This window comes from Schistocerca gregaria, chromosome 4, assembly GCF_023897955.1.
Source record: "Schistocerca gregaria isolate iqSchGreg1 chromosome 4, iqSchGreg1.2, whole genome shotgun sequence".
In the NCBI taxonomy this organism is placed as follows: Eukaryota; Metazoa; Arthropoda; class Insecta; order Orthoptera; family Acrididae; genus Schistocerca; species Schistocerca gregaria.
Window position 1 is genome coordinate 584,091,653 of NC_064923.1, and position 72,089 is coordinate 584,163,741.

General features: G+C 43.2%; 15 non-coding genes across 15 annotated transcripts; 6 read left to right on the forward strand and 9 right to left on the reverse strand.

Moving 5' to 3' along the window:
* Nucleotides 1–40,541: 40,541 nt before the first annotated feature.
* Trnaa-cgc (transfer RNA alanine (anticodon CGC)) lies at nt 40,542–40,616 on the reverse strand. Its single transcript has one exon. It is a non-coding gene; the product is annotated as a tRNA-Ala (tRNA).
* A 225-nt stretch (nt 40,617–40,841) lies between these two features.
* Trnaa-cgc (transfer RNA alanine (anticodon CGC)) lies at nt 40,842–40,916 on the reverse strand. Its single transcript has one exon. It is a non-coding gene; the product is annotated as a tRNA-Ala (tRNA).
* A 225-nt stretch (nt 40,917–41,141) lies between these two features.
* On the reverse strand, nt 41,142–41,216 carry Trnaa-cgc (transfer RNA alanine (anticodon CGC)). Its single transcript has one exon. It is a non-coding gene; the product is annotated as a tRNA-Ala (tRNA).
* A 225-nt stretch (nt 41,217–41,441) lies between these two features.
* Nucleotides 41,442–41,516, reverse strand: Trnaa-cgc (transfer RNA alanine (anticodon CGC)). Its single transcript has one exon. It is a non-coding gene; the product is annotated as a tRNA-Ala (tRNA).
* A 225-nt stretch (nt 41,517–41,741) lies between these two features.
* Trnaa-cgc (transfer RNA alanine (anticodon CGC)) lies at nt 41,742–41,816 on the reverse strand. The gene has a single exon. It is a non-coding gene; the product is annotated as a tRNA-Ala (tRNA).
* A 225-nt stretch (nt 41,817–42,041) lies between these two features.
* Nucleotides 42,042–42,116, reverse strand: Trnaa-cgc (transfer RNA alanine (anticodon CGC)). The gene has a single exon. It is a non-coding gene; the product is annotated as a tRNA-Ala (tRNA).
* Nucleotides 42,117–42,341: 225 nt separating this feature from the next.
* Nucleotides 42,342–42,416, reverse strand: Trnaa-cgc (transfer RNA alanine (anticodon CGC)). The gene has a single exon. It is a non-coding gene; the product is annotated as a tRNA-Ala (tRNA).
* A 225-nt stretch (nt 42,417–42,641) lies between these two features.
* On the reverse strand, nt 42,642–42,716 carry Trnaa-cgc (transfer RNA alanine (anticodon CGC)). The gene has a single exon. It is a non-coding gene; the product is annotated as a tRNA-Ala (tRNA).
* Nucleotides 42,717–42,941: 225 nt separating this feature from the next.
* Nucleotides 42,942–43,016, reverse strand: Trnaa-cgc (transfer RNA alanine (anticodon CGC)). The gene has a single exon. It is a non-coding gene; the product is annotated as a tRNA-Ala (tRNA).
* Nucleotides 43,017–43,154: 138 nt separating this feature from the next.
* Nucleotides 43,155–43,229, forward strand: Trnaa-cgc (transfer RNA alanine (anticodon CGC)). The gene has a single exon. It is a non-coding gene; the product is annotated as a tRNA-Ala (tRNA).
* Nucleotides 43,230–43,454: 225 nt separating this feature from the next.
* Nucleotides 43,455–43,529, forward strand: Trnaa-cgc (transfer RNA alanine (anticodon CGC)). The gene has a single exon. It is a non-coding gene; the product is annotated as a tRNA-Ala (tRNA).
* A 225-nt stretch (nt 43,530–43,754) lies between these two features.
* Nucleotides 43,755–43,829, forward strand: Trnaa-cgc (transfer RNA alanine (anticodon CGC)). Its single transcript has one exon. It is a non-coding gene; the product is annotated as a tRNA-Ala (tRNA).
* Nucleotides 43,830–44,054: 225 nt separating this feature from the next.
* Nucleotides 44,055–44,129, forward strand: Trnaa-cgc (transfer RNA alanine (anticodon CGC)). The gene has a single exon. It is a non-coding gene; the product is annotated as a tRNA-Ala (tRNA).
* Nucleotides 44,130–44,354: 225 nt separating this feature from the next.
* Trnaa-cgc (transfer RNA alanine (anticodon CGC)) lies at nt 44,355–44,429 on the forward strand. The gene has a single exon. It is a non-coding gene; the product is annotated as a tRNA-Ala (tRNA).
* A 225-nt stretch (nt 44,430–44,654) lies between these two features.
* Trnaa-cgc (transfer RNA alanine (anticodon CGC)) lies at nt 44,655–44,729 on the forward strand. Its single transcript has one exon. It is a non-coding gene; the product is annotated as a tRNA-Ala (tRNA).
* Nucleotides 44,730–72,089: the final 27,360 nt, after the last annotated feature.

Genomic DNA, 72,089 nt, shown 5'->3' on the forward strand with positions numbered 1-72,089 from the left:
TTTATTTTGGTTTTTATTGTTGACTCATGTCATTTGACGAGAGCACTCTTGCTGAAATTTTAAAGTGGTTTTATGATTTAATGTAAGTACAGTTTCCTCACATATGTGTCTATTTTATGTATATTATCTATGCCATATATATTTTACTACTGAGGTGAAGATAGTGTTAGAACTGTCTAAACCTGGATAATGCGTTTTTTATTAAAAAAATTGGTGTAACCGGTTGGCTGACCATTACATTTTATGTGAGTACATACACGGTTGGTGAGCTCACAGCTACAAAATGTTTAAAATATCGACTGTATGTTAATGTATGTTCATTGAGATGTCTCCATGACTTGTTATTTAGGACTGCTGGTGGTTGTACTGTTGTCATTTGTTCTACATAGAATAATTAGACATAAGGGACAATCGGAACGTAAACTGTATGTTCTTCCAGAGACAGGATTTCACAGTTCACATTTTATTGATGGCTGGTAATAGATATCTTCTTATCTGACACAACTTCATTACTAAAAGATGATCTTTGCATAGTAACACATCTAGATTTCTTGTTAATGCGTAAGCTCTTTGATGTACTCATATCAACAGAGGTCAGTCCTTGTGTTATTGACTTACTGCTCGTACTCTTTAATAACTGTGAAGTGAGTTTTGTGTTGGTACCGAAACCATGGCCTGTTTATGCATAGTGCAGTAACCATTCTATGACTATGATGATTCTGAATTTACCATATCGACAGCAGAGAGCATATCCATTTAGTGTACAGATTTTATGTATTTGCTTCCACTTGTTTACCTTGATCAACTTGACAACTGTTTTACCTTGTATACACATTGTTTGTTTGGTTTTGTAGGATTCTTCCCTCCAAGACGATCGCTGCGACCGAATACATTAGAAAATAGAGTATAACTTGTTACAGCTAATGGCTAACATGAAGTTCTTCAGATGACCATCATTGATGCGCCCAATAAACTATCTTCATTGTCCCACACTAGCATAAACATTGCATTTTGGGTCACCAACTGCCCATACACACTATCTGCAATAATGTTTTAAGAAGCAGTGACTAACACTTCCTGACCCTTCCCAAGTAGCTGACGTGCCAAGTAGCTGACACCTCCAGGAGGTGACATCTCCTGTAGCTGGCAGCTTACACCGCCAGTAGCTGACACCACCAGTAGTTGATGCACACACCAACAGACACTATCCTCCCCTACACGTACACAATATTACCTAGTAGTGCTAGAAGACTATTTAAGGTTCAGTGCCTCACACACACTGCACGTACACAATGACAGCTCCTTGTATTGCATTACGTTTCTAAAATCCAGTAGCTGACTGTCATTGTCACTTATAAAAGCTATTTGCTTTTGTCATCTACCACTGCTTGGCCTGCTTAGTATATTATTTTGTTTCAGTTTTCCAACTGTAACTTGAGATGATAAAAAAAGATAAAAAGATTCTCAAGTATGAAGAACATCAGACGATCCGTGCTTTGGAAGCCATAAAAATGGGATGCCCATAGCAAGCGCTAGTACATTATACAAAATTCCCAAAACAAATTGTATAAAATTTCAGGAAAATATCCAATTCAAAGACAGATCGGCCGTTGCTGTACATTGTGAAAAAATGTAAGGCTTGGTTACTAAAGTGGATCTTCAAGAGTCAAAGAAATGGATTCCTATTAGTGGAAGTCATCTAACAGCTAATAGACTTTGTCCACTAGCTAATTGCAGAACTGAAGCTGAGTACTCCATTAAAAGATGGGATAACTAACAAGAAGTGGAATTAATTTTTTTCCGAAGGCTTTGAGACATGGCAAATGGAAATTCGGAGCCAATGACTCCATCAGGATTCAGTGCTACTGAAAAAACACGAAGTATGGAATATGGACCATTGTCTTGATACTGATGGCTTACAAACGGCATCGTGAAATTGATAATTTACTACTATTTCTACTACGACTACTACTACAAGTGGTGTATTGTGTAAAAATGGACACAACGTACAAGAAATATACGAAAGAAATAATGTTGTGCTTTTAGTTAAGTATAATTTTAAATCAAAAACTTGTCCAGGTAGCCGTGATTATTGAAGCACTTCCCCTGGGACCAGGAGACTGCTGGCCACGTGTTGAATTCACGAGGCAGATTAACGATGATTGCGGTATGGTGGGCAATCTGGATGTATTTTGGATGGTTCCCCACGTCCCACTAAGCGAATACAAGGCTGGTACCCAAGTCCCACATCAGTTACGCGATTCAAAAAGATTTACGAAACTCTTTCTCACGTTTGCATGGATAACACTACATGCAAACATTTGAGGTGCGCATATTCCGTCCCAGGTCGAGGGGCTGGTGACAGAAAGGACAGCTGTGAAATATATTAAATTTACCACGCCACATCAGTTTATAACAATGTTAACACTGTTCTAATGCAGGACAAATATGATGATGACAAGCATAAATCAATAATCCGTTTTTACAGCAAAACTTGTTTTTCTTTCCTTTATTTGAATTCGCTTCTTGCATTCCAATAGGAAAAAGAAAAAGCGAAGGTTACAAACAGCATTAAACACTGTATATGGGATACATATGCATTTTGTAAATTTATAAATGTATGGACTAAATTTTGTCAGTTTTGCTGTAATATATCGATACATGAGGCAATTTGTTGCAGTTTTCCTCTAACAAGTCAATGTACGGGATAACTTGCTATAATTTTGCTGTTACGTAGCGAGATTTTGGACATTTTATTACAACTTTCCTGTAACAAGAGGCATTTCGACACAATTTAGCTATAACATGTTCTTGTATAGTGCGAGTTGTCACTTGGTCTGCAGTGTGCAATAGTAGAAGATAGTAAACGTTTGTACTGTAAGATAAAGTTAATACTTCAGTGTGGGGTTGCTAAAATGATTGATTGACTTCGAGTGTGGGTGGCTGGAAGCATACCTAATTTCGTTACTTACCTGTAAGAATATTTATTACTACCGTTTACAATTCTTTTCCATTGAAGTGTCAGGTAGTCTCCACTGCGTCATAAGAGAAGATGATAAACATTTGTATTGTAATATAAAGTTGATACTCCAGCATGGTGTTGCTATAATGTTCGTCTGACTTTGATATCGATTTCATCCAAACTAACAGGAATTTATATCGAATTAAAATGTGAAAATACCATTGTTTACTTTGGTAGAAGTGTCAAACCATTCTCATTCGTAAGTGCACTTGAAGCTGTATGTCGGATCAGTTGTAGTGCCCATGTGTGGTTTGTGATATCCCAGAAGTAAGTTTTATATATTTTGATTTCTTAAATGTGTGTTACAAAAATCGAATGAAACCCACTGCCTGGTCCATAATTAATTTCAGTGACCATAGTAGGAGATCTATGTTTTTTTGATAAGCAATACAAAAAATTTAGATGTGGAAATAATTAATCTAAGGTTTCATTCTGCTTACAAAGATGATATAATAACTGGAATTTAATTACAAGGAGCGTATCGTAACTGGTAACTTTTATTAGTGGTGCCAGTATGATGCCGATGTGTATCGTTCTCAGTCTTTTAGAGGAATGAAGTGACGGTCATAGTGCCATGTGTGTTTTGCGCTCGAAATCTTACATATTTTGAGGAAATTTTTAAGCTGGTGCAAAGAGCGAATTTTTGCAAGTGATCAGAAATGTGTAATTATACTTGTGTATTATGATCCAACTTATGTTCTTGAACAGACACCTGCAGGGTAAAGAGATATCGAAGTCTCGTATCTTTGTGTGGAATATTGTTCCACCATTGTGTTTCGTCAAGTTTCTTTCACATTGAGAGCATTATGAAGTTATAAGAATGTATTATGAAAATACACAGTTTAAGTGTTACAACGCAATAAAAATACCATAAAATCCTTTCTTCCCCACTTAAAGTGGTGTTTGGTCATTTCATTTGTCTTTGGCTATGTTGTGTGTTTAATGTACGTCGGAGCACTGTGATTAGATTTTGATATTGTTTAGAAGCTAATCGTGAAAATACAGTCTGAAACATTTTAGAGGGCCTTGACACCACAGTTCTGCTCAATAAATGTTAGAGCCTTCCTCATAATATACGTTTTTGTACGGACCTTGCTGTTCCCTCATAATGAATGTAATAAAAAGCAATAACAGCTTATTTGACAGATATTTTATGTGGGAAACTGACTTTGTGATACCTGTTTAGAATATTAATCTACACATGTCTGATAACAGTTTACATATGGGAATACCATTTTGGCTTACACTTAACAGTATACGATCACGTTATAGACTTCAGTTTTGACAGACGTGTGTGTGTGAAAATGAAATTGCGGTACTTACCATAAACATTGCATTTCTGTGTTTCTGAAGTATTTTTGCAGACATTTTAGGTGAGCAATTAAATTCTGCACACAATCATTTGGGTTAGTCCAGGGCTCGATGAAGGGGCCTCGGATTTTCCTGAGCTCACAAAACGAGTGTATCCGTAGTTGGTTTACAGTTCTCTACCACGCAACGGCCTTCCAGTAGCTAGTATTGGAGGACTGCACCACTATTCACAGCCGAGAAATATGGACGATCCCATTGCCTTCATACTGTTAATCAGTGCATCAGTGAGGATGACGACGCTTACTAGCCACGTCTAAGGCTCCTAGTATCTTGCACAATTACACTTTGCTTCTGTTATTCCTTAATGCACTGTTCATCAATGACGCTGACTTACTTATTCCTCATCGACCTACGTATAAAAAGTAGTGCAGCTATATTATTTCTCGTACCTGTGAACACTACCGGCAGAAAATGCAGTGTTGTATCGTTTGTTGTCCCAAACCGTGTAGCCTCTGTCTCGTGATTCTTTGAGCTGTTGCCACTTTGTCTTGACGAGGGCTGAACATCGAATTGCAGACAACTAAAAAATACGTGGAACTGGCATTATTACATCACCAAAGTACAGACATTTTCTCCTGACTTTATTTGTAACTGTAACTCAAAGCGAAAAATGTGAAGTAAACCAATTTAACTAACAGTTTAATTGCTAGGGGGAGTGCTCAGTACTACAACGTTCCCTCATACGTCCGATACCTAAATCTAAAGTTGATATCGTTGTAACTCCGAAACGAATTTCGTACATATTAATAACATCTCCTTTCTGGCCGGTTTCACAATACGGTCACCGCATATAAATAGTATTAATTTAAGTTTCTGTTGTTACTGTGACCTTCCCTGAATTTGGGATTTTAAATTGTTAACTTTTTAGCTTTCTTCACGTAGTTAGCCATTCGGAGTATGAGGCTACTGCATACGTTGCTATCAGCGCTTGATTGCACAGTGAAGTTGTAGCAAAACTTTGGCTACTTGAGCCACAGTACATGGAGAACTATTTACCGTATGGGTACCGACGTTCATGGAAATGATGTTCAGACTGGGCGCTGCAGGATTTGCGTTGTCAGTGGTGTTTGTGTCACGACTTGCCGCTAGTCGTCGTTACTGGTCCATTTTTCTTTGAGACGCTCTAACCAAGAGGACCAAGAACATGCAGCGCGAACGGCACACGTTAGTACGTGTGTCTCGCCAACATATGATTCTTGCAACTTTTGTAACCTGGAACGTAAACGTGATACGCAATTAACAAATGTTGCCATCTTATGTGGAAATTAAAATGTGTTTCTTCCAACGGTTTATTCCTTATTTCTCTTCCATGTGTCCTTATACATGTTTCCATAAAGTTTCGTTGTGCTACGATCAGTCGTTTTTCGTGGGTGCCTTGAAGTAGTGAAAGTTAGTCACAACCACCCTATACCTTGGCCATCAGCTATCCAACCCGCATTTACGTACAGCTAAAGTGGCAGGGGTAGCTTGTCCTGTGTGTGATGGGTGACTTTCTGAAACGGCTTGCATGCGCTGAAGCTGACTTGACTCAGTGTAGTGACTTTTAACAAAATTGTTGTTCGTGACTGAATAATCCCTCCTTACGTTACGAAATAAATGCTAACTGAAACATATTGAGTAGACTGTATTCCACAGATGTCACATATTTTGTGGAAGTTATGTTAAAAAACGCACCATGAAATCTGATTCTGAAATTGTAACTTTGAAAGTCACGTATGTACGAAATTACAAAGCGAATCAATGTTCTTCGTGACCTTGTAGATGGAAATTGACAGTGAAATAGAGCTACTCACTTAGCAGCTGTCGGTATGGGTTGCAACATGACTTTCGTAAACTTAAACCATTCTCAATGAAAAGTGGATTATTCTATCCTTTATCTAGCAGTGCACGTCCCTGGTGCTGTTTACAGCTGTCACTCGCGTCTGAAGTCAGAACTTGTAACGGGCGCTACTGCGTTCGTGTTAGACCAGATATACGGTAGTACGTTCTAACACTGCTGATGGAAGAAAATTCAATTGCCATTATTTTGCAGAGAAGAATGTGAAACGGGGACCTGAAGTTAATAATAACCGTCCTGAGCGCCATAGCTTGGGGATAGATCCCACATCCCTAATGCCAGATGGACTGAGGGCGTGCGGCACCACGTATGACGCTCTACCCATTCGACACAGTGCAGCATATCGAGCAGGGTGCGAGGGGGTTGGAGATTTTATGTGATTGTTAAATAACATGTCTAAGACAAAACATGCGTTACTTATTTATTCACGAATTTATTATAACTTACAAGTTTAATTTCTCAGGCGTGTCCTACATATATACAAACATCGTTACAGATTGTACACTCCTGGAAATGGAAAAAAGAACACATTGACACTGGTGTGTCAGACACACCACACTTGCTCCGGACACTGCGAGAGGGCTGTACAAGCAATGATCACACGCACGGCACAGCGGACACACCAGGAACCGCGGTGTTGGCTGTCGAATGGCGCTAGCTGCGCAGCATTTGTGCACCGCCGCCGTCAGTGTCAGCCAGTTTGCCGTGGCATACGGAGCTCCATCGCAGTCTTTAACATGGTAGCATGCCGCGACAGCGTGGACGTGAACCGTATGTGCAGTTGACGGTCTTTTAGCGAGGGCGTATAGTGGGCATGCGGGAGGCCGGGTGGACGTACCGCCGAATTGCTCAACACGTTGGGCGTGAGGTCTCCACAGTACATCGATGTTGTCGCCAGTGGTCGGCGGAAGGTGCACGTGCCCGTCGACCTGGGACCGGACCGCAGCGACGCACAGATGCACGCCAAGACCGTAGGATCCTACGCAGTGCCGTAGGGGACCGCACCGCCACTTCCCAGCAAATTAGGGACACTGTTGCTCCTGGGGTATCGGCGAGGACCATTCGGAACCGTCTCCATGAAGCTGGGCTGCTGTCCCGCACACCGTTAGGCCGTCTTCCGCTCACGCCCCAACATCGTGCAGCCCGCCTCCAGTGGTGTCGCGACAGGCGTGAATGGAGGGACGAATGGAGACGTGTCGTCTTCAGCTTCTGCCTTGGTGCCAATGATGGTCGTATGCGTGTTTGGCGCCATGCAGGTGAGCGCCACAATCAGGGCTGCACACAACCGAGGCACACAGGGCCAACACCCGGCATCATGGTGTGTGGAGCGATCTCCTACACTGGCCGTACACCACTGGTGATCGTCGAGGGGACACTGAATAGTGCACGGTACATCCAAACCGTCATCGAACCCATCGTTCTACCATTCCTAGACCGGCAAGGGAACTTGCTGTTCCAACAGGAAAATGCACGTCCGCATGTATCCCGTGCCACCCAACGTGCTCTAGAAGGTGTAAGTCAACTACCCTGGCCAGCAAGATCTCCGGATCTGTCCCCCATTGAGCATGTTTGGGACTGGATGAAGCGTCGTCTCACGGGGTCTGCACGTCCAGCACGAACGCTGGTCCAACTGAGGCGCCAGGTGGAAATGACATGGTAAGCCGTTCCACAGGACTACATCCAGCATCTCTACGATCGTCTCCATTGGAGAATAGCAGCCTGCATTGCTGCGAAAGGTGGATATACAGTGTACTACTGCCGACATTGTGCATGCTCTTTTGCCTGTGTCCATGTGCCTGTGGTTCTGTCAGTGGGATCGTGTGATGTATCTGACCCCAGGAATGTGTCAATAAAGTTTCCCCTTCCTGGGACAATGAATTCACGGCGTTCTTATTTCAATTTCCAGGAGTGTATATTCCACACGTGACAATATCAATCAACGGTCAACAAATACGTACAAGCCACACACATTCATCTAATACGACCAACAAGCACATACCGAGAACGAAACCTTTTCTGACGGAACTGCTTCATTAAACATTCTCTGACTTCTTGCCGCTTTTATTCGTCATAAACCTCGAGCTTTCGACGATTACCTCCTTCGTCTTCGTCAGGAGCAACTGACTGTCAAAACGCATGCTGTAGTGGCCTTATATGGTCCAAAAACTGCTTCTGATTGATCAGTAAATATATATGCTGTCGCTGCACCGACCAATCAGAAGCCGTCTATGGACCATTTATGGCCACAACAGCATCAGGTTTTACAGTCAGTTCCTCCTGACGAAGACGATGGATTTAATCACCGAAAGTTGAGGTTTTACCACTAATTGATGCTGTCAAAAATCCGATAATATTTTATACAAACACATACTGAGCGAATGGTTTGCGGTTAACAAACTTCACACCGTGGAACGCGTAAGTTGTCACCACCCACACTTACGCCTGCCATACTGTTGTTTCAAACGTGTCAGTAAGAGTTGGAGTGTTTTTTTATACATTTTAGTTTTAATTCTCCCCATGAACCATGGACCTTGCCGTTGGTGGGGAGACTTGCGTGCCTCAACGATACAGATAGCCGTACCGTAGGTGAAACCACAACGGAGGAGTATCTGTGGTTCCTGAAGAGGGACAGCAGCCTTTTCAGTAGTTGCAGGGGCAACAGTCTGGATGATTCACTGATCTGGCCTTCTAACATTAACAAAAGTGGCTTTGCTGTTCTGGTACTGCGAACGGCTGAAAGCAAGGGGAAACTACAGCCGTAATTTTTCCCGAGGGCTTGCAGCTTTAAAATGGTTAAAATGGCTCTGAGCACTATGGGACTCAACTGCTGTGGTCATTAGTCCCCTAGAACTTAGAACTACTTAAACCTAACTAACCTAAGGACATCACACACATCCATGCCCGAGGCAGGATTCGAACCTGCGACCGTAGCAGTCGCACGGTTCCGGACTGCGGCCTAGAACCGCGAGACCACCGCGGCCGGCGTACTGCAAAGTCCAGGATTTAATTTCCTAGCCCTGTGCAAGTCACATGCAGTCCAGGCAACATTAAATGTCATGAAGCACATCCTGTACTATTATTTTTAAAGAAAAGTAACTCAAAACTATCGCCTTAGTACTTCAAAATTCCCTTTCTTTGGAAATCAACGGTACCACTTGGTGGTGAAATCTCGTGCGTAACGAGAAATCAGCTACATATATACACCACTAGCCGTTTCAACTGCCATATGAAAGTACTCCACGGATGTTCAGAATAATTCGAAGATCAGTGATAGGAACAGAACTTTAAATTCTGACATGAACACCGCACTATGAAAATCTACTCGTTACATACATTATTTTGAAAGAAGTCTAGTAAACAGCTGAATAGGTTGTAAATACAGTTCAAGAAATAATCAAATAGTAAAAAATAAACGCTTTCAGGAAATTATGGTTAGCATTTTAGTTAAAGAAAAAAAGAAACTATTTCATACTTCAGTTTAGAGCTCTTCCTTTGAAACTTCGACTTCGCTTATTTTTTCACATGAAAATCCTGGAAAGACCTTAATGATGACTGATCGCTCTGTTAATTATTAGATTAAAAGTGTTACCCATTTAAGACAAATTGAGAAAACTTCTCTTTACTTGTCATGTTTAAATGACACTACTGATTCCAATCATTATTATGATAAGAGTTGCATTTTACTGTCCAAATGACAAAAAAGTCTCAACTGTTCACAGTTGCTTGAGATGCTTCAAATCACTAATCACTGTGGCTATATTTATCCGAATAAAAAATATATGAATAAGGATCTTTGGAAGAGAAAGCAAATACTTCAAGACTGTGAGCTCATCTTCATATAGCCCTGGCGTTTAGCAATATACACGTACCTTTTAGAATCACTTACAAGACAACTAAAACCGACAGATAGATAAAAGTAAGCCTCTTCAAAACTACAGTTCTCAGCATTGTTACAGAGAATGGAGGTTGTCGCCTCTAATTGTAACCTGATATTTAATAATTATGACATTTATATTGAATTTTGTACTTAGATGGTGTGCTAGTATTTTCAGTGTCATAGGGTAGTATCGTTGCTGTGTAGCAGCTGCATATGGGTGTAAAATGAGTAAAAGTAATTCGACTGTTCTCTGACAGATGCGACTAAGGACAATACATCTCTCCATAAATGCAGTATTGCGAAAGAGAAGAAGAAAATGATTTTCATACCGAATCCTGAGCTCACATACGCTCTAAATTAATAGCAACACTATTAAATAAAGTTAAATAAACTTGCTGATGCAATATTCTCCAAATCTATTCGTCAGAATACGAGCAGGGCCGGTTGTAGAACATTTTTCCACTGAAGTAACATAACACTCGGCGCTTTTCCCCATATTTCCTCCCACCCACCAGCTCCATCGTATATTTTTACATTGTAATTGGAAACGAAAAAACAGATTTGTTTGCGATACGAAAGATATATATTCAATCAGTAAAGCTATATACTGTTCCTTTCGTTTATTAGTATGGCTGTTTTCAGCTTGGGTAAAAACGTCATTGTGAATTTCTTTAGCTTTTAACTCACAAAATTTTTCAAAATTGAATTTTAATGTATGACCTTGATAGCATCGCTTGCAATTGCCAAAGTGTACAGTCCGCACAAGGTATGCCTTTATCAACTTAAGTTTTGAATGACTCCTTTCACTACCAGAGGTATAGTGAGGAGCATTCGAAACTTACAAAAGTGTTGGGAACACTGAAAATAAAGTACAATGAAATTGCTTTTTCAAATATAAGCTTTGAGGAGAACTTCCAAAAGTAAGAACGCACGAATATCGGATAGGTAGCTGAAGCTCTTGGTATGAAGAGTACATGAGTTAAAATCTGTCTTTTACTGAACAGATAGATGTATCGACAATAATGTAGAAAATATGGGTCTTAAAAGAGCGTTGTTCTAAGCCTTTGTCAACAGGTTCATCGTTAGTCACCTTTAAATGGTTTTTTCACTCCAATGGGACGATTTTTTTTCCTTTTTTTTTTTTTAATCGAACTCAAAGTAAGTATCGAGTACGTAAAAACTTTTTGCTTTCGTGGCCACAGTATGAAGAAATAATCTGACCACATCTTTCTTGAAGAAACTGCCAACACTTTCAACTAGATCAGCAGCACTTTTTAGGTTTGCGGTATCTGTACTGAAAACTTTGCTCCTTGATCTTAAACATAACTTCATACTAAACTACCGTACAACAAAGAAATATGAATTCCTGTAGGGTCCTTGCCATACATTCTTAATTATCTATAAAAAAACTCGTTTGTGAAGCCATGTTAACTCTAAAGGCTTTTGATTTTGCTATGGCTTTTTAGTTATCGCTACTAAATATGATCCAGGCCATACATTGCACCTGAACACATCTACCACATCTCACAGTGAAGCATCCCAAGCGCCCGTTTGTGTAACTTTGGCTTTAAACCGGCCCTGCATAAGAGAGAAAAGGAAATGATAATAATGTAATGAACAAAAAAAATGGTTCAAATGGCTCTGAGCACTATGGGACTCAACTGCTGTGGTCATTAGTCCCCTAGAACTTAGAACTACTTAAACCTAACTAACCTAAGGACATCACACACATCCATGCCCGAGGCAGGATTCGAACCTGCGACCGTAGCAGTCGCACGGTTCTGGACTGCGCGCCTAGAACCGTGTAATGAACACCAACACGCTTTTCTGTAGTTAATTCACTAACTAACGTCTGAATGTACTATTTCTCTCCTGCAGATTAGTTCATCACAACATCAGTCAACTGCTAGTATATGTAGGGTCAAAATAGATTACAGCTGTGAATAATATATGTTATTATGGACAGATACCTGAGTTTCAGTTCCACACATAAATGTAAACAATCTCTCATACTTGGTCCTCAAATCTGGGAAATATCAATGGAAAAAAAGTAAATAAAAAGTTAGACAATGTTCGTGACTATTCGATCATCCTTTACAGCTCTCACTCAGTTCCCTGTGATGGGAAGATTGTTGACAATGCACATCAGGAGAAATTTAAATACAAATGGCTGAGCATTTAGGTTATTCGAATTTGCAAAGTTAAAACTCATGTAATCGCCGTGATCCTTGGTAGCTTGACATCAGAAAAAAAGAAGACATGAAGAGTGCTCCACCTAGAGCCTCAAGGTGCAGTACTACATTGAAATAGCAGACATTCTCCTGGAATAGCTCATAGCTTACCTAAACTATTGCAAAGTCCTTCTGAGTGTTGTAGCTCGTCATTACATGAAATACTGTCACAATCAACAGTAAAACCAAAGTTTCTACCGTGTTAGAAGGTACTTCCTTAGGGAAAGCTAGTTTTGGTGGAGGGAAGATGTCTCTATTTACTGCAAACGATCGGTGACAAAACGTAATATTTGTGGAGATCTAAGTAGACTACACATTTGTTATCTGGCCACTCGTGAAGATGGAGTTTGGAAGCTTCCATCAGCATTTAAACAGCCTGTATAAGATGATAAAGTTCACTCACGAAACTGACAGTAACGGTGTAGTACCATATTTGGACGTGTAAGGTATGTAGAACTGCGAATGATGCATTGAAAAGATCATAAATTTTACCGGAAGTCAACCCATACTGATCAATACCTGCACATGTAAGGTCAGCATCACCCGGATCAGAAGTATTCATCTCTTCTCGGGATGATTGCAAGTGCCTACAGGATAAGTGACTGTAAGAACGTTAAAGAAGAACTGAGAAAGCTACACCACACTTTTCCAGCGTATGATTGTGACAACAACACTATAAGAATTGGAACCAAGGCCAATCCAAATAAACAAGAGAAGGAGTGCAACCTTCCGCATGTGCACTTACTATATGTGAGGTGCCCCAGCGAATAACTAGGCAACGAGCTCCACCGACGAGGTTTTAAACTGCTTTTCTTCCGCAGCCACAGGATCCGGAGCAAGGTAGGTTTCACTAACGATGCGGTCAACAAATTAAATGCTACGGGAGTAAATGCACCACGTTGTGAGTGAGATGCTGCCTACATAAGGGACGCGGAGAGACCAGTTAGCGCACGAGTAGCAGACCATGAACGCTTTGTGCGATCAGCACAGCGTAATAAATCGGCGATGGCGGGAAAACACCGTGACTTCTCGCTGGAAAACCGTGCCCTGGGGAAAGTGTCGTGGACGCACGAACGTAAAATTGCAGAGGCGACTGAAATTATCTACAGAGGGGACGGCTACAAACTTATGCCATCCTGGCTGTCGGCTATCTCATTCCAAAGGCCTGCGAGGGGTACCGGGGCAGAAGCCTTACTGGGCACGGAGGCAACAGCCTAGACAAACAGCTATAGAGGAGCTATTAGTGTACAAGCCAGGAAGAAAATGTGCCCACGGAAACAAAACAGAGAAAAATGGTTCAAATGGCTCTGAGCACTATGGGACTCAACTGCTGTGGTCATCAGTCCCGTAGAACGTAGAACTACTTAAACCTAACGAACCTAAGGACATCACACACATCCATGCCCGAGGCAGGATTCGAACCTGCGACCGCAGCAGTCGCACGGTTCCGGACTGCGCGCCTAGAACCGCGAGACCACCGCGGCTGGCCCAAGCAGAGAGATCGAAACTGTCGCCAACCACTGACAAGCCAGCTAGCCCAGTAGTAACATCTATCCTACTCCCTCCTTTCAGTCGTGATTAGACTGTTACATTCGAGGATCAATAAAGTTTCTCAAATATGACGTATTGACACCGATCGTCTGCTATAGATGAACCTCTTTCTACCGAAACCAGTCTTGTCCTCAGCAAGGCCTCTGTACTAGGATCGAAACGTTGGTTTTACAGTTCGTAATTAAAGTGTTTTGTACAACGACGAGGTACAACAATCAGAAGAACTATATAATTATTGTAAACTTACTTGTGAGAAAATGGAAGAACTCGGAGTAAACTTAAAAAGTAGTTTCTGTGGTGAAAATTAAGGTAATAAAAGTAGTTACAGAAATAAGTATACGTATTACATTAATGTCCAACTTATTAACATTTTGTTAAGTAGTTTTCAAATATCATGAAATTCCTGTTGTATAGAAGTGCACTGGTATTGACGGAATTAGATGGTAGCAGTGTAAAGGAATCAAATCTGGCGAAAAAAAATGACTGCCTGGGGAAAAGCGAGAAATACTCGCACCAGGGAAGAGGTTATAAAACGAAAGGCAGAAATAGGAACGAAGAGATCGTCGACATGTTGATAATGCGACAAAATTACTGGTTCGCTGATAGCATGAGTGTTGCTGGGATGTCACGAGACGCAAGCAGTGCCAATCATAACACATATCGCTTTAGTTTCCTCTTGAGTGCACGGTGGTTGTGGTTCAATCGTAAGCTACAAACTAAGTTCTTCTAGTGTGACAGGGTTGATATGTGGAGGAAGCCACATAGGTACACACTAGCTGCTGGTCATATCGGTACTTTTACTGCAGTTGTGGAAAGAAGGTAGCAAGTAGATATTTGAGGAAAGCTATTCACGACACCGGTATCTAAAGAACAGATGAAGATTTTGGGGACACTAATTAATAAAGAAGCGATGAAAATAACAGTGTGTGGAAGTTACACCCCCCCCCCAGTGCCACACACTCAGAAAGATGATTAGGAGGACTGGTGTCATATTTTAGACACATATATTACGAAAACGTTCCTGTCTAGCTTGAGTCGTCTTTTGTTAGTTGCAATGTGTTAAAGTATTGCGATGAGAAACGCTGAATATAGAGCATTAGAGATAACGAATTTAAGCCACAGGCTTGCAGCTGAGTTTATAAAACTTTTGTGGCCAGTTGGTATAGAAATTTTTTAGGTCTGGTCGTTTCTGTGTGTAAATGGGTGTGAGATATTTTCAGTTCTGAAAGCTGCAAAGGACCGCTGTTTTACCGAACGTCATTTGCTATGCTGTATAGACTGGTCAAAGTACTCAGCGGCTCGAGCAGAAACATAAGCAGCCAAGCTGGGGCCGGCACAAGGGCTTAGCCAGCAGGCCCTGGTGTAGCGGTCGCGCGGTTCCAGCGCCTAGAACTGCTCGGCCACATCGGCCGGCACGGATGGATCTCTCACCACGAGCGACTAAGGTGGAAATTACACCAAATCTAGTCTTAAAAAAATTTAATATACCCACCATAACATGCAGAACTTGGTCATATTATTTCTAAACATCCACTTCCTTAATAAATATTTTAAAAAGTGCAGATTGTTTATGTCTTAGTTTAACAACAAAATATTCATCTTAATGTAATGTTTTATGACAGACTGTCCGTTTGAAACATAAAGTGGTTGACATAATTTTGATCTGCGTTTGAGCGCAGTTTATTATGAAGCTATTTTAATTAAAAAGTTGGCCAGTTGGGTAAAACATTGTATTACAGTGTAACGTAATGTCAGTAGGACGGAGTGTTATCGTGGACAAGAGACTATAGCAGCATCCGATAGGAAAAACAGTAAGAGAAGTAGTGGGGAACACTAATGGTAAACCGATTTTGGGTATCGAGGACCAGAGTAACGGATTTTAGAGTAAACCGAGTGCGGGGTTCCGGTTTCAGGAAACGAGTTTGTAATGTTTGTGTGATCCGATTTCTGGGCCCTAAGTGGCTGTTTAGTGCAACTGTTGGAGCTTCGTGTATTTCATGAGTCCATTTCAAACAGCGTCATACATATTTTCCGTGAGTGAGACCACAGAGGAACTTTAAAGCTTTTATAGAAAGCGTGTTGATATACGTTGTTGAATTAACAGTGTCGTCATTTATTTGCGAAATGTAAGGGACGCTGAGTCTGGTACTATGAGTTTGTCTGCCTTACAGACTTGATGAGACAACTTATGCCGCTACAATAGAGACTTATATTTTAGTGAAAGGACTTATGAAATCTGAAGCAACTCCCAGTGTAGCCTACCTCATTTGATTGAACTATTCGTTCACGTATATTGCAGTTAGAAAATTATCAAAAAACTTATAAATTTGTAATTTTAAAGAAAATAATAATTGTAGTGCAGCAACTACCGAGCGACCTCTACACTGCAGCTGATGGACCAAAATCAATTCGAAATTGCATTTATGGTCCTCTTCTAAGACACGCTTACCAAAACAGGACATTAGCATGCGACTTAGTATCTTGGACCGGCATTCCTTGAAATTTGGTAAGCAGAATCGTTGATAGCAGTTCGCAGCGCTAGGACGGCTTAAGAAAAAAACCAAGAGATGGTAGTCACCCGTTGGTGCTTTACACACCGCAGTGCTACCTACAACGTATCGGCTATCTCAAAATTTGCATTGCTGTAGTCATCATTTCGTCAGTAGGGGACAGCGCTTCGCCTCAGACAGCAATCTGAATTCCACCTCATTTCCAGTCTATAGCGTCGGCCGCAGACGTATAGTGGCATAGAAGCAGCAGGACGTAGCTGGGTACAGACACCACACCATGACCATATTAACGTGCGAGTTCGAAGATTTGTGACGGCACACGCTGCAAGTGACCTCGAGATCGTTTAGTGAAGTATAAATGCTACAGCAATTTCGTGTATTGTGAGTTATTGCGTCAGCCATGGCAGTCCAGATGAATAAATCACCGAGTGATTGTGATTTGGAACAAGGAGTTGGCGAGGCAATAAACCATTGGTTGGAAGTGAACATGCCAGTAAATCGAAACCAGTGATATATAATTTTGAGCAAAATAATGGACTTAAACTCTCGATTTGAAAGTAAATTTCGATATTTAAATTAAAATTGTAAAATCTTATTGGAAGAGCTGAATTCTTAGTTTGGAGGAGGAGGACATTAGTGTTTAACGTCCCGTCGACAACGAGGTCATTAGAGATGGAGCTCAAGCTCGTGTGAGGTAAGGATGGGGAAGGAAATCGGCCGTGCCCTTTCAAAGGAACCATCCCGGCATTTGCCTGAAGCGATTTAGGGAAATCACGGAAAACCTAAATCAGGATGGCCGGAGACGGGATTGAACCGTCGTCCTCCCGAATGCGAGTCCCGTGTGCTAACCACTGCGCCACCTCGCTCGGTCTCTTAGTTTGGAGATCACAATTCACAACATGGGACCTTGAATAAGGATTTTGCAAATAAATTAGGAAAATAAATATACGCTCTTACAAGACGTTCACCTGGACCACTCCGTCGGAATTTAACTCATATTCCTAATGCTAGACCTGGATCGTTGGAGTATGTGAAAAGCAGGGGCACAATATCTTGGCGATGAGACGTGTTGCCAACGCAAGGTGTACTTACGAAGTGACCTGCTACGAGTACACTGCCTGTTTAACGGTTTATATTCCTATTCGAGGACAGCTCGGTATGAGAACGCGCCCGACTGCGCCTGTTGCTGGCCGAAGAGGCGACTCCGCTGGCGTCCGTGGTCAGCGATGCCCGGCGAAGTCCCCCGGCTACAGCATGCGTAGAGTGGGTGTAGGAGCCAACTCGCTCGTTTCCCCTGAGTGTCTTCCTGACTAGATTCAGTGCTGGTTCCCAAACCTTGCTGAGATTATTGGCACAGTCTCAGTTGACGAAATTGCCTTAGCGCATATTTCGAAATACGAAGTAAGAACAGTCTTTTGCGTCTCCAGTAAAACACGGACATTATTGGCGACAGTCAAAGATGACCTCAGTTTACGGAAGGCATACTATATTCCACCCCAATGTGGCAAGAAATGTACAGGAAGTTTCAAATATTTTGGGTCAAACACAAGCAGATGATTGTGGTCTATAACCGATTACACTGAGGTAGGTGATTAATGGACGGAAATTCACATTTGTTGTGGATGTATTGATGTTTGGTTTGTGGGGGCGCTCAACTGCGCGTTCATCAGCGCCCACACAAAGTACCAATGTTTTCGCAGTCCAATGTAACCACAGTCGCGAATGATCAGGATGACGATGAAATGATGAGAACAACACAAACGCCCAGTCCCTGGGCTGAGAAAATCCCCAACCCGGTCGGTAATCGAACCCGGGACTTCATGATCCAGAGGTAGCAACGCTAGCCACTAGACCACGAGTTGCGGACCTGTGGACATGGATAGCATACACAACATTAAAATAACCTAGGCCGTAATAATTGTTCAAAGTGGCAACTGACACTCCCAGTCCATGTATTGGAAACGGCACATGCTGTTCTACTGAAACGCTGCAAAGATTCAAGGTGTCCGTTGTGCACTGGAGATGGTATCGGCTAATAAACAGCGTTCACCCCGGACCCCCATTCAGACGACGCATTTACTTCTGCCACATGCACAACACTATCCTAGGTGTCAGTTGTCCATTGCGTCAGGTAGATTGTGAAGTTCCATGGTGAGGTGTGTTACTGTGCACAGTGCGTGGCGTGTATTCAAAGATGGACCGTTACTCGTCACGAGAGTTGGCGGACATGCATTTAACGTACGGCGCGGTAGGATGTACTGCCTGTAAGGGAGCACGAACATTTTTTCAACAGGAGTCACCTTAGCTGGAAGAGGTGTCCTTTACGCCACAGAGACCCAGCTAGCGTTCCTACCAAAGACATGTCCGAATACCAGACTTTGAGGAGTTGGTATTAGATCGTGTGGCCGACCGACCAGGAATAAGCACTCGTCAAAATGCCCGTGAGACGAACACTTCGGAGGATACAATGCAGAGAGTACTGGTGGAACAGGTATTACAGGCCTATCATAAATAACCTGGACAGGCACTGGTACCAACGGATTTTGAGTTCCGCGTCCACTTCTATCAGTGGCTTATCCACACGCAATCCCGTAGTGACGAAATTTGTACACTTTATGTTGTTCAGGGATGAGGGAGGCCTCATTCTCCCGTGGTGGTGTTTCCAACAATTGCAGAGGCCATGTCTGGAATGAGGACAGTCCCACCGCCACTCACATCGGTGGCCAGCAGCAACGATTGTCTGTCAACGTATGGGGGCTCATGTCAAAGATCACTTAATAGAACCTTATCTGCTGCCTCCACATTTGACTGGTCGAGGTTGAGTGATGTTTCTGCGAAATGTGCTGCCACAGTTCTACAACACTGTAACCCTTGTTCTCCGCAAAAAGGTGTGGTTTCAACACGACAGAGCAGCAGTTCACTCCGATGTTAATGTCCACGAGCACCTGAACAATACGTACCCTGATCACTGTATAGGAAGCGGAGGTTTTTTCCCGTATGAAACCACCGCACCCTGTTGTACCAGGAGACAGTCAGCTAACACCTTAGCAAGCAGGTACTCATCCGTAAACCTGAAGAAAGTGCTACTTGCTAGGGTCGACAGACACCAGTTATCTATGAGTGTGTGGCAGAACTGAATGCGGTGTTCCTATGCATGCATTGAAAATAGCAGTCGGCACTTTGAATCGCTACTGTGAACTATGTTATTTTTATGCGCTGTGTAAGTTCATAAAACACTGAATATGCATTTCCGACCATTGGTTCCTCACCTCAACATTATCAGTTGTGGACCCACTATCACCGGCTTCAATGTGGCCCGAAAGTGTTGAGACATCCTGTATAGAACGCCATGTAAGATCAGTACCGAGAACATCAGCAGCACACTCGACTAACGTATCCTATAGTATCGGCGGTCGCAGAGCAATGATCGTCTGAGACTCATACGAATGGACTAGGATTTTATCACAAACACCCGTCAGATAATGACGACTTACTGACATATACATTGTTAAGCTTAAGGCTGTTGTAAGTCAGCATGGACAGTGACAATACTAGCAACGAAAATCTTACAGCGAACAATTAGAACATCATTCCTTCAGAGTTGAGTATCCATCAGATAAATAGAGCTCATTCTACGCTAGCTCTGGTAGCGAAAGTTAATTACAACTGCTCTTTATTTATACGATAATGCAGAGACGATAGGTCTCTGTTCGCTTTCGGTAGATGTTGAACTTAGTTTCTGGGTGTCGGGTCAGTTGCACTCAGCTTGTATGTGGTATTTGAAGTCTTACAGGTGATAAAATTTTGTGAAGCACGTGTGAACATAAATATTTGCACTCTGCTTTCAAGTGCTTAAATTTTTGTACATTTTTGCGACTAAAAAGCCTTAACTTTGGATGAGTGTCAGCTTTATTCATGATGAAGTTTTCAGGACAATACAATGGCATCACTGATGAACTTCTAACATTACAGCATAAGCAGAACGTAGCTATTAGTTCTGTTTCTCTGTAGGTTATTTAACCAGGGAACCTGACATAGATTATTCACAATACACGCCAACTGCAGTTACATATTATCCCAGTTGTGTTTCTCCTCCCTTGCACCATTTATGATTTAGATTGTTTATTTTTATTTATTTTTTAATTTAGTTACGAATAGCTGCCTCTGTGAGTGTAACCCGTGCTGGCCTGGTAAAACCTAACTCAGACAGCTGGTGCTATTATTACAGCTTACGTGCAGTGATGTAGGCTTTACCTATGTGACTGTAAAGCCATACTGAATAGTCAAGTTCATTGAATGGCCAAAGCCCCAGTAAATCACTAGTAAATTGAAGAATATTAATCTCCTGACGTGAAGAGGGAGCTCAGCTCACGAAGAGATTAGCAAGAGAATAACTGTATCGTATTGCAGAAAGATAGGCTCGGAGACCTGTTAGATTTTGGCAACACGCTTGGTAATAGAACACTGAAGAACAGTTAAACCTGTGAAAAATCCTATCATAACCATGTGGACCTATCACTTAAAGCTGGTACTATGCAACGCAGTTGTCAGGCTGAAATTCTTCGGAAAAATCATAAGGAAGTGTAACTTATCCGTGACATAAGTAGCTTACATCTACTATTTGGCCGATCCTTGAGAACTGCTCAACAGATGCTCCACCGAGTACGAGAATTACCCCAAGATTGCAATCTAAGGTACATAGCACTACACGAATGTATCTGAACGCAGATACGGTACAACGAGTGGTAGTTCGTTGTCCCGGACGACAAAGGCTTAATAGTACTGTGCAATGGCTCACCTCCTGCTGTCCTCATTGGAAGAGGGAAAGGAAAATTAAAATTTATGATAAATGTAGGACGTACGTGGCACAAATTATGCTACTGTTCATTCATACAATCTTTACTAAAAGCAGTAAGAAGAATATTGTACCTATTGTTCTTTACACATAGATATTGATTGTTGACTATAGAGGATGAAAAGAGCAAAGTATCAGAGCATCCTATACGGTAGAGCATGTCGATCGGCATCTGGGCGGTTTAAAAATCTGAGGACACAAAAGTAAGGATGTACAGGACGAAATCAAGTTCCTATAAGGAAACGATTTCCGAGGATGGTCGATGAGTGACTATTCAAAGTGGAGAACTCAATATCAGGTAAAGTTATGTATACTAATTCTAGTCGGCTGTTTATGAATATATTGAAAATGCTGTAGAATGTGCGGTTAACATACGTGTAAGATTAGTGGGAAATGCTGTGAATGCATCTGCGTGATTAATAATGTCGTAACCAGAAGTCAATCCAGGGAAATGGTCAGATATACTCCCGACCATCACTCCGAAGTGTGTAATGAGCCGAAATAGGAAGGAAGGGCTGTTAGACTTCCGCCCTTTCTAGACAAAGTAATGTGGAGAGAGCGGAGTCAGACACCACGACTCCCAAGAACGACACGAGCAGAGACACAAATGACAGAGTCACCCATACTGCATACAGACAAACGATAAACTCGTTTTTTTTCCAACTATAACGACAGAAGCTAGTAATCATGATAAGACTTAATGTAAGTGCGTAATAGTAGACAAGGGATAACAGCAGGAGTAAAAGGGACTTCCCAAGTATTAGCAAAATGTAATAAATGTAAAATTGTAATTGATTAATAAAACTTGAAAATAAGCTGTGAGCAAAATAGGACTTACAAAATAATAACATGAGTTAATACACACTTCAAACAATATCACGATGAATGTAATAAATGTATAGATACCCAGTGATGAAAAAATTTCAAACAATAACCAGGGTAGTTAACTGTAAGTGACCAGTAGTTGTGATAAAAGTGTAATGTGTGCACATACTTAGTTCACCTATGTAATGAACGAATAGCGTTCTGAGCAGACACAAAATCTGTATATAGAATATTACTGTCACGTAAAGTGGTTTCATGTGAACATTTTTGTATATTGTTATACTGTGAAATATGTCAACCACCTGGATAGAATTTTATAATGTATTCTAATGTATATATTTTATATATAAACAATGTAACCTATATTGCTGAAAACAATTAAAGGAGGACGGTTTCAATGGCATGAACAATACAAATACAAATTTTAAAACCTCTGATGGCAGAGCTTACAAAAATTCCCCATGGGAAGGGAGGTTTTCAAACCACATTTCCATGGACCATACACTTTTAATGTTAGGTACTGTTCCACTGTGGCTAGCCAAGGGAGCCCGGATACAATGCAACAGTGTTAGAGACCACAAGACGGCCTGCGGCGCCTGGCAACGAACAGGGGACACTGATCTCTTGACCACATGACTGGTCGAAGGCCAAAGCTGGCAGCAGGACAGAGACCTGACCAAATTTAGTTATGGAAGAGTACTGTGTACATGACCGTTGGCTCAGAAAGTTCGAAAGTAAGTACATGAGCCATACAAATAGGAGCTCGTCAGTACCCAAGGGAAAGTGGGACACTACAGCCGTCAGTAGACAGTGTCTCCATGTCGCAGGGAACCTGAATCTCGACTTACTTGTTTTAGAATATCCTCAGTTCCAGATATTGTTTATGAGGTATTTTAGTAAAGCTGCTGATGGCCATTAATGAGTTGTTGGGTCGAAAATTAGTGCCAGAGGAACCTTCTGAGTTATACAGTAGAGGTGACATCTGGAGGTACTACCTTGATTCCTCAACCATCCTCACCGAGTTCCATGCTCTGTACTACATACAGCTTGGAGGCCGGCAGTAGTTGGAGTCTACCGCTAGCCCAGGCAGAGAATCGTCTATGTAGGTAGGCTGCTGTTACTGTAGCTACTCTAACATTCATGGTGGTGTCTGTTTGTTCTATATCGTGTTTCCCTACCACTTTCACGCAACGACGCTCTGACCGTGTTTTTGAGGGAATTGACTAGTTTGAACCTGGGACCTGTTGCTGGTAAGGAGACGCCAGACCACATATGACATGTAGAGTTCAGAAGAGTTCAGTGAGACTAGCAATGATATAACCAAATACTTAATGATTTCAGCGTCAGCTCCACTGCACTCCCTGCAAAAGAATCTTAATACTAACTAAATTCAGTGGAAGGGGTTCAAGGCTTTCCTATTATTAGTTAGCTGGAAAAATAACGTCTAACAAGCAGTTTAGTTTACCATTGGAAATTTTATTCTACTCACAAAAAATTGTTTATAAATTGCACTATTGATAAAAGAAAATGTTTTAATACAGGATGGTAAAAACCAACTGCGTTCAACCAAAATGTGAACGAATATTCCCTGAATTGGTTTCCAAGTTCTACAATGGATCGAAGGATGACCTATGCCATATCTCATCTATAATCTAGGTTTAAATTAAGTTTCACAGAAGAGCGAACTATCAAAATGGTCTACAGTGACCCTCAATTATCTTTAATTACTTATCTAACTTGTCGTAAATTACAAAGCTGATATGGCTTCTCAATAACTATATAACAGAAAAATCATCGAATTTAAGATCTTTACTTCAAGTGGCAAATGGGAACACCATAGCTTTCATTTCCGATCGACACTAGTATTACGCAAAAAGGAGGTGTAACAGATGAGACTTCTGCAGTTATGCGTGAAGCTTTATGCGCTGTCGTGCGGCATCGCGTGCGTTCATTACCTTGACGTTGGTTAGGCAGCTTCAGAGGGGCAGTGGGCAGCGCAGCAGCCATTCAGCTCGCCGTCTCGGAACTAACTCTTCTCCTAACTTTTCCTTACTACCATTTACAGAAGTTGGTTTTACAAAAAATAAATCAGGCTGTGTTTTCATCTGACCAATCAGGGTCTCAATGTTAACCTTCAGCTCCGCCTACAAAAATTCTGTCTATCCAATGAGAAACGTTATACTTTTCGTGCTGGGGCAATGTTTTTAAAGTTTGCAACGTAACAGAGACGCGAAAAAGTCTCACGCTACAACTTGCAGCTGGTGTGGTCCTTTTAGCGTTATCGTAAGATCTATACTGTTCTTCTGGAGGGCTCTATCTTTTAACATGGGTTGGGGGGTGATCCTAAAGTAACAGAGACGCGAAAAAGTCTCAAGCTAAGACTTGCGGGTGGTGTGGCCCTTTTTGTGTTATCGTAAGATCTATACTATTTTTCTGGAGGGCTGTAGCTTTTAACATGGGCTGGGGGGTGGTCCTTGACGTAACAGAGACGCGAAAAAGTCTCACGCTAAAACTTGCGGGTGGTGTGGTCTTAGCGGCTAGCTGGAGACGTGGGTGTCCGTCCATCCCTTATCGTAGGGCCTTCCAGCTTAACACGGTTCTGCTCTCGGCTTCTGTCCTCGTTTCTCCCCTCGGAACTGCGTCTGTCTCACGGTGGGAAGGTATGACATGTATTTAGGCATTCTTGTGTTAGTCTGTGGTATTCCATTTGCTCACTCGTTACTCGTATTACTTTGGTTAATTTAATGTCACGATTTACTCGGAGCTATGTGACATACTACTGGATTTGCATATCATGTCAGGGTTTTCATGGAAGGTGTTGGATTTGCCTGACACCTTACGCTAATTGTACTCCACACTCCCTCTCGGGGCATGACAGCATCTCTCCCAGGCTCGAGGTCATATGAGTTTGACCCTAGACGGCTGGAAAAGTATGGCCTTGTCAGACCAGTCCCAATTTCAGTCGGTAAGAGCTGATGCTAGGGTTCCAGTGATGCATAGACCCACGAAACCATCGTCCCAAGTTATCAGCAAGACAGTGTGAAAGCTGGTAGTGGCTCTATAATAGTGGGGCTGTGTTTGCATGGAATGGACTGGATCCTCTGGTCCAATTGAACCGTTTATTGACTGGAAATGTTTATGTTCGGCAACTCGGAGACCATTTGCTACCATTGATTGACTTCTTGTTCCAAACAACGGTATTATGTTACTAGGCCAAATTTCTTGACTTTGGTTTCAAGAACATTCTGGAGAGTTCTGGCAAATGATTTGGACACCCAGGTCGCCCTACATGAATCCCATCGAACATTTATGGGACATAATCAAGAGATCAGTTCGTGCATTACCTCCTGCTTTGCTAACACTTTCGCAATTATGGGCGACTATGTCGTCAGCATAGCTCTAAACTTCTGCAGAGGACTTGTTGAGTCCATACCACATACCACGTCGAGATGCTGCACGACGCCAGGAAAAAGGAGATCCAACAAGATATTAATATGATTCTTCAGTTTCCCCCAGTGTATTTGCTGCTCGAACTGTCCATGGGTATACTGCTGGTTCATAGTGTCCAACGGGCACAAACTTCGGCGATCAGACATGTCGCCATCATCAGGTGCGCTGACGAACTGAGCTCCTGAGGGCGGGCGGCCGATTTAAATCCCCTCCCCCCGCGGGCCGCTCTCATCGCCATCCTCGCCCGCGCGAAGGCGGTCGCGAAGACGTGGGCGTCGGAATCTGTCGTAGCGTCGATGTGCTTGCTACGTCTGCTCTGGTCGCCAGTTCGTACTTCTTGCTGAGAGTCTTCTTAATGACATTCAGTCCCGGATCCCAAGCCTTGCTGAGATTGTAGCCCCAATCTCGGTTGATAAGTTCTTCCCTGGTGCGAATTTCGATAGCCTCCCTTATAACGTTGTCCCAATATTTAGAAGTCTGAGGCAGGATCTTGGTACGCTCATAATCCATCTCGTGTTTCTCGGACAAACAGTGCTCTGCAACCGCCGACTTATTTGGATATTTCAGTCCAATGTGCCTTTGATGTTTTCGGCGACGATCTTCGATGGTGCGTACTGTATGTCCGATATAAGTCTTCCCACACTCACAGGGAATTTGGTATATGCCGGCCTTACTCAAACCCAGGTCATCTTTCACACGTCCCAGTATTGCCCATGTTTTATTGGGCGAGCAAAAGACAGTTTTAACTCGATGTTTCTTTAATATACGGCCGATTTTCCCCGATAGTGCGCCATTGTACGGAATAAAGGCAGTGGCTATCTCTTCTTCCGTGACTTCATCCGTCTCCACTGATTGTGCTGTGGTGGTGGGACAGGATCGCGTCTAATCAGTCATTCCGAGTACCCGTTATTTCGGAACACGGTTTTGAGGTGCTCCAATTCATGGGCAGATTCTGTGCGACTGAGATGCTGAGGGCCCTGTGTACTAGTGTTAAAAAGTATTCCATTGCTCTGAGAAGGGTGGTGGCAGCTGTCTGTATGCAGGTGCAGGTTATTGTGCATTTTCTTCCTGTACACACCGTGGCTCAGGGTACCATCAGCTCTTCTCTTGACCATGGCGTCCAGGAATGGTAATATTTCTTCTGCTTCGGTCTCCATAGTGAATTTTATGTTTGGAGGTATGGAATTTAGGTGTGTAAGGAAATCCAGGAACTTGTCCCCACCATAGAGCCAGATGACGAACGTGTCATCGACATAACGGAAGAAAAAAGTAGGTTTCCAATTAGATGACGCCAAGGCTTCCTCATCGAAGTACTCCATGTAGAAATTCGTGACCACCGGCGAGAGTGGGCTGCCCATTGCGACTCCATCCGTTTGCTCATAGTATTCCCCATTAAACAGAAAATACTTTGAGATCAAGACATGCCTAAAGAGTTTGGTGGTCTGCTCGTCAAATTTCTGCCCAATAAGCTCGACTGACTCTCGTAGAGGCACCCTGGTGAATAGTGAAACCACGTCGAAGCTCACTAGGATATCAGTGTCTTTCAGTCTGAAGTTGTAGAGACGTTTCACGAATTCCACGGAATTACGGATATGGTGAGGGCGTTTACCTACATAGGGGCTACGTAATTTAGCCAGATATTTTTCCAGCAAGTAAAGAGGTGCCCTAATGTTGCTGACAATCGGGCGCATAGGTACCTCCTCTTTGTGGACCTTAGGGAGTCCATAGAGTCTTGGTGGTAGAGGTCCTTGAGGTGACAATTTCTTGGCGTCCACCTCTCGTAGATCTGCGACTTTGAGTAGACTCCTGGTCTTGATCTCCACCTTTTTCGTGGTTTCAGCGTTGATCTTCCTATAGGAGTCGCCATCTAGCATGCGCTGCATCGTCTCAATGTAGTCCTTACGGGAAAGAACAACAGTGGCATTGCCTTTGTCAGCAGGTAAGATAACAATCTCAGAGCACTCTCTCAAGTCCCGAATGGCCGCCCTCTCTACTGTTAATGTTAGTCTTCATAGGTTTGGTTCTGGTCAGAGACCGGCAGGTTTCCCGACGCACTTCTTCTGCTGCTTCTGGTGGTAATCGCGCTGCAACCTGTTCCACTGCAGTGACGATGTCCGCGACCGGCTTGAACCTATGGGTGGGAGCAAGGCACACTCGACTGAATTATCCAAATAAGTCGGCAGAGCAATGTTTGTCCAAGAAACACGAGATGGATTACGAGTGTGCCAAGATCCTGGTTCAGACCTCTAAATATTGGGACACAGTTATGAGGGAGGCTATCGAAATTCGTACCACGGAAGACCTTATCAACCGAGATTGGGGCTACAATCTCAGCAAGGCTTGGGACCCGGCATTGAATGTAATTAAGAAGACTCTCAGCAAGAAGTACGAACTGGCGACCAGGGCAGACGTAGCAAGCACATGGACGCTACGACAGATTCCGACGCCCACGTCTTCGCTACCGCCGGCGCGCAGTCGCGGACGGCGAAGAGAGCGGCCCGCGGAGGAGGCGATTTAAATCGGCCGCCCGCCCTCAGGAGCTCAGTTCGTCAGCGCACCTGATGATGGCGACATGTCTGATCGCCGAAATATTGTGTCCGTTGGACACTATGAACCGATGCTACACCCGTGGACTGTTCGAGCAAGATGTTAATAGGTACCCAATTTCTTTCCGCACTTCGGCGTATATGATTCAATAGTCTGTGTTGCCCAGAAACGACATTTAGCAGACTACTGCACGATCTGGAGGATGGCCGTTACTGAAAGATCTGTCGATCCGAAAAGAATGCCTTTGAATACTCCATGGTTTTTGTGGATTCTATTGGCAGTATTCCACGCACATCAAGCCAAACCGAATAATTCTGATTTAGTGCACGCAATGTGGATCCATTTTTGCTCCTGGTGGCATATTTTTGTCATATTTGCTTCCAGTTATGCTGGGTTTCTGGAGTTCAGCCAGCCCTGAGTAGCTCTTGGAATGCAGCCATGAATGGGAAGCTTGGCGTTCTCCTGTATCTTCTTTGTAAGAAAGCTTAAGACCTCATAACTTTAGATGGAGAGAATTGGTTTGATACTGAGGGGTAGAAAATTGCCATCACTTTAAGGCTTACTAGGACCGTAAACAATGCAGTATTGAGTTGGTATTCGAACTTGCTGGTATGGATGCTCCTTAGACACACAGCAGCAGTATGTTCTGCTGTGCAGTAAACTAATCCCAATACGCAGCAGACGAGGATTGCAGCTGTTAGGCCACATGTGGTACTGCGCATATTTTGAGAATATTATTAACGATACGAACTTTTTCTGTAGTATTAGTCAAGTGTCATCAGTAGGTCAAGTGGGACATCCAACTACTCTGGGGTGGGGTTTATTTGAAAGAATTTACAGTTGGCGTTTGACCTGTGTGTTATTGATGTGTAGAAGAAACATGAACCTTATTCAGACAGAGAAAAGCTGGTTATGGAAGTGCATACAGCATAATGGTCCAGTTTCTAATCCCAGGCGATATTACTGAGCAGAGTTATGAGCGTCAATCACCACTTTGAGGCTTATAGATATTGAGATAACGTTTGACGCAATTTCAACAAGACTTGATTAACTCAATCTGCGCTGATGAGCCAGAACATGATGGTAACTGCCAAACGCGAGACAATGTCAAGTTGTGGGTTTGTGGGCATGTGACACGGTAAGGATAGTAATATAAGGGGAGCAGAAAAGAATAGGGAATCAGTATATAGATGACACAGGGCACAAGTGGTGAAATACGCCGACGTGTGTGGGTTTAACAAAGGCCACAATGTCACGTTACAGCTCCTGCCAACGACCGTCTCAGAAACGTCGAAGCTTGTCTCCGTCCTACTGTCATAACAACCTGTGAGAAGCGGTTGAAAGTTGATGAAACAGCGAGCTGGCGACGAAGTGTTGAACGTCCACACCTCATCGCCGAACGTGTAGGTCGGAGGCTTGATGGTCCACAAAGCAGATTAGGTGATGATCTCTGGCAGAGCTGATGACGATTTACTATGCTGGTACAGGCACAATTGTTTCGGAACATACCCTTCAGCGGGAGAAATTAAACATGGGGCTCTGCAGCTGACAATTTTCATCTGTTTCCATATTGACCCAACGACATCGTCAGTTACAGTTGCCGTGGGCACGGGATCATCCACAGGCGATTGTGGGTTAGTAAAAACGTATTGCCTGTATCAATAAACCAAGTTTCTCGTTACATCAGGTCGATGATAGTATCTGTATATGCCGTCATGCAGGTGAACGGCTGCTCGAAACATGTATCCACAGCATTACACCACTGTGGACATTTATATGAACTTCTATGGAACGTGTAGTAGTAATCGAAGGCACCTTGACAAGTGTGTGGTGCGTGAATATTATTGCCTACCACCCACATCCCTTCTTATTTGATGTCCTCCCAGATGACGATGGCTGCTTCCATTAGGATAACTGTCTAAGTCAGGAGACCTCATACATGTAACTGTGAATAAAGGCGCACAATATTAAACTCACACTGACATTTTGAGCTCTAAATTCGCCTGATCTGAATCCGAGGGAACACATCTGGGACGCCATGGGGTGCGATCTCCGCGATCACAAACAACCGTGCCGTAATTTACGGGAATTGCGTGACCTGTGTGCAGACATCTGGCGCCGCATACCTCCAGAAACCTACCAGTACCCGTCAAACATATACGAGGTTGAACCGATGATGAATGCGGACCAATAATCTATTAACGTGATGGTCATGATGTTTTGGCTCATAAGAGTATTTCAGTAAATGAAGAACTTGTGCTACATCTTTCACTAAACTTAATCAGTAAAGTGAAATTTTATATTTTATTGGGGAACCTGGAAATAAATGTCCAGTAACACAAAAAGAATTTAGAGTTCTTGAGGAAGTTTCTTACACTATGAATATGAATAGGAAATATGAGATAACAAAACAAGTATGATCCATATTCGTTTTTTAGCCTGACCTTAACACACAAAGAACTCGAAAACGCATAGCAGGTCAAGCTTAAAATGTTGTCAGAAAATATCTTTCCTTCCTATCTGTCATAATGTCCCATGTGGTCCTCTGTAATTCATGACATGGCTAATTTACGAGGTTCAAATGGCTCAAATGGCTCTGAGCACTATAGGACTCAACTGCTGAGGTCATAAGTCCCCTAGAACTTAGAACTACTTAAACCTAACTAACCTAAGAACAACACACATATCCATGCCCGAGGCAGAATTCGAACCTGCGACCGTAGCGGTCGCGCAATTCCAGACTGTAGCGCCAGAACCGCTCGGCCACCAGCGGCCGGCATTTAAGAGGTCGAGCGGAAAAGTAATGCCTACCAATACTGGTTTATATCTCAATGTAGTCACCCTGGTGACGAAAACATTTCTTCAACGCGATACCAGTTTGTTGATACCGTCACTGTAGAATGTTTGACTTCGTTCACGGAGACGCCATTCCACCTTTGCTTGCGCTCCTTCAGCGCTATCGAAGTCATCGAAGGTGTTCCTTAACTCCTGGAAACAGAACGAAATGGCATGGATCCAAGTCGAGACTGTATGGAGGATGATCGATGACAGGAAACCCAAAGTGTCGAATTGTTGCACATGTCAGAGAGCTCGTGTGTGGTCTGGCATTGACATGCTGAGAAACAGGAGGGTCTGTGTGTGGACAAACAATTCCAATTCGTACTTTCTGTTTTCTGAAGTAACTTGCAGAGCTTACAGAGCTTATGGTGGTGCCTTTAGGCATGAATTCGGAAACCCTTTGAGTTTGACTTTGCTGCTGACGGCAAGGTCTTGAACTTTTTTGGCATTGGTGATACATCATGACAAAACTCCATTCATGCTCTTTTGTTTTGGGGCTCTCATAACCTGTAAAAGCGTTGTTAATGAACCAGTCGCCCTGAGACACATGTCAAGTCAGCTCTGCTTCACGTTACGAGTGAGCATGCGAGGTACTCACCGTGCATACAGTTTTCTGTATCGCATTTCTGCAATGATGACCTGTACGCGTTTCCGTTATATGCCACTATTACCTTAGAGCTGTTTTTGTGTCAACCGATGATCTCCCCTGATGAGTTCATCAACCCGATATCGATGAGTCTCGTCCTTTGCCGTACTGGGTCGTCAGCCCCGAGCTCTGTCACACCCACTGATTTTAGCAGCACCGTTCCTTCATTATGAACATGAACAACACGTGTCTCACATTACAGGTATTGATACAGTTATCATTGTAGATAGCTTTAACTCTTCTATGGATTTCAACTGGAGGTTAGCTAAAAATTCTGAGGTTAGAAACGCGATTACAGCAAGCTGTTTCTCAGGCAGCGCGTTAGTTACGTTTTAAATCATCGCGTTACACGCTACAATTCTGATCCTTCTAGCAGCAGAGACTTCCAACTTACGTCATTGAAGCAGGAAAGATGATCGAGTAAAGTGACTGACATTTCATTCCTCAACTGATATTGAGAACAAAACAAAAAATCCGGAGAAATTACTATTCAGCACGCCTGTGTATATCATTCGTACTTTAGCTTCGTGGCCTTACGCCACAGCAGACTGTTTAACCTAAAGTAGGGAAGTGTCGTGCGCCATCTCTCCATACATCGTGTAAACTTCCTTCTTCATGTGTCAGAGTAATTTAACTGCTAGCGCATCTTATTTTCTGGGACGAAGATCGGGACCCAGACCAGCCTTTCTCTAGACGATCGTGGAAAACCACCTAAAACCATAGTTGGACTGGCCTGTATACGAGACCATTATTCCTTAGTGCGGGGGAGGACTCGATTCGTGGCTGGTTCACATCCCTCTCATGTAAGGTAGTGCCCTGCGCATTTGCCTATAAGAGAAAGTGAGAGGAAGACTTGAAAATCCATAGTACGCCGAATAACAGAAAAACAATGTAAGAAGGAAATAAGAGCTTGTTTTCACCACAAGAACTCTGATTTGGACACTCCAGTGTTTAACAATGAAGATTTCCATTGGAAGTGGTATACATTTGCCTTTCTTGGGGCCTTTGAACTGACTTATTCAGCCAGAAATAGGTGGTCCTACAGTCTGACATGGGCTCGCCATTAGTGAGTAACCTGGTATTTTTCACTTCCATAAACGGATGCTGGTGATAGATGTATTTACTTATACCTACTTAGAAACGGAGTCATTTCTGTAGCCAATGAATGGGATAGAAAATTGTCATATTTAGCGAAGCTGGAGACATTTAGTTTGTTACATTACATGATAAATACTTTTGTTACGTAGATCCGTAGTGAACAGTTCCTCAGGAGTGTGAGACATCGTAAAATTAGGATCAAATTATAACTATTAACAGAAACGATATATACGAGGGTCATTTAGTAATTAAAGAGACAAATTGCTCTGGAGAAAAAAAAGAGTTTATTTTTCACAAAACAGTACTTTTTCTTCTTTTCAACATAATCCCCTTGAAAATTTATGCACTTGTTCCAGAGGGCTACAAGCTTTTTTTCTGGTTATAAAGAACTCTTTATCTTGATGTCTGAACCAATTTCCCACAAGCTTCTTCGCGTCCTCGTTGTCCTGGAACCTATTCCAACGTAGTGCCCCTTTCAGTGCACTAAACAAATGTAAATCACTAGGTGCTAAATTAGGACTGTAAGGGGAATGCGGCAGTACTTTCCAGCCCATTTTTTAATGGTTTCACGGGTTAGATGAGCAATAGGAGGACGTGCGTTATCTTGTTGGAGAATCACACCTCTCCTCTGACATACACGACATCTCTCTCTCATTGTTTTAAAGCAAATGGTTCAAATGGCTCAAAGCACTATGGGACTTAACATCTGAGGTCATCAGTCCCCTAGGCTAAGACCTATTTATACCTAACTAACCTAAGGACATCACACAGAACCAAGTCCGAGGCAGGATTCGAACCTGCGACCGTAGCAGCAGTGCTGGTCCGTACTAAAGTGCCTAGAACCACTCGGACACAGCGGCCTGCTTTTAAAGCAAATCCGAGTAGTACTGGCTGTTCATTGTACGCTGCTCTTCGACATAATCAGAAGTAACTGGACCCTCAGCATCCCAAAACACCGTCAACATGACCTCTCCTGCTGGTACGTGGGTTTTGAATTTTTCTTGATAGGTGAGTTGGTGTGCTTCCACACCATGCTCATAATAGTGAGCCCAAGTTTCATCACAAGTTAAAAATTTGTCGAGAAAGGGATCACCTGCTCTTTCATAACATTCCCTTAGCTCTGTGCACACGCAAACTCGTTTCCTTGTATAACCGCGTCAACTCCTTTGCGACGCACCTTGCTCATGTTTTGTGGTACTTCAGCTTGTTGCAGATAATGTCATGAACTGTACCAGTATTAACTTGAATCTTATTAACTATGATTTCCAGTCACACAGCGGCCGGCACAAATAATACCATCAATTCGACTTTCAGGTGAGGGAGTTGAAACAGCAACTGGTCGGCCAGAAAGGTCTTCGTCAGTCACTGAGTCGCAAACATTTTTTAACTGCTCTACCCACTTGTAAGAATTTGCACGATTCATACAACCTCCACTATAAGCTTGAGATATTCTACCGTACATATTCACTGGTTTCTCTCCTTGAGCAAGTAAAAACCTAATAAAAGAACTTTGTTCAGCTAATTTGGACATTTCAAACGGACTCGGTATTTTGAAATGTATTTTTGAGGTTATGAACAAAATAAGGTTGATACATTAACTGATAAAATCTCATCCCAGTGTACCAACTTAAAGGCGTGAAAGTACCAAATTTACCCTACTAACAGTTTTTTTTCCCCAGACCAATTTGTTTCTTAAGTTATTGAATGACCCTCGTAGAAAAGTTCCTTGCACTGATACTAAGTGAAATGGACTTGATTGAATAAAGAACCCGAAGCATATTTTTGCTCCAGATGTAGTTCCAAAACATATCAGATAATCTGAAAACGCACTTACACCTAAGTATATAAGATAGCTCACAGACAATTCCATGGACACATCTTCAAACAGCAGGTAATCGCACTTACATTGATCACATTACTAGATTGACTATGTCCAGAAGTTAGATTTTTATGTAACACTCTTGTGAATTGATACAATTAACGGTCATTCGGAAAGTAAAGAACTTTTTTCAACAAAAATTTTTATTTGGTGTAATTAAATGAAACTGTATTTTACATACAACTTGATACCCCTAGTCATCGTTCAATTTTAGAAACTCCCCGTATTGTTTTACCAGCTCTTCCGTGCCTACTGCATACTCAGTGCTGCCAAGTTGTTGAACTAACTACTAGCGGCTTATTTAAGCTCATCATCACTTCTGTAGCGTTGTCCAATCAAAAAATCTTTCGGTTTGGAGGATAAGTGATAATCACTTGTGGCTGAGTCCGGACTGTAAGGCGGATGTCGAATCACTTCCCATCGTAAACGCTGAAGCAAGTCCTGTCTCATCCCCGCTGAAAGCAGCAGTGCATTACCGTGAAGGAAGAAGCATTCCTCGCCGCTTTTAATGGCACGGCGAAAGCGCTGAAGCATCTGACCTCACGCCTTACGGTCCCACATCTACGCACGTGGTCGATGAGCGGTAAACCCTTACGATCAGAAACACCGTAATCATAATCTTTCTCGTGCTCAAGATTTGCTTCTCTTGTTTCGGTTTCGTTGGGTACTGCAAATGATGCCACTCCACTGATTGGCGGTTTGTTTCTGGTATGAAATGTGACATCCAGGCCTCATCACCAATGACAATGAAATTCAAAAATTCCACACCATTCCTTTCATAGAGATTGATAAATGCAATACATCTGCCATTCGACTGGTTTCGTGTTCGAGTGACAGAATTCGAGGAAGCCACATCTGGCAGACTTTTTTTACAGCCCAGATCAGCATTAACTATCTTGTATAAAACAGTTCTTGAAATTTCTGGAAATAATTAAAGCAGGCCACAAGTGGTGAAACACCTACGTTCTTGGATTTTTGTTTCAGTCCTTGCTCTGAGTCCGTAAGTCACAACTGAAAGCCGGAAAGAGCGTTCTTCGTTGTGCACTTCCCCATTAAACATGACACACCACTTCCTAACAGACACTTCGTTCAATACTTAACCGTAAACCTTAGTTATCTGTCTATAAATTTCGATAAATCAGACATTTCGCACGTTTAAAAAGTGAATAATACTGCATGCATTGGAGGGATGGTCAATTTTGTCGCATAGCTAGGCAGTAAACAACCGTATTGGATCGTAGCTGCGCCAAACTTAAGCGGATGATTTAGTGAGCGGATGAGTGGGGGACGCGGTTATATATCGAAACAAGACATTCTTTGTTTTCCGAATGACTCTCGTATATGCATCAATTGGCTATATTAAGATATTCGTAAATGGAGAAGGAGTTGGCCACCAATAAATCCCCCAGTATCCTTTTAAACTGAACTCTACTGGTAGTTGTACATGAAACGTAGCTGCAAGTTGCTGAATATATGTTTTCCTGAGTAAAGGGACTGTCCAAAAACTGGGGTTTAACGAAAAATTATGAAAAGTAAGCAAGAAATGCATCCTTGACGATAAAAGCAAATTCTAGACTAGCCTGCATGTTAAGCTGTTGTTTCTGACGACGAATGACAGCTGTACCATGTTCTCAATATGTTGCAAGGGTCAGTTGTGACAAGAACAGTGTTCTGTGTGGCTGATGGAGGATTATGTCGGAGCTAAGCGCACTCGAACGCGAGTAATTTGCTGGTGCTCGTATGCTAGGGGCACCGTAACCAACGTAGGAGAAGTGTTTCGTGTTCCAAGAGGCACCATATCGAAGACTGAAATCTCAAACAGGGAGCGGAAGTACATCATCCTCTAAGTCAGACGAAAGTGTGTGGTGTGTGATAGTAAAAGATGGTTATTGTAGGGGATTGTGACGAAATTTAAGAGGGCAACAGTTGAGAAAGTTGCTGCAGAACTGAATTCCGCACTCGAGAATCCTGTAAGCAGCTATACAATACGAAGTGAGCTCCACAAACAGGGAACTGCAGGAGAAATGGAAATACCAAGCCACTCATCCATGATGCAAAAGCTCATAACAGCAAGACGGAGACCGAAGATAGAAAATTTGGACTGTGAAGAAGTGGAAGAAAATCATTTGGCCGGATGTGTCTTGTCCCACACTGTTTGAAACTTCTTGACGAGTGAAACATCTCGGGAATTCAGTGGTGATTTGGGCAGCCATATCGTGGTATTCAACAGACCCCATGGTTACACTGCAAGGTCGGATTACTGTAGGGATCATATGACCTTTCTGGATGATAGGTTCTAGCCCATGCTACAATTTTTGTTCCTCGACGGCTATATTGTGTTGCAAGAAAGCAGCGCCCCTGTTTACACAGCCCGCGTCGTCCAGGACTGGTTTTGGGAGTGCGAGGATGAAATGTCGCATGTCTCCTGGCCACCACAGTCGCCAGATCTCAATGTTATTGAGCCTCTGTGGGTAGTTTCGGAGGGAACGTTGTGTGATTGCTGTTCCCCTCCGCCATAGTTACCTGAGCTGCCACTATTTTCGGGAGGAATCGTTTAACGTTGTAACATTCTTATTATAAAAAAAATATTAGATTACACTAAAAGAAAGTGTAACTGTCTTTACAAAATTATTGATAGAATGCGAGACTCAGGAATGTATACATAACTGGAATTATCGTGTAGCGTGTAGCAACTGCTGGTGGTTTGCTTACCCTGTGTTACTGTTTACAAATACTTTATAAGAACTGAAGGGAGCAATGCAGCTCCAAATACCAATAAATAAATGCATTCACTAAAAAATACATTCGGCCCCCTAGACACTCAGTCCTCTGGCCTTGTTCAAAACTGATAAATTTGGTTCATGTGCACAGAACAAATAAATAAAATTGTCTTATCTCTAAATCAGCAACGGAGGAACGCGTTATATTATGGTGGAATACTTAACTTTAATCCATGAATGACAAATGTCGCTCTTGACGGTACATGATTTACAATATCAATAGAAACTGATCATGGCGCCTTGGTAGGTCGTAGCAAATAACGTAGCTGAAGGCTATGCTAACTATCGTCTCGGCAAATGAGAGCGTAGAAGTCAGTGAACCATCGCTAGCAAAGTCGGCTGTACCACTGGGCGAGTGCTAGGAAGTCTCTCTAGACATGCCGTGTGACGGCGCTCGGTCTGCAATCATTGATAGTGGCGACACGCGCGTCAGACGTATACTACCGGACCGCGGCCGATTTAAAGGCTACCACCTAGCAAGTGTGGTGTCTGACGGTGACACCACAATTACAAAAGGTAAAAACTGAATTATCCTTTATATCAAATACGTTTACTTACATTCTGGGGATGTGCCACAATTGTAAATTATCAGCCAACTCATCCACACTAATGCATTGGCAAAACGATGATCATAAATATTTAACATCTTTACCTTGCATGTGGGAAGACTTCTGCGTCCAAGTTTCTATTTCCAATAATACGTGTACTCGTAATTCCTACACTATAATCTAATACTTGGTGGCGTCACACAGCACACCACAAGAACTGCTTACTTCATCCTCTTTCGCACACACACAGCTACCCACGACTGTGTGTCACGTGCTCTCTTACTCCAACACTACAATCCCAGACCATAAGCAGTATCTTTGGAACTGCGGTCGTGCACAGTCAGCGATCCACTTTATATAGTCTACCAGAGAGATACATTGTTTATAATATAATAGTTTCATTTTAGTTTACATTAGTATTATTATCATAATTGGGTGTCACATAAAAGTGTATCCCAGTGGACTCCTTTCAACGTACCCTTGAAAACCACACAAAACGCGTAAAATTGCATTGCAAAACGACTGGAGATAGTTTTGAATGCCAACGGTTTTCCTAAACCGTATTAGGCTTGGTAATGTTTTTCTGGCGTTTCCATTTTTTTTCCATCACCTTTAAATGACTTAAAATCGTTGTGCATAAGATTTTTATTTCTAGATTTTTGTTACATAAATTGAGCTCTTAGTTCGAAAAAGAGATATATTATTACTGAAAATATCATCAAGGGATAAACATGTTGGGAGGCATTAGTCAGTATCTTCAGTTCCCTGAGCAGGTCCCTGCAGAATTGACATTTCTGAGATCACAAAAAAGTGCGATTCAGGAGTTACGTGGTATCCATCTCCCAGTTGAAGTTATTGTAATTACAGCAAAATAAAGATTCAGAACATAATCTAGACCATTGGTTCTCAAACGGGGTGACGTGATCCACAGGGGAAAGAGGGGGGGGGGGGGGGGGGAGGCGCAACGAAGTGAATGGCGTACAAAGTAGTTGCCGTATACAGTGTGAGACCTAAAATTTGCACCAAATACTACAGAAATGGAACTTGGTACTAATGTGCAGCTTTCGTAGAATGGATTAGTAGTAAGGGGCTGGTATCGTTAGTTAATAAACAGACTGTAATAATATTTAGAAAGTATATTTTTGTGCAAACATAATTTTTTTAATTGGAATAATGTCTATTGACATTAACAGAGTAAAAGTAGGGTAAATTACAATGTCGATGGTGTTTGTTACAGGATTATGGAGCGATTGTGTACGAGATATCGTAGTTTGAAAAGTTTCCACGCCGTCGCTTCTTTGCGCCATTAAACCTGTGTAGATGCTAGGTACTATGTTATGTTTGCCTGCGTGCTTGTGTGTTCGTTGAGTGGTTTTCGAGTTGCTGGTCAGTTGGTAGGTCACAGTGCATGCACTAGCTCATCGCTGGCTGATGGGATTTTCCAATGCAGTAAAAGCATACATGCTCGTGGTGTATGGAGATGGCAAGAAGAATGCAGTTACTTCTTCTACGGTGTGTGCGGCAAGATATCCCAATACACGTCAACCATCGCGTCAGTTACTTATCATTCTCTTCAACCAGTTACGTGTAACACCTAGACAACGTAACGGAAGGACACAAGTGAAGAAAGAAGAGGGGGAAATTAAGGCTCTTGTTGCTGTTGCATTCGCGTGAGGAAAGTGGTGTGAGTCAAGCAAGTGTCCTACCAGTTCTCTAGCGACACAGGCACCATCTCTATCGCATTTCCCTTCATAAAGAAATGCATGGAAACAATTATGATACTAGTGTTAACTTCCGCATATGGGCATTAAGACACAATACTCCAGACGTATCATCTGTGTTGTTGTGTCATGATGCCACATTTACCAACCAAGACAAGATAAACGGCCGAAACATCCACTACTGGTCTGTTGACAATCCTCGTTGACTCCGTCAGATGGAACGTCAGCGGCCATGGAGTGTATAAGTATCGTGTGGGACATTGGACCAACAGCTCCTGGGCCCGTTTGTCGATATACGCAACACTGAACGCGAGCTACTCTCGCAATTTGCTAACAGACCGTCTTCCGCGGACAGTAAAAGACGTTCATCGGCAGACTAGGTGGAACCTGTGGTAACAACACAATGGCTGTCCAGCCCATAGCCCTCGAAGTATTACAGCATATCTTCACGAAGTGTTTCCAAATCATTGGATTCGGCCCAGAGGCCTGTACCATGGCTGGTCCTTTTCCCAGTTTTGACGCCTCTAGATTTTTTCCTGTGGGGAAAGCTGAATGACACTGTCTACGAGGACGTATGACATGCCAATTACACCTGATGATATGCAGTGACATATTCCTACAACCTGCTCGGACATCCCCACTGAAATGCAGCTTTCGTTCCATACCTTTACCGGTGGTCGTTTTGAGCACAGCCCATGATGGTCAGCTGTCTCTTCACTGGTCAGAATCCACCTAACTAGTGTATGCATTTGTTTTGTTCTTTATTGTTTGCTACGACAGTTACTGTACAAGTGTTGACTTGGGAACTTTCCAAAATGCGATATCTACTAAAGGATTCTCACTAGAATTCTGCAACGCTAGCATCGTTCTAATTTACCATACTCTTCCAGAATGAGATTTTCACTCTGCAGCGGAGTGTGCGCTGATATGAAACTTCCTGGCAGATTAAAACTGTGTGCCCGACCGAGACTCGAACTCGGGACCTTTGCCTTGCGCGGGCAAGTGCTCTACCAACTGAGCTACCGAAGCACGACTCACGTCCGGTACTCACAGCTTTACTTCTGCCAGTATCCGTCTCCTACCTTCCAAACTTTACAGAAGCTCTTCTGCGAAACTTGCAGAACTAGCACTCCTGAAAGAAAGGATACTGCAGAGACATGGCTTAGCCACAGCCTGAGGGACGTTTCCAGAATGAGATTTTCACTCTGCAGCGGAGTGTGCGCTGATATGAAACTTCCTGGCAGATTAAAACTGTGTGCCCGACCGAGACTCGAACTCGGGACCTTTGCCTTGCGCGGGCAAGTGCTCTACCAACTGAGCTACCGAAGCACGACTCACGTCCGGTACTCACAGCTTTACTTCTGCCAGTATCCGTCTCCTACCTTCCAAACTTTACAGAAGCTCTTCTGCGAAACTTGCAGAACTAGCACTCCTGAAAGAAAGGATACTGCAGAGACATGGCTTAGCCACAGCCTGAGGGACGTTTCCAGAATGAGATTTTCACTCTGCAGCGGAGTGTGCGCTGATATGAAACTTCCTGGCAGATTAAAACTGTGTGCCCGACCGAGACTCGAACTCGGGACCTTTGCCTTGCGCGGGCAAGTGCTCTACCAACTGAGCTACCGAAGCACGACTCACGTCCGGTACTCACAGCTTTACTTCTGCCAGTATCCGTCTCCTACCTTCCAAACTTTACAGAAGCTCTTCTGCGAAACTTGCAGAACTAGCACTCCTGAAAGAAAGGATACTGCAGAGACATGGCTTAGCCACAGCCTGAGGGACGTTTCCAGAATGAGATTTTCACTCTGCAGCGGAGTGTGCGCTGATATGAAACTTCCTGGCAGATTAAAACTGTGTGCCCGACCGAGACTCGAACTCGGGACCTTTGCCTTGCGCGGGCAAGTGCTCTACCAACTGAGCTACCGAAGCACGACTCACGTCCGGTACTCACAGCTTTACTTCTGCCAGTATCCGTCTCCTACCTTCCAAACTTTACAGAAGCTCTTCTGCGAAACTTGCAGAACTAGCACTCCTGAAAGAAAGGATACTGCAGAGACATGGCTTAGCCACAGCCTGAGGGACGTTTCCAGAATGAGATTTTCACTCTGCAGCGGAGTGTGCGCTGATATGAAACTTCCTGGCAGATTAAAACTGTGTGCCCGACCGAGACTCGAACTCGGGACCTTTGCCTTGCGCGGGCAAGTGCTCTACCAACTGAGCTACCGAAGCACGACTCACGTCCGGTACTCACAGCTTTACTTCTGCCAGTATCCGTCTCCTACCTTCCAAACTTTACAGAAGCTCTTCTGCGAAACTTGCAGAACTAGCACTCCTGAAAGAAAGGATACTGCAGAGACATGGCTTAGCCACAGCCTGAGGGACGTTTCCAGAATGAGATTTTCACTCTGCAGCGGAGTGTGCGCTGATATGAAACTTCCTGGCAGATTAAAACTGTGTGCCCGACCGAGACTCGAACTCGGGACCTTTGCCTTGCGCGGGCAAGTGCTCTACCAACTGAGCTACCGAAGCACGACTCACGTCCGGTACTCACAGCTTTACTTCTGCCAGTATCCGTCTCCTACCTTCCAAACTTTACAGAAGCTCTTCTGCGAAACTTGCAGAACTAGCACTCCTGAAAGAAAGGATACTGCAGAGACATGGCTTAGCCACAGCCTGAGGGACGTTTCCAGAATGAGATTTTCACTCTGCAGCGGAGTGTGCGCTGATATGAAACTTCCTGGCAGATTAAAACTGTGTGCCCGACCGAGACTCGAACTCGGGACCTTTGCCTTGCGCGGGCAAGTGCTCTACCAACTGAGCTACCGAAGCACGACTCACGTCCGGTACTCACAGCTTTACTTCTGCCAGTATCCGTCTCCTACCTTCCAAACTTTACAGAAGCTCTTCTGCGAAACTTGCAGAACTAGCACTCCTGAAAGAAAGGATACTGCAGAGACATGGCTTAGCCACAGCCTGAGGGACGTTTCCAGAATGAGATTTTCACTCTGCAGCGGAGTGTGCGCTGATATGAAACTTCCTGGCAGATTAAAACTGTGTGCCCGACCGAGACTCGAACTCGGGACCTTTGCCTTGCGCGGGCAAGTGCTCTACCAACTGAGCTACCGAAGCACGACTCACGTCCGGTACTCACAGCTTTACTTCTGCCAGTATCCGTCTCCTACCTTCCAAACTTTACAGAAGCTCTTCTGCGAAACTTGCAGAACTAGCACTCCTGAAAGAAAGGATACTGCAGAGACATGGCTTAGCCACAGCCTGAGGGACGTTTCCAGAATGAGATTTTCACTCTGCAGCGGAGTGTGCGCTGATATGAAACTTCCTGGCAGATTAAAACTGTGTGCCCGACCGAGACTCGAACTCGGGACCTTTGCCTTGCGCGGGCAAGTGCTCTACCAACTGAGCTACCGAAGCACGACTCACGTCCGGTACTCAGTATCCTTTCTTTCAGGAGTGCTAGTTCTGCAAGTTTCGCAGAAGAGCTTCTGTAAAGTTTGGAAGGTAGGAGACGGATACTGGCAGAAGTAAAGCTGTGAGTACCGGACGTGAGTCGTGCTTCGGTAGCTCAGTTGGTAGAGCACTTGCCCGCGCAAGGCAAAGGTCCCGAGTTCGAGTCTCGGTCGGGCACACAGTTTTAATCTGCCAGGAAGTTTCATATCAGCGCACACTCCGCTGCAGAGTGAAAATCTCATTCTGGAAACGTCCCTCAGGCTGTGGCTAAGCCATGTCTCTGCAGTATCCTTTCTTTCAGGAGTGCTAGTTCTGCAAGTTTCGCAGAAGAGCTTCTGTAAAGTTTGGAAGGTAGGAGACGGATACTGGCAGAAGTAAAGCTGTGAGTACCGGACGTGAGTCGTGCTTCGGTAGCTCAGTTGGTAGAGCACTTGCCCGCGCAAGGCAAAGGTCCCGAGTTCGAGTCTCGGTCGGGCACACAGTTTTAATCTGCCAGGAAGTTTCATATCAGCGCACACTCCGCTGCAGAGTGAAAATCTCATTCTGGAAACGTCCCTCAGGCTGTGGCTAAGCCATGTCTCTGCAGTATCCTTTCTTTCAGGAGTGCTAGTTCTGCAAGTTTCGCAGAAGAGCTTCTGTAAAGTTTGGAAGGTAGGAGACGGATACTGGCAGAAGTAAAGCTGTGAGTACCGGACGTGAGTCGTGCTTCGGTAGCTCAGTTGGTAGAGCACTTGCCCGCGCAAGGCAAAGGTCCCGAGTTCGAGTCTCGGTCGGGCACACAGTTTTAATCTGCCAGGAAGTTTCATATCAGCGCACACTCCGCTGCAGAGTGAAAATCTCATTCTGGAAACGTCCCTCAGGCTGTGGCTAAGCCATGTCTCTGCAGTATCCTTTCTTTCAGGAGTGCTAGTTCTGCAAGTTTCGCAGAAGAGCTTCTGTAAAGTTTGGAAGGTAGGAGACGGATACTGGCAGAAGTAAAGCTGTGAGTACCGGACGTGAGTCGTGCTTCGGTAGCTCAGTTGGTAGAGCACTTGCCCGCGCAAGGCAAAGGTCCCGAGTTCGAGTCTCGGTCGGGCACACAGTTTTAATCTGCCAGGAAGTTTCATATCAGCGCACACTCCGCTGCAGAGTGAAAATCTCATTCTGGAAACGTCCCTCAGGCTGTGGCTAAGCCATGTCTCTGCAGTATCCTTTCTTTCAGGAGTGCTAGTTCTGCAAGTTTCGCAGAAGAGCTTCTGTAAAGTTTGGAAGGTAGGAGACGGATACTGGCAGAAGTAAAGCTGTGAGTACCGGACGTGAGTCGTGCTTCGGTAGCTCAGTTGGTAGAGCACTTGCCCGCGCAAGGCAAAGGTCCCGAGTTCGAGTCTCGGTCGGGCACACAGTTTTAATCTGCCAGGAAGTTTCATATCAGCGCACACTCCGCTGCAGAGTGAAAATCTCATTCTGGAAACGTCCCTCAGGCTGTGGCTAAGCCATGTCTCTGCAGTATCCTTTCTTTCAGGAGTGCTAGTTCTGCAAGTTTCGCAGAAGAGCTTCTGTAAAGTTTGGAAGGTAGGAGACGGATACTGGCAGAAGTAAAGCTGTGAGTACCGGACGTGAGTCGTGCTTCGGTAGCTCAGTTGGTAGAGCACTTGCCCGCGCAAGGCAAAGGTCCCGAGTTCGAGTCTCGGTCGGGCACACAGTTTTAATCTGCCAGGAAGTACCATACTCTTTATTTGTTAATGTCAATAGGCACTTTTACATTTAAAAATATGCATGTTTGCACAAAAAATACACTTTCTAAGTACTATTACAATCTAGTCATTGGCTAAAATACGAGCCCCTGACTACGAGTCCATTCTATGAAAACCGCACATCAATAGCACTTTCTATTTCCGCAATATCTGCTGTGACAAAGAAGATGCCGTCCATCTAGAGTGAACTTCACCCAACGTCGGTTTTACGGCAGACTCTATTGACTGCAATGCAAACGCGACCATGTTTTTACCATCGTTTGAAAAGGTTGGGCGACGGTGGGATCACACGTGTCCGCTGCACTGTGGCTGCGTCCTTAACTATAGCGCGCAGTACAAGCTTTGACACGTGTACCTCGACGCCTCCTTACTGTTTTTCATACTTGTTGAGGTAAACTTCACTGCAGAACGAAGTGGTTTCTGGTTAGTGACAAACCTCAAGACATCAGTGTTCCACCAACTGGTGAAAGGGAAAGAGATACTACATGGCCGAAATGGAGAAGGTATGATGATAATTATTTATTGCCAGACTTCACAAAAATTACAATCAGTGTTGAAGAACGTCCGTAGTCTGTAATTTGTTGAACCATTTTAGCTGCTGATAATATGAAGCCTAACAAGTTAAAGAGACGCATTGGAACCAAAAATGCAGAATTAACCGGAAAAGCAAAAGAACTTTTTCCCAGAAAACTAAATGATTTATTGTTTACGCAGAAGAACTATGCTAAAACGACTAATGTGACATCTAGAGCCCTTTTAGTCTCTTACCAGATTTCGCATAGGACTGCTAAATTCTAGAAGCCACACACGTTAGAAGAAACTGTGGTTTTACCAGCAAATATTGCAATAGTACCAACAATGTTTGCTGACTCAGCTACTTAACAGTTGAAGGTTTGCTCGAACACCTAACCGCTAAACTGTGTAACAACTGTTATGTGCTTCAACTGGATGAATCTATTGACGTTCCTACATATGCTCATTTGATTGTTTATGTTCGTTTAGTTGATGAGTTTGACATTCAAGAGGAATTGCTTTTCTGTGAGCCGACATTGGAAACAGCTACTTATCAAATCCTTTTTTGCTTGATCAATATCTTTGTTAACTGAAGGGCAATATCAAGGAATAACTGCAGTGGGAAATGCACAGATGGAACTAGCTCACAGTATGGAATTAAGGCGGATTGCAAGCGAAACTAAAAACTGTAGCGCCGGATGCATTATGGACTTACTGTATGATAGGTTGGGAGACTCTGAGGATCTGGCCGCTACAGAACATAGCCCACGCTTTCACGGAGTGGTGCAAATGGTTGTAGAAACAGTAGATATTATTAAGGCGACATCTATAAATGCGTGGAGATGGATGCTGGTCACACTCATGTCCTCTTGTTTAGTAATGCTTGATGGCTTTAAGTTGGTAAAGTACTAAAAAGAATGTTTGCTCTGTGGAGGTATTCTGTTTGAAAAGGAGAAAATTCACTCTCTGGCAGACTCTTGCAGAAACCGAGATTTTATACTGAAAATGGCTTACCTCACTGACATTTTTTAAAAACTTAATTATCCTTAACACTTCACTTCAAGGTATTCAGGCAACTGTACTATCTTGGAACGAAAATAATGAAAGCGGGCCTTCTTCACCTTGCAACACTAAAAGTGTAGAGCGAAGAGAACTTCAGCGAACATTCTGATAACTTTAATTGGATTAAAAATACTCCTGCACCATCCCGTCTAAATATAAAAGATGAAGAACCACTTATTTATCTTGATACGTCATTGAAGAGTAAATTTAACGAAGTACCATTGCTGGAGTCTTGGCCACATATTAACAAGGATTTCCAAACTTGAGCGGAAATGGGATGAAGATTCTGATCTCTTTTGCAAGAACTTGCTTGTGTGAGACTGTATTTTCAGCTTTGGCAGCAATGCAGTCGAAATACCGTTCAAAGCCAAATGCGAGCAAAGAAGTTCGAGTGGTTGTTCCTGATATTACACCACATCTTGAGAGACTTTCTTCTCAAAAGGAAATTCATTCATCACATTGAATTTTGTAATTTAAATTTTTAATGCTCTTACAGTCTTTGTTTGCTAAATTTTAGGTATTGTTTTCTATAGTTTTTGAATAAAAGGAAACATGACAAAGAAAAACAGTTTGTTCGCTACTTCCGTTATAATTATTAACATAGTGCTTTTGCGTAAAATACTTTTGAATTGAATTTAGTAAAACAAAGAATAAGAGAAAAATATTTAAAATCACTAATTTTATCAACAAAATAGGTTGCGAGGGCTAACGCTTCCCCTGGAGGTGGAGGCCTAGAGAAAAATGTTTGAGAACCATTGATCTAGACGTTTCTTCGTAAACGTCACAGTCCAGTCAAATTAAAATGACCACAACCTATGTTCGACATTAAATTGCAGTAATCGCTCGCAGACAGAAAGTAGCAACATTAGCAAGCTACATTTAAACGAATACAAAATCCCTAAGATTGGTGATATTTTACAGACGCTCAAAATGTAGCGCGGACTTCAATGTGAGATATGGTAAAACTTTCCATAACGAAACTATGTCTTGAAAACTGACAGAAAATGTAAAGAGATTCTTATGGTATGTAAAATATGGTAGCGGCAAGATACAATCAATGCCTTCTTTGCTCGATAGCAACGGAGGTACTATCGATGACAGTGTTGCTAAAGCAGAGCTGCTAAACACAGCCTTCTGAAACTCCTTCACCAAAGAAGACGAAGTAAATATTCCAAAATTCGAATCAAGCACAACTACCAACATGAGTAACTTAGAAGCTTTTGTTATGTTTTGATCTGTTTTAGGGTGCAAAAACAACTTGGAACTTGGGTCATACGCGCCCAAGTCAAAACTATAGAACACGAAGACCGAGAGGAGTTAAAGAACGTCTATACGTCAGTCCCAACTGACATAAGAGAAGACAGTTAAAAAGTGGGACTTGGAGAAAGGGCTAAAAAAGACACCATACGTAAACGGAGGTCCAAAACTAAAAATGAAATGGCCTTTACCGTAATGCTTACACAGATAAAAAGTGAAGCGTGGTCGACATCCCGCTCGTCATTTGCTAAAACGGCCGATAACTCAGACCGGAAACCCAAGCGGGAACGTAAAAGGTTACAAAATGAGCATTCTGTCAGAAAGTGGTGGACCGTTAAAACTTGGGCGCAATGTGTACAAACTGGTGGGATAGCGCCACTTATCAAATGACGATGGCTAAGAAGGCAGTGTCCAATACGCAACCTAGTAGAAATGACCTTCTCCTTCCGGGAGGGCCGAGAGGAGGTCGTCCAAGCAGCTGGGAGAGGCTTAATAAGCGTGAGATTATTCCCATGAAGAGAAGACCATGGGCGATGCCAAAGGGACACCTCCTGCTGACAAACGGTAACACAGAGATCATCGGAGGGAATATAGGAACTAGTGGGCTGAGGTACGGCACTGCAGCCTTAGCAGCAGCGTCAGCAGCCTCGTTTCTTGAACCCTTATGAACATCACTGTGGCTCCACCTAGAGGGAGTGACCGTTTTCCTGGACCCGCTGCACTAATGGATGGGCAGCGTACAGTGCACATAGACTTTGATGGGCGCTGAGTGAGTCTGAGCACAATTTAAAAGTGTTTGTCGCCGAATGTACTCCGTGGCCTGATACAAGCGAGGAGCTGGGCTGTAAATACTGGGCTGTGTGTCGGAAGCCGGTATCGAAAGACGTGGGCACCAACGACGACGGCACACCCCACGACACGGTCAGTCCGAGAGCCATCAGCACCACGGCCAGTCTGAGAGCCTCCAGAGGTAGATATTCTCAGAGTAGTGAAGCAACTTAAAACACTTCATAAAAGCAAGCCTTCCAGACCAGAATATATACGACTTAGGTTCCTTTCAGAGTATTCTGATGCAATATCTCCATTCTTGACAATAATAAACAACCGTTTGCTCGACAAAAGATCATTACCCAAAGACTAGAAAGCTGCACAGGTTGTAATGGCCGCTCATCGTTCAGAATCTGTCACTACACGATCAAATACCACTCGTTAGCACATGTTGGCTGCCTCCTTTAAGCACAAATGTAAAAAGACCAGACTCGCTGCCTTGAGATCATCACTAGAATAGTATTTGTCTCCATATGATTTAGTGGTATTTCCCCAGTGCCTCTTTTCCCATTGGTTGAAGACCATTCCCACCAAAAATACATTGTTCTTAAGTTCAACAGACATGATTTGACTTAATTTTTACACTTGCCTCAGTGAAGTAATATACTGAAACAATACAATTTAAGTAAAAGAATTTTTATAAATATTTGGTCACACTCAGATCATTCGATCTAAATCTAAATAATAGTTGGTACACAAATAAATAAGCCACAATTCTTGTCACAAAGGCACATTAAATGACAACAAATGGTCGTTAAATATTGTTTAAATTATTACTTACTTGTGCTTGAAATTATTGTCTTGGGCACTCCTTCAACACAGTCAATTTACTACTTAAATCTCCCGATTTTTTATTAGCAATTGTAACCAGCAGTTAAATAAATATCTAGCTGAAATAGTAAAATATTCCTCAAACAACTACACGAGTATGACAAGATATGAAGTCATCCTACATTCATTTTTTGTGTTATTATTGAAAGATATAAAAGACTTCACAAATCAATAAATCGAATAGATACAGATGAGTGGCATTCAGGCATGGTAGCTATAGTGTGATTCTATCATGTGAGATATCGCTTGTTGAAATCAAATGAAGCATTTCAAAGTAGTTAATTCAAAGGCTCAATGAGAAAATATTTGACACTTTAAAATATTAACTTGTGCATTTCTAAATATATTGAAAATATTATTGTGTCACTGACTGCACCTCATTTTTCTGATAACGCAGATGTGTTTGTATTTACGTACTTTATTATTTGACTGTAATTCATTGTCGAGAATGACATTTTCACTCTGCAGCGGAGTGTGCGCTGATTTGAAGCTTCCTGGCAGATTAAAACTGTGTGCCCGACCGAGACTCAAACTCGGGACCTTTACCTTTCGCGGGCAAGTGCTCTACCATCTGAGCTACCGAGGCACGACTCACGCCCGGTGCTCACAGCTTTACTTCTGCCAGTATCTCGTCTCCTACCTTCCAAACTTTACAGAAGCTCTCCTGCGAACCTTGCAGACCTAGCACTCCTGGAAGAAAGGATACTGCGGAGACATGGCTTATCCACAGCCTGGGGGATGTTTCCAGAATAAGATTTTCACTCAGCAGCGGAGTGTGCGCTGATATGAATTTTCCTGGCAGATACAAAACTGTGTGCTGGACGTAGACTCGAACTCGGGATCTTTGCCTTTCGCGGGCAAGAGCTCTACCATCTGAGTCGGGCTAGGAAGTTTCATTGTCGAGCTTGTAAGTGCTGTAAGAAGTCATCTTTCTGTTTGTCTGACAGTCCGCCATTCCTAGAGCGTCGCCTCTTCTATGAAGAGTGCGACCCCTGTCCAGATTTCCTGAAACAATGTTTCATCGACATCCGGCCTTTCGTTGACGACTTTGTATCTGGGCTTCGTAACTGCGACTTGCCCAGCAGCAGCGCTTTTCTCTGAATCAGCCAGGCCCTTCGTGATGGAATTTACGGGAAACGACATGTGAATGAATGGATCCTGAACATCGACTGCCTTGCCGGGATTTTTCTATTTTGAATCTCCACCTGTTAAAAAAAATTAGTTACCACGATGGGTTCCGAGCTTGTCACGTCACCTGTTAAAGAGGAACTACATTTATTATCCACTGCATGAACTCCGTCATAAGCTGGGGCACAAGCTGTGGACCAGGCCTTGTTTGTTAGGTTTTTTTTTTTTTTCGCACTTCCACAATTCCGCCGACGCTTTATCTCGCACCTATTTCTCCCCTCGCCTCTCGCCACATGCCCGCTGTAATTTAGATAAGCATCAGGGCCGGAGTTGGTCATAATATAAACAAAAAAGGCGTTTTGCCGCCGCAGGAGGTACGGCGCACAGACTCACAGTTGTTGCACACCGCAGTACCACTTCGGGAGACGGGCAGTTTTCCGAGGCGCATCTCCTGGGGAAACGAAAGCATTCGCCGTGCCGCGCCGTGCTGTGCTCACCCTGCCCTTCCACTCCCATCTGGTTCTCTCCTTCCCTTCTTTTAATTTCCTCGCAGCAGAGGCGTATATACCGCCTGTGGGGCACAAAATGGATTTTGCCGTAATGTTTTCCTTGAGGGTAGCGTTAAAATGCGGCACGTGAAAGTAATTTCGCTCTTGCAGGATGAAAAGACGACTCAGCCAAAGATATGCGTTTATCGTAGAGATCACAGATCTGCTGTCGACAAAAGACTGATGTGTTCGGGAACAGATATCGAGTTACTGCGCTTTCATTTACTCGAAAATTGTGTCAACATAGTAGGTACTTGCTGCTTCAAAATAATTAATTTGCTTCAGTTCATCGGTAGTGTTGTTTGTGAATAATTAGAACCTCATTAAATTGTCTGAATACGACCTTCCAATATATAAATTTTCCGGTTTATCTATCTAGAAACAAAGAGCGCCATTATGACGTTGTTTTGTATTACGCTGTCACTGTTCATTTGGAAAAACACATTTTCTGCAGCTGGATTCACTACTGTTTCATTTTTGACATATACGTTGCAGGTTACTGGCAACAGTAAATATTATGATGTTATCGAAGAAATTAATTGCCATTTTGTAATAGACAAAATAGTACATTCACAGTTATTGAGTGGTGAAACAAATAACTGCCAAATAGATTTAACTTTAATGGATCAGGTAATCAATCAGGTTTACCAGTATCAGAGAGTGAGGAGAAACTGAAGTCTTTTTCCACGTTTAGGAGCTGTTCAGGATGGTTCTTTCCTTGCAACTTGATCTCCAGGATTTGAACCATGTACTGTAACTGTGCATTGTAACCATAGTGCAGTATTTCTTCACTTACTAGGTAAATGTCTCTAGCTTGCAAACAATAGTGCACAACGATGGAATCTGTTTACTGCAGCTTGCATTTTCTATGATATACTTTTAATTATGGTGCGTAGCGATACACCTACTTTTCCTATGTAGTACGGGCCACAATGTGTGCTACTGATCTTATAGATCCCGTTTTGGTCCATTGAGGACTGCTTGTGTTTGTGATTAAACAAATCTTCGTCTACATTCCACATGATATACTAGGTTGCGGAAAATTTCTTGTTCCTTTTTAAACACCGTGCCTATATTGGAACACATTCTACCAAATTTTAGCATAGCTATTTCTCTGAGAATAATATGTGGCACGGTTGAGGGATATAATAGCGCTTCAGGGTGGTTATTTACCTTTTTCTTAAGTAGATTCTCCATAACTGTGGGCCTGTTACAGCTGTTTACAACTGTTGTTTAGATAATATGTACAAAAATGGTTCAAATGGCTCTGAACACTATGGGACTTAACATCTGAGATCATCAGTCCCCTAGAACTTAGATCTACTTAAATATAACTAACCTAAGGTCATCACTCACATCCATACCCGAGGCAGGAGTCGAATCAGCGACCGTAGCGGTCACGAAGTTCCGAACTGAAGCGCCTAGAACCCCTCGGCCACAGCGGCCGATTAGATAATATGTAGTACTTGTTAAAAACCGTGGTGAACCCTGGCGCTAACCCAAACGGGGGATCAGAACGGAAAACCCGCGTGTCTGTAGGAGACTGAGTGCACTGAGGAAGGGACTGATGACCTCAGAAGTTAAGTCCCATAGTGCTCAGAGCCATTTGAACCATTTTGCACTGAGGAAGTTGAAATCTAAATAATTTGTCGTGCGAAGGTTGTAAACTAATTTAGAATTTTAATTTTATTTAATAACTAATTTCTGGACACTTAGCTGAACATTTGTCAGAGAATAGAATTTTAAAGATATATTACTAGGAGTGGCTGATCTTCTAAACACCGTTGAAAACCAAACTTAAAATCTGCCCGACACCTAATCCATCTCTCATACGTTGTTGATTTAACGGACGTCTACTCCGAGAGTAGAGGAGGACCCTGTCAGACGTCCAAATGCTGGCTCACCGCAGAGTAATAGAAGAGGACGCATTACAGTTAGAAATACTAAATCCTTGCTTCCAGAATTTAGTCACTACAAAAGATTGCAATAGAGATTGCACTGCCGTCCGTCGCACCCTTCTTGTGCGATAGTTTTCCTCCTTTCCATTCGTTAGGCCATTAGGGAATGGTGCATGGGCAGAATGAGTGTCTTTAAACCCCAATGTGAACCCAAGTGTCATTTGTTTTCAAGTCTTCATTTTGCGAGACGTATGTAGAAGGGAGTAATATGCTGTTTGACTCCTCAAGGCAGAGAAGCTCTCGAAACTTCAATAGCTTCAACAGAAATAACAAAATCGCGTGTTGGCTTTATGCCACAAAATGGTTGTTACTTTTATTTATGCTTCATTTTTATAAGTATAGGAAGTATTAAGCACAATGAAACTGTGTAACTAATAATCGTTATTAGAGTAGACTAAGCATCATTTATAGGCTCTCAACTCTAACTTTTATTGACGGTAAAGCACTTGACTAATTGTAGTTAACTACATGACACTCCCACTGGCTGTTTCAGACAGTTACAGGAGAAAAACCACTCTTAGGAACAGAGGGTTAAGACACACGACTGAGAAAGGTCTTTCAGGTTATAAAGGGTGACTTTTACTATAGTGTACAAACTCTAGGGATCGATCATTGAGAGGACACGGAACAAGTAAGGTCTAATAAACGTACGTCCGAAAATGTATGGTTTCCATGCTAGAGACCATTTATTCTTACATTGTTACAGACACTGCGGTCTAATACGAGCAGCACCACGCAGCCACACTTACAGATTGTGCTGAAAATGGTTACCATGTACCTCGACGCATGCATGTATGCGGCGTAGCATGTTCTGTCTCACATGTTCACAACGGCCAACCTACATCCGAACAGTGTCAAAGGCAGCATGAATACGCTGCTCCCGCGTCTCCACGCCCGGAATGGGCTCTGCATACATGATACTTTTGAGATGGCATCATAATCGAAAATCGTGAGTGGTTGAGATCCGATGGACGAGTGGCATTTACCGGCTGACATGCGGCTTATGAGTAGCTGCTCGATCATGAAATCCAAATTTGCTCACCTCCCGCCTAATTGTCAGAGTACTTGCTGTGGATCCTGATGCAGTTTTGAATTCCTGTGTAATGGTCTGGATAGATGTCTGCCTATTACACATTACGACCCTCTTCAACTGTCGGCGGTCTCTGTCAGTAAACAGACGAGGTCGGTCTGTACGTTTTTGTGCTGTGCGTGTCCCTTCACGTTTCCATTTCACTACCACACCGGTAACAGTGGACCTATGGATGTTTAGGAGTGTGAAAATCTCGCTTAAAGTCGTATGACACAAGTGACACTCAGCCATCTGACCACGTTCGAAGTCCGTGAGTTCCGTTGAGCGCCCCATTCTGCTCTCTCACGATGTCTAATGACTACTGAGGTCGCTGATATGGAGTACCTGGCAGTAGATCGCAGCATGATGAATGTAATATGAAAAACGTACGTTTTGGGGGGGGGGGGGGGGGGTCCCGCATACTTTTGGTCACATAGTGTAGAACTGAATATTTCGTTCTTGACGGGACAAAATCTAAAGATGCAAGCGTAGGTTCGAGAATACTGCAAGGGAGTGTTTGGAGCAGCTATTTTCCTTGTGTATTAATGGTCTAGTGAAGGCTATAATTTTCAAGTCTCCGTGAAGCAGTTAGTGGTACAGTGGAATTTTCAATGCCTGAAGTCTGTTGCAAAATGCAGTAAGACCTGCAGTAAATTGGCGATTAGAGCAGAAATGGCCACTGATCCTGAGCGTAATTAACTATTACTCATTGTGAGGAAATAGCCGAAGATATCTTCAAGTGTCCATTTATTCTAATGGTGACGAATCAATGGAAACAGTAACTACACCTGCCTGGTAGCGTAAACTGAATAGATACCGAACGGTGAGTTTCATCACGGACTTGTTTATTAAGCACAGGAGCATTATGGAGTAGCTCAACAAACTCCAGTGGCAGACACTACAAGAGAGGCGTTGTACATCTCACAGGTGTTTACTACTGATATTTCGTGAGCGTACGTTTCATGAAGAGCGGTCAGGATATTAATTCCCCTTTCATACGACTCCCTAAATGTTCACGACTAGAAAATCAGAGTAATTGGATACCACACTGACCTTTAGCTGAAGTCACCAAGTCAAATCTCGTTCCCGAAAGTACTCTTTTTCCGTCGGGACGGTGCGTGTGCTCTGAGGCAGAAATAAAATTAAAAGAAAAAAAAGCTCTGAGAGACATACCATATTATACTTAAGTACAATCACTCCTTGATGAAATCAATATACGAGTCTTAGGAAATAACAGGATAAGTTAAATACCATAACAGTTCGAAATACAGGAATAAACATAAGTCTTGAGGCTATTCTAGTGTACTGCTTTCGTAGAGGAAGTTGCAAGTGTACTATGACGACCCTCCAGCTGAGGCCACTCGACAACTTGCCAACTACTCGGCGAGAACTGGGATGGAGCTGCAGTTCGGCGGTCTCTTACCCTCCACTTGATCCGTGTCGCCGATGGCGCGTCCAATCAGGGGACGTCGCTGTCGCGCACCCAGCATTGTTCGGTGCCGGTTGCTGCCGCTACCACGGTCAGATAACAGCAGAACCTCTAGTGCCAACTTCTGAACCTGGTACGATTGTCCGCTGTGTAGCATCGACTGACTTTGATACCGCATTACCGACAGTCATTCTATCCATGCATCCTTCTTGGGAGGCTCAGGGCAGGGGTAAACTATGATACAAAAGAATAACATCCGCCACACACCGTAAGATGGATTACCCGCCAGGGTAGCCGGCAGCGCTAACGCGCTGCTTCCTGGACTCAGGTAAGCGCGCCGGCCCTGCATCGAATCCGCCCGGCGGATTAACGACGAGAACCGGTGTACCGGCCAGCCTGGAGGTGGTTTTTAGGCGGTTTTCCACATCCTTCTAGGTGAATACCGGGCTTGTCCCAAAGTTCCGCCTTAGTTACACAAGTCGCAGACATTTGAAATACGTCCGCACTATTCCACGATTTACACTAAACACAGACCTTTGCGGTACACTGATTCCATCGTGGGGGGTACAAAGTGGCGGCAGGAAGGGCATCCAGGCATCCCTCAGACTAACGTTGCCAAATCCATTGTAATCACGCCGACCCTGCAATCGTTGCAGGACTATGACGAAAGCGAAAGAAAGAAAGAAGGAACATATCGTAAGATGGGTTATGGTGTACAGATGTAGACGTTGATGTAGAGTCTGAGACGCTTATACTCTCACTGGAACTTTTCTATATTTTCTATTAACCACACTCATAATGGTCACAGACTGACGAGCAGCATCCAAGAACGGGTACAACAAGGATCTTTCGTGGACGAATTTCATTTCCTTAGGCTTCCTCCAATGAATTTCACCCTGGCATTTACTTTCTATCCATATAGTTTTATTCGGCCATTACTCTATAGTTCACTGCTCACCCATCCTAACGGATATTTTACCCTTATTACTGTTTCCAGTCATTTATCACGAATAGTGAATCATACACTGATGAATTCCTCCGACTATTTTATGTGCAGATTGTTAAGATGTACTTCATTATCCATCAAAATTGACGCCCAGTGGGACACACAGCTATACCTCTTGCTTATAAATTAGTTATTAGGCGAAGGTAGTGGATAATATTATGTTTATTTCTTCTTCCGTTCTTCCTGCAGTGTCTATTGTCGTTACAAAATAGAAGATTTACCGATCCTATCGCGAATTTTGTAGTACGAGCTACAGAGGAGGGGGCGTTCAATAAGTAGCGCATCACATTTATTTTCGGCCCAGCCCCTACGGTTTCATGTAGTTCCGATAGGAAAGTGAGGACACTTCCATTCGAGGTGATCTACGGATCACAATAAGACACTTCGCTGCTCAACTAGACGTCTCTGCTGACAAAAAAAAAAAGTCTCTGAGCACTATGGGACTTAACGTCTGAGGTCATCAGTCCTCTAGAACTTAGAACTACCTAAACCTAACTAACCTAAGGACATCACACACATCCATGGCCGAGACAGGATTCGAACCTGCGACCGTAGCGGTCGCTGTTGGTAGTGCTGACATAATCGCCCACCAGTTTGTTACACGTGTGTACCTGCTCGGATCCAGCAGACAGCCGGGATCTACCACCTTCCGATTTCCATCTGCTTGGCCCGATGAAGGTTGAACTCCACAGGGAAGCAATAAGTGGAAGATGAGGAAATTATTGAAGCAACAAGACGTTGGCTCTGATGTCGATCATTACAGTGGCACCAAACAGATATACAGGTCCTCCCAGTAAGGTAATGTAAGACCGTCGCATTGAATTGATTAAGTTGAACAACAGGGTTATGTGGCCAAAAGAGTGGGGAATAATAAGATGTATTGGAATCATGAAAAAAACCAAAGTGCTTTCAGAAAAAAACCTATCTTGTATTTCTTATAAAACGCCCCTCGTGTTTCCCGCACCTCTGTGTGTTGTCAATATCGAGATATCTATTTAAATTTTCTTAACAGTGAAAATTACTTCAAAACAGCCACCAACAAAACAGTGCCTACTGTCACCATGAATTGCAATTTTTTGTTTCGAAATCTTATTTATTAATCTCTTCTATGTTAGTTTGCCGCAGATGCTAGTATATTTGTTCATAAAGCATTTCTTGGTAATCGTTACTTGGATATACGCGTCTTATGCAAGCTTTTTCGAGTTACAAAAAGCGAAACATCTGTGCTAACGATATTATCAACACGCATAGTAAAAACCCTCCTGTATTACGGTGGGTCGTATGCGACCCAGTTCAAAGTTATATTTCAATGCTGTCGTCCAAGGGCTCCTCCAAGTCAGTCGTGAGGAAGCCGTTGACTTGATCACATCCATAAGATATCTAAGCTTTTTCACTTGTGCCACCTTTGGTCGGAACCGGCCGCGGTGGCCGAGCGGTTCTAGTCGCTTCAGTCCCGAACAGCGCCACTGCTACGGTCACAGGTTTGAATCCTGCCTATGGCATGGATGTGTGTGATGTCCTTTTGTTAGTTAGGTTTAAGTAGTTCTACGTTTCTAAGTTCTAGGGGACTGCTGATCTCAGTTGTTAAGTCCCGTAATGCTCAGAGCTATTTGAACCAACCCTTTGGTTGGATCTGACCCAATGGCAGTACAAGCGTATCAGGCCGGATGCGACCCCACTGTAGTACTTATAATCTATTGATGCATGCAAAAAGTCGAGGCAATGTGAAATACAAATCCATTATAAGACCAATTTTTGATGGTGAAAAAATAGCAGTGGTGATGGTATTGACATACCGCATAAAGAGTGAGCAGTCGATTCCCACAGTGTATACATTTCGACGACCCCAATGTGCTAATACGCTGGCTACGGCTGCCGTTGCTAATACAGCTCATTCGAATGAAGCTGTTTCAATGATTTCTGAGCTTAGAGAGAGAGAGGCATCATCGAAAAAAAATTGAGACTCTAGTTCGAGAACTGCCCAAACCGGCAAGCAAAACATACCCTCGAAGATAAGTTGAGATCAAAGACTTGGACGACCTCTGGCAGGCCGATCTTGTCGACATGATGGAATATTCACATGTCAATAACGGGTTCAAATATATTTTGATTGTCATTGATATTTGTTCTAAAAACGTCTGGACATTACCTGTGAAATCGAAAACAGGGAAGGAAGTCGCGCATGTGTTTGATGGATTGCTGCAGAGGGGACGAATGGAACCCCAAACAACCTTCAAACAGATCACAGCGTTGAGTTTTACAACAAATATTTGAAGGCTGTGATGGAGCGGTATGGAATACATCACTACTCGACGTTCTCCCACCTGAAGGCGAGTATCGTGGAACGTCTGAACAGAACAGTGAAAACCCAGATTGGATCCAATTCAATCTCCGTGGCTCACACAGATGGATAGATCCGTTCCGCAAATAATTGCACAGTATAATCGAACCAGACATTGCACAATACAAATGAGGCCAGTAGATGTTCGTGATAATAGACTCCTAGATACAGTACACAATCGTATTAAAACGGTAGATCCGAGCAAGCAGCAATTTAATATAGGTGATTTAGCACGTATTTCAAAACACAAGACAATATTTGAGAAGTCATACATGCCAAACTGGTTAACCGAGATATTCATAGTTTCCAAACTGCAGAGAACGAATCCTAGAACCTACCTCTTAAAGGACAGCAGTGGTACTGAAATTGCATGATGTTTTTACACACAAGAGTTACAGAGGAGCTTGGAACCAGGTGTGTGTCTCGTAGAGAGGGTCAAAAGGCCTCGAGGGAATAGAGCGTAGGTTAAATTGGCTTGGTTTTCCCGCATCACGAAACAGCTGGGTCGACGCTGACGATTCGTTATACAACAGGGAGCTCAAACCACAAGCATCTCAATAACATAACGTGTGTGATAGGAGACGCATTAGAGGAGGAAATGATATTCTCGACGAACTACCAGTCGAATTACACATTCCCTGAATATAACTACTGTGGACCTGGAATAAAACGTCAAATACTATTGGCACGCAGTGATAAAGAGACAAATCCCCGTCATACCGCCGATCGAATTTTAAATGATAAAGCTAAGGATGTTGCTATAGGTCAACGCATTGCAGCATTTGCTGTTGAAAAAACTGTGCGTGGTAAAGTTAAGTTGAGCTTGGGTGTGATGTCCAGCCAAGTTATGAGCGCTGCACGTAGGGCGCTAAGGAAGACGATGAAAACAAAAGGGCCCATGACGCACTGTATCCTGACGGAGTTGTGTGCAGCTAAAAGCGCCCTGAAGCAGAAAGGAGCGAGAAAAATGAGGCAAGATTAAACCACCCAGGGTTCTACCGATACCCCAGACGTCGTGTGGAATTGTTCCCTTCCTCATTCCTGCCTTAGCAGGTCTCTCAACGGTGAGTTCACTGGCTGCGGGTGCTGCGGCTATTGCCAGGACGGTCACGAATGCACAAAGCTCTCAGGAGCTACTGCAGGAGGCACGAAAACATAACTGCATGATGGAAACAGCAGCCATAGGAAAAGGGCTATACTTGAAGCCACACAAGAAAGGACTGTCTCTTCATAAACAAAAAAGCCCCCTAGCAGTCCTGCCAGACATGTCGCTTACAAATGCATATCTTCTTACGTTCGTTACGAAGAAATTTGCGAGGCGTGTTTATGCGGAATACATTTCCGAAGACTGTATGGAAATCAGGAGAATGCGGATTTGTGAATCTGGATGTAGCAGGAGAGCTGGGACTCACTGGGTATCAAATGATAAAAAAAAGAAATACAAATAACTTCTTCTATTTTCGACTCATTCGGTGACCTTTAACCCCCATAAGAATTACAACAATACTTTACAGATAGAACACAAGTGTCTACTATTTTCGACGCTACCAAGACTTCAAAACATTCCTGTGTAATCATCTGTGCATCATGTTCCTCCTGACTTTTACGAATGCTATATAAGGCCGGGTATTAAACACCAATTCACTAGTCGATGTTTAGATGTAATGTCGTACACTCTGACATTAAAACAACGATCGTTTGTACTACGTGCGAATTACTCCCCACTAATTGTTTTAAGCGTTGGGGATAGTAGCGTCGCGCTGATTGGACTGGAGACATACAACACCATCCCAAATATCACAGATGCTAACAAAAAACTGCATGTGGAAGTTAATGGCAAAGAAGATATTGTAGAAATTGAACTTGATGCATACGATATTGACGATTTAAACGACATTTTAAAACAGTCTGGAAAAGGGATTGAGCTCCGTGCAAACATCAGTACTCTTAATTAAGCAGAAAGTTTCAATAGGCCCACTACTGGGTTTCACAAAGGTACAGGTTTTGAAGACGGATACTAACAAATTTTACAAATCTGATCAGAAAGTGGATATTTTCCCTGTCAGTACAATCCGCGTTGTGTGCAACATTGCAGCGAACTCATATCTCAACGATAGATTGGTTCATTCAACTTACAGATTCTTCCCATCAGTCAGAACGGGGCATTAGATTGTTGAGACTCCTCCCAACACTTGGAACGGGGTATAAGATTGTTGGGAGTCCTACCACCATTATATATCTTCCAACGACAGTTCAGATATCGGACTATCTGGAGCAGCGTATTGTAGATCAGAATAACCAACCGGTTTACTTTCGTGGTGAGCAAATTACTGTACAACTACATCTACGACAATATGGGCGTAAGGTACAAAACCACCCCTCAAAGCATAGAACTTCGTAGCAGAGCCGCAAGGTGATAACACGTGCGCACTACGAGTTTCTTCAGTTAGTAAACTTCGCAATGACGTCGCCGCTCAATATATCTCACCCAGTGGAATATGTTGAGCGAATCATACGCCAGGAATCCTTCTCGCAAGAACCTTATGCTTCAACGAGATTTAACAAGAACGATTAAATTAGGATTGTCATCCAGCATCAAGACGCTTTAGCTCTCCCATGCGAGAGTTTCATATATTTAGATGGACCTATTAAGAAAAAGGATGATAGTCGTACAGCGGAATCAAGGTTTACACGGAATGCTTCGGCATTCCTGTTCCAGGAAATACGTTATAAACTTAATGACAATTTACTGCCACAGTGGGATCAGAGTGTTTACAGTCTAGCAATTGACATGCGAGGTTCCATGCTTCTTACTTTGAAGGTGTTGAAGAGGAAGGATGCTTACTCAGTCCACAGAAATTCAAGGAGCTGTCCCCAGTCATCGTCATAGACTGTTCGAAGCAGAATTACATAATTAAATCAGGACCAATAGATGTATGAATCGAATCTGAATCTTCATCAAATTTCGTACAACACACTACAGCGTATGCTCTAGTTCTACATGACCGAGTGATTAACTGTTGCCCACTTACTGGTGTTGTGCAGCGTACTGTATAAATGACCAAGTGCTGTGGCATGCCCAGAGCATTTCACAATGACAACTTGCGGTGTGAACGTCGTTGTCGACATTCAAAGTTTTTATGGTAATGGTTGTAGACAATTCGTATTTAAAGATGTTGCACTCATAACATACACAGAAGAATTGCATCACCAAGGCCTTTCTAGGATGTGAGTTGTGCAAATTGGCTACCACGTTTCTTTCAGAGACTCCACTGGGATGATCCTGGTATACCTTATAAAGGAATGATGACGTCACTTCATACAGACGATCATCCTGAGACCATCATCTATGTAAAAGGCGAGGAGAAGATCACATGGATGCTGCGATTCTTCAAGTTTGCATCTATTCAAGACCTGGAGTTTTACGGGTATCCTGCTATCCATAAGCTTAAGAAGAAGACGATGTGTGAAAAAAGTGTTGTGTCTGATTTCGAAAATATAAAATTAGTTTTAATTGGAATTAATGGAAATAAATAAATTTTTCCCTCACATTCATCGGTAATCAATCCGCCTCATCTTTCATTAAGCTGTTAACTCTCTTGTTCTGAGAAACAATACCGTAAGGACTATCAAGATGTGTCCAATGCATTACCGTGACACCTAATTACTTCGTATGGATCGCAGTTCTTCACCCAGTAGGTGAAGCTATCTGTATCCATATAAAGTAACTTTGGTTCCATGAAATGAGTTTTAGCAACCTCATAGAGGAATGGTACATGTGGAGTTTGGAGATGTCCAGTATACACATACACAAATAGATTGGTTTCGTAAACTCTACTGAAAGCTTCAGCATCTCGACAGCAACAAAGTTCTCACTGAAAATTATGACCCATTAAAATTTGGTCTGGCCATGCAGTTTTTACGCCCCACGGCCCACCCTATTCGGTCCCAATCAAAATATCGCTTTCATTTCTCAAATTCTACATGGTTTAACTGAAAACAGAATTATTTATCAATTTATAAAAATCTTTTCGAAATAACTAGTCACGCCCACCCTCTTTTCGGTATTTAATTTAATATATTCCATCAACCAGTGGGACTGTCTGAAAGGGATAGCCTGCGTGCTTGTACATAGCTCCATCCCTTAACTGAGACACTACTGGAGATTACGATAATGTATTACACACCTCTGTGTCCAACAGTGTTCATCAGTTTAGGGAGAGTGCTTTCTTGCAGAGCTTGTTGCTCTGGACTTAATAGCAAGTCGCTTGTCATTTCATGCAAACTAACAGGATATATGAGGTCTGCCTCCACTACATATCCTGCATCAGAATCAGCCAACAGACACAATATTTTTCCACGTAATCCCTCTAATTCGTTTTTAGGCAACCCACTGAAACCCAACAACTGGCACTGACATGATGTTGCGCACGTGTATGTATTAGTTATGGCGTCGCTTGCGAGAGTACCGGTAAATGCAGAAATGTCCGGTAGCCTGATTTCGTTGAGTTTCGCCTTATTCTCCAGATACTCATAAGGGAAAACTTCTTTCCTAGTCACAAGCTGAGACTCTTACTCATCGGGATAAGCAGATCGAGTGATAAGCATATTCTCCTGAGGTACAGTTTCAACGAGTTTCTGGAGTATCACCTGGACGGACTGTAGCCTGTCAAGGAAACGGTGCGTAATTTTTGGCGTCATTCGTTTGGACAATGAAATATACTTCACAACACTGTCAGGCAGGACAGTGACCTGATTTTCCTCCCAACCGATATTAATCAATTGCTCAATTAGAAAGTGAGCGTCATACCCACTTAAGTTACGGAAGAAAGCAGGTATGTGTAACTGATACTTCGAATTGCAAGCGTTGTGAGCTGCACTGCAGAACTCCCCCATAAGATGACAATGAACTGTACACTGAGTTCCTGCTTTTCTTTCAAACTGCAGCCTACAAATATGACAGTTAACTGCACCATTGTATAATTTTTTATCCTCCTCCTTTTTGGTCATGGGGACTATGATGCTGTAAAGTCTGTCAACATCCCATGATAGTTTTTCAAGATCAGTGAGCAGCCAAACGGCAGGATTATCTCCGACATAAGATTCAAGGCGGTGAAGCGGTAAATCATATGAACATGGAATTTTGTATGCTGTCGCATACGGTACGTGTTTTTACGTGAAGCTGGTATGTGAGGCTAACGGGTTCCCTTCACAGTGGCTGATAGGGGCAAGGAGACATTCGAAGTCTGCGTATAAAACAAATGGACATCATTGCTGGTGATGGACATTCCTGAATTTAATGAAGTTCTTTTCTTTTGTAGGCATAACAACACGTACCGTTTCCTTAGATTCAAAATCCGTCAGATGTCTCTTTAAATGCAGAGTTATTACAAAGGGTTGAAGTGATTTCACAGCTATACAATAACTTTATTATTTGAGATATTTTCACAATGCCTTGCACACACATACAAAAACTCAAAAAGTTTTTTTAGGCATTCCCAAATGTTCGATATGTGCCCCTTTAGTGATTCGGCAGACATCAAGCCGATAATCAAGTTCCTCCCACACTCGCCGCAGCATAACCCCATCAATGAGTTCAAAAGCATCGTTGATGCAAGCTCGCAGTTCTGGCACGTTTCTTGGTAGAGGAGGTTTAAACACTGAATCTTTCACATAACCCCACAGAAAGAAATCGCATGGGGTTAAGTCAGGAGAACGTGGAGGCCATGACATGAATTGCGGATCATGATCTCCACCACGACCGATCCATCGGTTTTCCAATCTCCTGTTTAAGAAATGCCGAACATGATGATGGAAGTGCGGTGGAGCACCATCCTGTTGAAAGATGAAGTCGGCGTTGTCGGTCTCCAGTTGTTGTGGCAAGAGCCAATTTTCCAGCACGCCCAGATACACGTGTCCTGTAACATTTTTCGCAGAAGAAAAAGGCGCCGTAAACTTTAAACCGTGAGATTGCACAAAACACGTTAACTTTTGGTGAATTGCGAATTTGCTGCACGAATGCGTGAGGATTCTCTACCGCCCAGATTTGCTCATTGTGTCTGTTCACTTCACCATTAAGAAAAAATGTTGCTTCATCAGTGAAAACAAGTTTCGCACTGAACGCATCCTCTTCCATGAGCTGTTGCAACCGCACCGAACCGCGCCGAAAATTCAAAGCGTTTGACTTTGTCATCGGGTGTCAGGGCTTGTAGCAATTGTAAACAGTAAGGCTTCTGCTTTAGCCTTTTCCGTAAGGTTTTCCAAACCGTCGGCTATGGTACGTTTAGTTCCCTGCTTGCTTTATTCGTCGACTTCCGCGGGCTACGCGTGACACTTGAACGCACGCGTTCAAGCGTTTCTTCGCTCACTGCAGGCCGACCAGTTGATTTCCCCTTACAGAGGCATCCAGAAGCTTTAAACTGCGCATACCATTGCCGAATGGAGTTAGCAGTTGGTGGATCTTTGTTGAACTTCGTCCTGACGTGTCGTTGCACTGTTATGACTGACTGATGTGAGTGCATTTCAAGTACGACATACGCTTTCTCGGCTCCTGTCGCCATTTTGTCTCACTGCTCTCTCGAGCGCTCTGGCGGCAGAAACCTGAAGTGCGCCTTCAGCCGAACAAAACTTTATGAGTTTTTCTGTGTATCTGTAGTGTGTCGTGACCATATGTCAATGAATGGAGCTACAGTGAATTTATGAAATCGCTTCAATCATTTGTAATAGCCCTGTACTTTTCTTCTGTTAAGTTATTTAGACATTTTAAGCAAATGTGTTTCTTTTCTTTACGTTCCAACAACTGGCTGCGAAGGAGGTGGGACATGCCTTTGATCCATACATAATGTTGATTATCACCTTCAAAGAAGAGCAGCATGTTTACATGAATATGACGCTCTCCTGCGTATTTCGAGAAATGGAGTGGTCCAACTATAGTACGATTGTCCTGCTCATCTGGCTTTCTTTTATGCTTCTGCTTCAGGCCATAAACGTGAACTGATATTCTGGCATATTGTGACTCAAATTCTGGTATGTCCTGAATCTTTACAGGGTGCTCGATACCGTCAAAATTATAACATCCACGAATGTTAAGACCTATTCTGTATCGAAATGCTGTTTAGTTTTTCTTTCACAAGATACGACTGATTATGGAAAACAAGCGTTCTCTTATGCATTTTGAATGTTAATCCAAGTCTGCTTCTTCTTAATTTCCTCTGGGAGTTCGATATAACAGGACCCTCCGTTTAACGGGTCATAGACAAGAATATGGAAGTTGAAGAGTGGTATTTAGCTGAGTTCCTTAGCTGACCCTCTTACCTCCATCTCGGAAAGCCGGGTCAGTATAGCACCCAAGGTGTATTCACGATACCGCTTTGCGATAGCTGTACTCCGAGATGCAACGCCATTTCCTTCCCAGATGTAGTGCAAGGTTTTCTCCTCAGCAGCAATCTGCTGTTTGGGTGGGTGAGTCAACTCGCAGCAGAGCACTCCATTACATTTAATGGCAATATACCTCGGATATTCTAGGGCTTTCAGCAGCTCTACCTCTAGCACCGGAGGCACGCTTCTACAAATCCGACTGGGTCACAATATCCTCCCAGCCGAATTTGAGATGCGCCCCTCAAAGGCCCAAGCAACCGCCAAGTATTCTAGAGCAGTCGTGACGCCTGTAATCTGATGTACTTCACTATCGGGACGGGATAGAGCACTACTGCTAGCCACAGGTTCATTATCATTACTACACCACTGGCCATTAAAATTGCGGCACCAAGAAGAAATGCAGATGAGAAACGGGTATTCATTGGACAAATATATTATACTAGAACTGACATGTAATTACATTTTCACGCAATTTGAGTGGATAGATTCTGAGAAAACAGTACCCAGAACAACCACCTGTGGGACTAATAACGGCATTGATACGCCTGGGCATTGAGTCAAACAGAACTTGGATGGCGTGTACAGGTAGAGCTGCCCATACAGCTTCAACACGATACCACAGTTCATCGACAGTAGTGACTGGCATATTGTAACGAGCCAGTTGCTCGGCAACCATTAACCAGACGTTTTCAGTTGGTGAGAGACATGGAGAATGTGCTGGCCAGGGCAGCAGTCAAAGATTTTCTGCATCCAGATAGGCCCGTACAGGACCTGCAACAAGCGGGCGTGCATTATCCTGCTAAAATGTATGGTTTCGCAGGGATCTAATGAAGGGTAGAGCAACGGGTCGTAACACATCTGAAACTTTATGTCCACTGTTCAAAGTGCCGTCATTGCGAACAAGAGGTGACCAAGACGTGTAACCAATGGCACCCATCACGACGGGTGATACGCCAGTATGGCGATGACGAATACACTCTTTCAATGTGCGTTCACCGCGATGTCGCCAAACACGGATGCCACCATCATTATGCTGTAAACAGAACCTAGATTCATCCGAAAAAATTACGTTTTGCCATTCGTCATTGAGTACACCATCTCAGGCACTCCTGTCTGTGATGCAGCGTCAAGGGTAACCGCAGACATGGTCTCCGAGCTGATAGTCCATGCTGCTGCAAACGTCGTCGAACTGCTCGGGCAGATGGTTGTTGTCTTGCAAATGTCCCCATCTGTTGACTCACGGATCGAGACGAGAATGCACGATCCGTTACTGCCATGCGTCTCATGTCGACTGGTAGTGATATGAGGCCGTTTCGATCCAGCACGGCGTTCCGTATTACCGCCCTGAACCCACCGATTCCATATTCTGCTAACAGTCATTCGATCTCGACCAACGCCAGCAGCAATGTCGCGATACGATAAACCGCAATCGCTATAGGCTACAATCCGACCTTTAACAAAGTCGGAAACGTGATGGTACACATTTCTCCTCCTTACACGAGGCATCACAACAACGTTTCACCAGGCAACGCCGGTCAACTGTTGTTTGTGTATGAGAAATCGGTTGGAAACTTTCCTCGTGTCAGCACGTAGTAGGTGTCGCCACCGGCGCCAAACTTGAGTGAATGCTCTGAAAAGCTTATCATTTACATCACAGCATCTTCTTCCTGTCGGTTAAATTTCGCGTCTGTAGCACGTCATCTTCATGGTGTAGCAATTTTAATGGCCAGTAGTTTACTACAGCTAGGTGCCGACTGCGTCCTGCTGGTGGATGAGAGTGCTGGGGATGAGCGACTTCGCGGTGAAGGGGTATGTGCCGAGGCACACATACCTTTCGTTGCCGGCTCGGGCGAGCAGCCGAGCGTGAGTAGGAGGAGGCGTTGGTGGTGACCTCCTGTGGGAGCACCCAGGCTGAGGAGAGGCTGCTCCTTTATGCTCCTGGATATTGGAGTGTTCAGCATCGCCAGCCTGGGGGGTGGAAGATCCTTGCTCTGGCTGAACCACCCAATGACGCCAGGTGGTAAGTGTTGGCTTGGAAGCGGACACTGCAGCAGTTGCAGCCGCCTCCCACTACGGCAACAAGCGCCGCTTTGCACGGCGGTGGACGCCGCTGGGGTGTGTGTTTGACACGTGCCCCCACAACCACCGCTCTACGTGCACGTGCCACAGCAAGCTCTTCCCATGGTAATGTTGGCGTCTCCTTTGTAACATACGAATAATGGGGAAAAGATAAGCATTATGCTCTAGATTTTTTAAAATGTATGCTGTAAACTATCAAAGACCATTAAGTAAATCGCCATTCCTGAATAATAATTATATGCTTATGACGGTCACATTATAATCACCCTTTACATTCTGGGTCCCAGTACTGAGCAATTCAGTTTATCTTTCTACAACAATGAATAATATACCGGGTGATCAAAAAGTCAGTATAAATTTGAAAACTGAATAAATCACGGAATAATGTAGATAGAGAGGTACAAATTGACACACATGCTTGGAATGACATAGGGTTTTATTAGAACCAAAGAAATACAAAAGTTGAAAAATGTCCGACAGATGGCGCTTCATCTCATCAGAATAGCAATAATTATCACAACAATGTAAGATAAAGCAAAGATGATGATCTTTACAGAAAATGCTCAATATGTCCACCATCATTCCTCAACAATAGCTGTAGTCGAAGAATTATGTTGTGAACAGCACTGTAAAGCATGTCCGGAGTAATGGTGAGGCAATGGCGTCGGATGTTCTCTTTCAGCACCCCTAGAGATGTCGGTCGATCACGACACACTTGCGATTTCAGGTAACCCCAAAGCCAATAATCGCACGGACTGAAGTCTGGGGACCTGGGAGGCCAAGCATGAGGAAAGTGGCGGCTGAGCACATGATCATCATCAAACGACGCGCGCAAGAGATCTTTCACGCCTCTAGCAATATGGGGTGGAGCGCCATCCTAATAAAACCATTGTCATTCCAAGCATGTGTGTCAGTTTTTACCTCTCTATCTACATTATTCCGTGGTTTATTATGTTTTCAAATTTATACTGACTTTTTGATCACCCGGTATACCTCACACAACTGCACATGATGAAAAAAAGGCTAATGGCAATATATTACAACAGTGCTTACTTTGTTGCTGCATTTCAGACTCCAGCAGCAGCAGCTCAATGTCCATCAGCTGCTGCTCTAATGCTGCAACAGCGAGATCAAAAGCTTTATAAATACTTGTTACGATCTACGTACGCCAAGCGCTGTTTTCTGAACATGAAAGCTACAGCACAGAATTTGGAGATGCTAGCCCAAGCTCTTCCACTTGACAGAGCGAAGTGGCACAGTGGTTAACACACTGGACTCGCACTCGGGAGGACGATGGTTCATTCCTGCATCTGGCCATCCTAATTTAGGTTTTCCGTGATTTCTCTAAATCGCTTCAGGCAAATGCCGCGGTGGATCTGTTGAAAGGGTACGGCCGATTTCCTTCCTTGTCCTTCCCTAAGCGGAGCTTGTGCTCTGTCTCTAATAACCTCATTGTCGATGGGACTTAAACATAAATCTCTTCCTTCCTCCTCTTCCACTTGAGGGGGACTTTCAGCTTCCAACTGCTGCTCTAATGCTAGGACAACAGTAAAACTGTTTATAAGTACTTGTTACGATCTGAACACTTTAAGAAACGCTTTCTGAACATACAACTATCATACCCACAATTTTGAGATGTACTTTGAGGCGTAGCGCCTTCGCATCGCTCCTGTCACTTGTTAGGACGATATCGTTATAGGCATGAGTCATCGACAGATGTCACCGGCTGACATGGACCTAAGTTACAGAGCTGCACTTAGTTGTACTAGTAGGCGGCAGAGGTCAGCAGTTGACGGACATTGCTAGCAGTCGTAGTCAAAACAATCTTGGGAAGTTATGTTTGATTAATATTTCATGTATTTGCATAATTATAATTGATTTATATGTGTAGTAATTAGCAGTGTGACTGTTGTAGGAGTGAAGAAGAACAGAAGTAAATGAAAATTGTTTTGTTTATTCACGAAGTACCAGGTAAACTATACAGGGGATTTACTATAATTAAATTTGCAGTCAGTTTATGGTACTAATAAATCTTGAGTACAACACAAATAAATCGGTAATTTCAGAAGGAGTAATTTTACATTAGATACTTTTCTAAATTTATTTATTTAGCAATTGCCATAGAAAGAAATATTTTACTATGATTGGTAATTGAAATAAAGCGCTGGTTAGCGCGGGATAATACTGCAACCTGATTAGCTGTTTGTGATATCAGCCAATCAGAAAAATGCAGGCTCGGGCCAATCTATGCTGGGAACAAAGCCTTCGGAGTGATCTATGGCGGTCGGGGCTGACGGTTCGAACAAGTAACATCTCACTGAAAGCAGCTCCGACAAAAGTACTGTAAAATCGCGGAAAAATGCTAACTACGAGTTCGCGAAGTAGTACAAAGTGTATTTAAGTGAACGGTATAGTGGAAGTCGTGTGGAATATCGGACGGAATACCAAAATAATTGCTTTTGAATGTTAGTTAAAACGCGTGGCGTGTTGTGCGATCTAAGACTGGAAAATGTATTACATGTAGAGCAGAGTGCAAAACATTTGAGGGAGTATTTTCTTAATTAAAGGATCCGGTGAACTCTATTAACTTCAGTAACGGGTGTAAATACCATAAACTGGCTACGTCTCTGATTGTGGTGTGCATGTGAACTGTACATTGTGTTGCCACTTAGTACGGACTTGGCAAAATTAACTGTGACCTTTATCGTAAAAATACACCAGAAAATTTACATTGCCAATTTAAAACTTTTATTTCAGTAGCTAGCCACATCCAGTTTACCGCAAAATTCTATGTATGTTGCGACCTACAATAGACAGTAGTGGTTTACTATTTTCTATTACAGCTTTTAGCTGGACACTGGCAGGGCGGTAAAAAAAGTAACGTGCCGCGCTGCAACTTACATGATAGTAGCACAACCTCTTCTGCCTGCTGGAGACCTTCAGTTTCCAGTTGGCGTTCAAACTCCATTAACTTTTCGGGACTGAATAATGTAATGGTAAGAAAAAAACTTTTATAACCGCTTGTTACGAAAATGTATCAGAATCTCGAAAAATTTCGAATACTTTGCTACAAAATTTTATAACTGTCGCAATTTCAACTCATAACTTTTTTAATAAACACTTACATGGCAAGCGACCCAAGCCTGGTCGTTTCCAACCGCTGGCATCACTGCTGGCTGAGCGTTTCATGGTGCACTGCCACAACTATGCACTGTCAATGTCTGATGATGATTGTGATGGTGGTTGGGCTTTATATTGCTTCAGACTACACCCTCTGTTTTGTAGAGGACCAATAGGAACTCGAAGTGCACTAACTTGCCTTTTTTTCTTCAAACAGGCTTGGTGTTGCTGTTTGAGGAAAATATTACATCTGTGGGGAGGAAAGAAAGCTCTCAGACAAATATTCTGTGTTTGCTGGCAAGTGGATGGGAAATTGGATGCAGCTGCTAGTGTCAGGAAAACATTCTTTGTTCATTCTGAGACAGATGGAAAGTCTGACAAGCTGCATCCCTCGAAATATAGTTTGCTGTTTTACTGAAGAAACAGCTATAGGGGAAGTTGCTAACTTCGTGTTCTTTTTCTTCTTTGTGCAGGCAGTAGCTGTCAGAGACAAAAAAAATATGTGAAAGAAGTAGAGATTCTTTTCAAAAACAACATGTGTTTGCCGGCAGGTGGATGGAAAACTGGATGCAGCTGCTAGCTTTAGAAAGGCACGCTTTGTTCAGTCTGAGACAGATGAATAGTCTGACACGCCCAATGGCAGCTGCATACCTCTAAATATATATTGATGTTTTCCTTAGGACAGAGTTGCGGGGGAAGAAGGTAACCTTCAAAATCGCTAATGACCAACAAAGTGCGCCTTGAGAGCAGTATTGTGTG